This window comes from Cimex lectularius, unplaced genomic scaffold (assembly GCF_000648675.2).
Source record: "Cimex lectularius strain Harlan isolate CLEC.00 unplaced genomic scaffold, Clec_2.1 scaffold77, whole genome shotgun sequence".
Taxonomy (NCBI): Eukaryota; Metazoa; Arthropoda; class Insecta; order Hemiptera; family Cimicidae; genus Cimex; species Cimex lectularius.
In genome coordinates, this window is record NW_019392836.1 from 1,390,973 (window position 1) to 1,451,920 (window position 60,948).

The window sequence follows — 60,948 nt, forward strand, 5'->3', positions numbered from 1 at the left end:
TAGAGAGGAGTTTGTAACTCCTTCCACCTGATGATGAGCTCGAAATCCGGATCGTTGAAAACAACAAAGAACCATATTTTGTAAAGATAGACTTTACTCTGTTTCGACGTATGCACGTAGCACAAATTTTCTCCGACAGAACAGTTTTTTTTTTTTACTTTTAATCTCACGTATATAAAATTTGTCACATATTCTTGAATTTTGTTCAGCGGTTCTTCTGTATACACGGCGACTCTCGGAGCCTCCAGATTAGATAAAAAGGAAGATCAACTGGCAGTAAAATTCCGTTTGGGAACTAGCCGCACATTATACCCTTTTGAAAATACACAAAACCACGTGAAGTCAAACACCAGACCACGTGGTTTTTTACCCTCAACTATTCCCCCCCGAATGGACTAATGGTCTTGAAAATAAGGCCCACTTTCTTATCGCTACGTTGGAGAAGGGTCGATAAAGGCACTAAATGAATTAACCCTCTTTATCGGGTTATGGCTCATAAAACAAATTAGAATGATGGCCATAACGCTAGCCTCTTTTTTTATGTAACGATTTACCAATTCATAGTTACCATCCGACCACTTTTAACTGCTTTTATGGTTCTATGCCCTAATACGACTTATGAGTTTTATGTATAGTTAGAAAAACATTGAGATCTGTTGAACATTATTATCACGGGGTCCGACTAATTCTCACTTCACCTTGTTCTACAAGACTTACAAGATTGATTCTTCTTCTTGAAATAAAGCTTGGTTAGTTATTATGTATAAAACATTTTACAAAACATTAAAGCAATGTTTTATAATATAAAAACTTTTAATAAAAAAAGGCTACATCCATGGAGTAGTCAGTAATAGACACAAAATTGGTTAAAAAGTTTTTCAAGTCTTATACCCTGTTGTTTAATATAATCACAAATGTATGTCGATAGCTGATAAACGGTTATGTTGTCGAGATACACCCTCAATAATTTATTAGTGCAGGTCATCACATGAAAACTAGGAGAAAACTGTGTTTTTCATGCTATAAAGGACAATGAATACACCTATTGTTCAGGATGTTTTATGAACGAAGTTGTTTCGTTCGGAACGGAAGGAACGATTAAAGAGGAAGCAGGTGGTTTATGGAGGAAACCACTGATTTTCTACCTTCAACCGAGTAAGACAGGCGAGGCCGATTCACAGCCGGGCGAAGAATGAGACCGTTCCAAGAAGACGCGTGAGCAATACTTGGTGAATGACTGAATGAATATAAAATGGCGAGGTTCGGACGTTCTCTCGATGGGAGATCAAGCGATACCCCGCGGGCCGTTCCAATTTCACTTGCAAATTGGCCGTTTTTAAGAAGGTCTATTTTGGTACAGACACGATTCATCGAATTTGTTTCTTTTCAGAAAGGAATTTTGCGAGATGAGGTCAATTTATTTACATTACACACTTGTGTTTTGTAAATTTTAGTCGACAATTTTTAATTACGAGCTTTTCAACATATGACTCAATATGCTGTCCGGGACTAAAATTTCCCCGGTTCGGTTTACAAGGGAAAGGTGCACTTCGAAAATAGCATAAGAAAAAACAACTTAAAAACTGAGATTTTTCTCCGAGTCGGGGGAAGCTGCAGGGGAGGAAATGGGTGGAGATTGTGCACGTGCGGGTTGCAGGTGTGGCCCGGGGCACGTGTGTCCACTTCCTGGATGTAGATGACACCGGACTTCCACCCACTTCCTGCAATGCAAATAGGAACCGGTTCCAAAGTGCAGAAACAAATTTGGACGGGAGATGTTTAGCAAAAGCGTGGCCCGGAAGTAAATGAAAAGTTCCTGATTTTTTAATTAACTTATACGCAGGAAGGATGAGCGCGAGAGAAACATGCTGATTCAGTCAAGTTGAAAGTGCCAATGTTTACATGGTTTTTCGGATAGGAAGGAATGTGAGGATTGCTTAGCCTGCAATGACATAACAGGCTAGTAAGTTGTTCCTCAATTTTCTTCAGGTGATTGGATCAAATGACCTACATAAAGGATGAGCGCGAGAGGAACATGCTGCCACACAATGTGGTTAAAAATGTCAATATGTATTTGCATGTTTCTTTCGGATATGACGAAAGTGAGGATTATTAGCCGGCAATGAAATAACAGAATCGCAAAAAGTTCCTCATTTTCTTTTTTTTTCATTTTTTTTTTTTTTCAGATGATTCGTTCAAATACCGTACATGAAGGATGAGGGCGAGAGGAACATGCTGCCATTCAGTGAGGTTAAAAATGCCAATATTTATTTGCATTTTCGGATATAAATTAAACACTGGTTTAATTAGCCTGCGATTAATGGCTCTTAAAATTTTCTACATTTTTCTTCAGATAATTGATTCAAATGGCCTACATAACGTTTGAACGCAAGAGAAACATGCCGACATGCAATGAAATTAAAACATGTTTACATTTTTACTTTCTTCATTTTTTTGTATATGAACAAACCGGAGAATTAATAAGCCTGCAATGGCATATTTTGCATGTAAAAGTTTCCCAGTTTAACACAGTCGATTGGAAAAACTGACCTACGAAAAGGACGAGCGCGAGAGAAATATGCGGATACATAATTAAGTATAAAATTCCAATATTTGCACATTTATTTGGACACTAACAACAGTGAGGATGGATTAGCCTGCAATGAAATGACAGGATCGTAAAATGGTTCCTAATTTTCCTTCAGGTAATTAATTGATTTAAATAACTTACATAAAGAATGAGGGCGAGAGGAACATGCTGCCACACAGTGTGGTTAAAAATGCCAATATGGAGGAAACAGTGGATTGATTAGCTTGCAATGACATAACAGGCTCGTAATAATTTACTAATTTTACTTCAGTTAGTTGATTCAAATAAACGACATGAAGGATGAGTGCAAGAGGAATATGCTGACATTCAATGAAATTAAAACTTTCTATGTTTCCATTTGTTCTTTCTTCATTTTTTTGTATATGAACTAAACGGAGAATTAATAAGCCTGCAATGACATATTTAGCACGTAAAAGTTTTTCAATTTTTCACAGTCGATTGGAAAAACTGGCCTACGAAAAGGATGAGCGGGAGAGAATCATGCGGATACTCAGTTAAGTATCAAATTCCAGTATTTGCACATTTATTTGGACATGAACAAAAGTGAGGATGGATTTGCCTGCAATGAAATAACAGGATCGTAAAATGTTTCCTCATTTTCCTTCAGGTAATTAATTGATTCAAATAACTTACAGACAGAATGAGGGCGAGAGGAACATACTGCCACTCAGTGTGGTTAAAAATACCGATATGGACGAAACAGTGGATTGATTTGCTTGCAATGACATAACAGGCTCGCAAAATTTCCACATTTCTTCAGATAATTTAGTTCAAATGACCTACATAAAGTTGAGTGCAAGAGGAACATGCTGACATGCAATAAAATTAAAACTTTAATGTTTCCATTTTTTCTTTCATTATTTTTTATATGAACAAAACGGAGAATTAATGAATCTGGAATGACATATTGAGCACGAAAAAGTTTCCCAATTTTTCGCAGTCGATTGGTAAAACTGGCCTACGAAAAGATGACGGCGAGAGAAACATGCGGACACACAGTTGCCAATCAAATTCCAATATTTGCACATTTATTTGGACACGAACAAAAGTTAGTTGTGTCATTGCAGGCTAATTAATCCACGGTTTCCTAAATATCCGAATAAATCTCAGAAACTTTTTACTTAGGTTACTTCGGCAAATAAACTATGTAAAAATTCATAAAATTTTACGTGCTGATGATGTCCAATTAGCACTTTGTAGAATTGGCATTCGTTTCTTAGCTGTACGTCGGCATGTTTCTCTCGCACCCATCCTTTATTTAGCCATTGCAGGCAAACTAATCAACCCAATACATATCAGAATAAATGCTGAAATTGGTATGTTTCATCTCACGGTATTTTCTCCCGTGGTCTTAATTCCCGTAGGTTAGTTCAGCAAATCAACTACGTAAAAATTATTAAAATTTAATTGGCTGATGATCTAATTAGCACTTGTTAATATTGGCATTTGATTCTTCGCTGTATGTTGGCATGTTTCTCTCGCAATCATCCTATTCATGCATCAGTTCTACCGATCAATTGTATAAAAATTAGGAAACTTTTACATATAGTATACGACTTTACCGGCTCGATCCGATTTTTTTTTTTTTTCAAATTGAAAAACATGCAAATACATATTGGCATTTTAGCCTAAGTATATAGCAGCATGTTCTTCTCGCGCTCATCCTTCATGTCGTTTATTTGAACCAATCAACTGAAGGAAAATTAGGAAATTATTACGTTCCTGCTATTTCATTGCGGGCTAATCAATCTTCGCTTTCGTTCATATCCAAATAAATCTAACAAATTGGAATTTGATTCTTAACTTTGTGCCCGTATGTTTCTCTCGCGCTCATCCTTTTCGTAGGTCAGTTTTTCCAATCGACTGTGAAAAATTGAGAAACTTTTACGTGCTAAATATGTCATTGCAGGTTTATTAATTCTCCGTTTTGTTCATATACAAAAAAATGAAGAAAGCAAAAATGGAAACATTGAAAGTTTTAATTTCATTGCATGTCAGCATGATCCTCTTGCACTCATTCTTCATGTCGTTTATTTGAACCAATCAACTGAAGTAAAATTAGAAAATTATTACTAGCCTGTTATTTCATTACGGGCTAATCAATCTTCACTTTTGTTTATATCCAAATAAATGTGCACATAATGGAATTTGATACTTAACTGTGTGTCCGCATGTTTCTCTTGGCCTCATCCTTTTCGAAGCTAGTTTTACCAATCGACTGTGAAAAATTGGGAAACTTTTACGTGCTAAATATGTCATTGCAGACTTATTAATTTTCCGTTTTATTCATACACAAAAAATGTACAAAGAAAAAATGGAAACATTGAAAATTTTAGTTTCATTGCATGTCAGCATGTTCCTCTTACCTCATCCTTTATGTAGGTCATTTGGACCAATTATGTGAAGAAAAATGAGAAAATTTTTACGAGCCTGTTATTTCATTGCAAGCTAATCAATCCACAATTTCGTCCATATCGTCATTTTTAACCACACTGTGTGGCAGCATGTTCCTCTCGCCCTCATTCATTATGTAAGTTATTTGAATCAATTAATTACCTGAAGGAAAATGAGGAACCATTTTACGATCCTGTCATTTCATTGCAGGCTAATCCATCCTCACGAAAATGAGTAAGAGAGAAACAAGTGTGATAATATAATATTAAAAAATCTTCTGTAATGAAGTCAACAATTCCAATATTTCCACATTTTTTCGAATATTCCCGAAAACGTGGATTAATTAATAATGGCATAGTCAGGATTTTTCGGACAGTCGATTGACGGAGCCTACGTAAATAAAAGATGGGCGCGAGAGAAATATGTGGACATCCAGTTAGGTTATTGGTGTTAGTTGATCTGTGAATGAATCTGAGCTGTTTGAAGTCTTATCTACACATATGCCCATCTATATTCGAAAATATATCAAAGTAAGGGAGAAAATAATTCTCGAATTAACGAATTCTCCAAAAGGGTTAACAACGACAAAAACCTCTGGGCGAGGTGGGCCCCGTTTAAAAAGACGTGCCGAATGTAATTTTCTGAAGGGTTGTCACAGTAATTATGAAGAGTGACGGCAAAAGGCGGAGTCGGCTCTAAATCAGGTTTTGATGATGGTCATGAGCCGGAATTACACGGGGCAGCCGAGTGCATTCATAGAGCACGCCGCTTCAGCTAGAAAGAGACAGAGGGAAAAAAAAGCCCAAATCATTAAATTGTCCCAAGCCTTTGACGTGAGAACGGAACCCACCACAAATGAATTACACGGGATGACAAATTGTGGATGGAATCGTCGGAAGAAAAAAAACCCGGTGAGAGGTAAACGAGCTACATCGGATTTCAGACTGGACAATAAAGCCGTCCGTTAAATGGAATTGGCCGTTTTTCAACTGCCGTTGGTCGAAACTGCACAAATTAACGCAACAACCGTCCAAATAACCAAGAAAAAACAAAATCGCAAAGTGGTTTACAACGGTAGGAAGAGATAATCGTAGAAACTTAATTTAAACCATCAGAAAACACTGAGTTGTTTCCCAACGATGTATCTTAAGTCTTTTATTACTTTCTACATTCCAAACAGTTTACTATATATTTTTATTTTAATCTTCCAATTATTTGAAACCTCTGATCATCTGTGATTAACCATATGCAGCGAGGATAGTCATAAAAACATGTGTTATGTCACAAATTGAGTTTATTTTTTAGTCAAGAACAGAATAATGTAGGAGCCATCAAAAAGATGATACATCATTTTAACAAACATTCTTCGGCCCCTTGAATAAATTCTTCGAGCAAACATGGTCAAATTTCATTCATATATTCTGGCATGTATTTCTAATGGTTATGTTAAGTTTGACTTAATTCGGTTCATACATTCGCAAGATATTCAGAGAAAATGGAGAAAGTTTCACAAACTAATTCATCACTCTCACAGAGATTCTTAGGCCCGTTGAAGAAATTTTTTAAGCATATTTAGTATGATTTTTCAGACATATTCATTTTTATGAATATGGTAAGTTTGACTTAATTCGGTTCAGACGTTCACGAGATATTCACAGAGAATGGGGAAAGTTTTGCAAACAAATCTCTCTCACAAAGTTTGTTGGCCCCTTAGACGCAAGTCCTATAAGCAAACCTAATAAAATTTCGGTTAAACATTTTGCCACGTAATGTTAACCACTAAGTTAAGTTTGACTGCGTTTAATTCATCGGTGAGCGATGGGAAAGGGGAAAGCTTTTAAAAAGTTTTATCCCCCAAGGCCGATTTCTATGTACGAATGTTAATGAAATTTTCTTTCCAGATTTTTGCATACATTGTTAATCAATATGGCAAGTTTGACTGCATTTTATTCATCCATGAGCAAGATAATCTAAGAATGTGGAGGAGCAAAATACATACACTACTATCTCAAACGAAAATTGGCCTGACAGAACAAATTCCTATGAACACTATTAATCAAATTAATGCGTTACATTAGTCTTCTGACCATCAAGCACAATCACAAATTTGACTAAATTTTGTTTATACCTCAAACAGATACTTTGATTAAGTTCGGTTTATTCCCGAGATATTCAGAAAAAATGGAGAAGGTTTCACATACATTAGTACTCAAATATTCCTAGGCCGTTTTTTATGAGAAAATGTTCATGATATTTTGGGTTTACTGTATTGCCACTATTTTCAATCCTTATGAATTTTGATAAGGTTTTGCTGGTTGGTCGGCCAGATATTTAGATAAACTGATTATAACAAATACTCCTGACAAAACTAATATATATTTTTATCAGTTTCTTTAGTATTTTGCCTTTTATATAGACTTTCAGTAATTTCTTCAGTTAAACTAATAAACCTTAAAAGTTTGACTAAATTTTGTTTATACCTCAAACATATACTTAGAGCAAATAGAGGGGGCTTCACTAAGCTAATACACGATTCTTTTAAACATTCTTAAGCCTGTCAGCCACTTTCTTATGAACTAAATTAATTAAGTTTTGCTATATATTATGTCATATATTTTTTCATTAAGCCAAGTTTACTTCATTTAGTTGATGCGTTAGCGAGATATTGTGAGAAATTGGAGAAGGCTTCGCCAAACTTATATATAACTCTCACAAAGAATTTTTGGCCCTCACAGAACAAATTCATATGAACAAATTATAATCAAATTAAGGCAATATATTATATTTTTGATCATTAGGTGTTATGGCAAGTTTGGCTAAATTTTATTTATAGCTCAAACAGATAATTACAGAAAATGGAGAGGGCTTCACTAAGCTAATAAATGATTCTTCTAAACATTCTTAAACCTCTCTTGCACTTCCTTAAGAACTAAATTAATTCAGTTTTATTACACATTATGTCATATATTTTTTTTCATTAAGCCAAAGTTACTGCATTTAGGTCATTCGTTAACGATTCATTAAGAGAGTGAAGAAGAAACCAAACTTACATACAGCTCTCACAAATAACTTTGGGCCCTCATGAAACAAGTTCAAATGAACAAATTTTAATAAAATTATGGCAATACGTTATTGATTAGATCATCAGCTGTAGTAGTAAGTTTGACTAGAATTGGTTTGTAAATTGCCGAGTCATTCGAGATGGAAGGGCTTCGCTAAGGTAATGCACGATTCTTCTAAACATTCATAGGCCCATCAGGTACTTACCTATTAACTAATTTAAAAAAAAGTTATACACTATCATAAATGTATTTAATGAATAGGTTTAGTTTGCTTGAGTTCTGTTTATTCGTCGACGAGATACTCAAAAAATGGAACTTTTTGCACAAACTACTACATGATTCTTCTATGTATTCTTAGGCCCATCAGGCACTATCATAAATGTACTTAATTGTTAGGTCTTGTTTGATTGAGTTCTGTTTATTCGTCGACGAGATATTCAAAAAATGGAACTTGTTTCACAAACTACTACATGATTCTTCTATGTATTCTTAGGCCCATCAGGCACTATCATAAATGTACTTAATTGTTAGGTCTTGTTTGATTGAGTTCTGTTTATTTGTCGACGAGATACTCAAAAAATGGAACTTTTTTCACATGCTAATGCATGATTCTTCTAAGCATTCTTAGGCCCATCAGGCACTTAGGTCTTAACTAATTTAAAAAAACGTAGGTTATACCCTGTCATAAATGTACTTAATTGTTAGGTCAAGTTTGATGGATTTCTGTTTATTCGTCGGCGAAAAAATGGAACTTTTTTCACATGCTAATGCATGATTCTTCTAAGCATCTTAGGCCCATCAGGCACTTAGGTATTAACTAATTTAAAAAAACGTAGGTTATTCACTATCATAAATGCATATTATTATTAGGTGAAGTTTGATGGATTTCTGTTTATTCGTCGGCGAAAAAATGGAACTTGTTTCACATATAAAACATGATTCTTCTAATCATTCTTAAGACTCTATGACACTTTCTTACGAACTAAATTAATTAAATTTTATTACACGTTATGTCATATATTTTTATTCATTAAACAAAGTTTACTGCATTTAATTGATGCGTTAGCGAGATATTATGAGAAAGTAGAAATTATTATCTCTTATAAATAATTTTTGGCTCTCACACAACAAATTCACATGAACAAATTTTAACAAAATTATGGCAATACGTTATTGCTTTGATCATCAGCTGTTATGGCAAGTTTGATTAACCTAATACATGATTCTTCTAAACATTCTTAAACCCGTCATGCACTTTACTATTAACTAATTACATGAAATTTAGGTTACATACTAACATAAATGTATTTAGTTATTAGGTCATGTTTGATTGGGTTCTATTTATTCTTCGGCCAGATATTCAGAAAAAATGGTGAAAGTTTCGTATACTAATACATGACTCAAATATTCTTAGGCCCCTCAGGCCCTTTTTTATGAGAAAATATTCATGATATTTTGGTTTTACAGTATTGCCAATTCTTATGAATATTTTGATAAGGTTTTGCTTGTAGGTCGGCAAGATATTTAGATAAACTGATGATAACAAATACTCCTGACAAAACTAATACAATATTTTTATCATTTTCTTCGGTATTTTGCCTTTTATTTAGACTTTCAGTAGTTTCTCCAGTTAAATTAATAAAACTTCTCAGCTTTATTTCTGTCTGCTGTTCTACTTATCATAGAAAAGTCCGAGGAAAAATATAACACGGGTTTTTGGCCTTTGGAACAATGTCTCCTTCTATGACCACATTTGACCCGAGGACGACCAATTAAGACGGACTTTAATTACGGCTTTGTTCCCCAAAAAAGTCCCCCGTTGATAATTTCCCCTGTCACGAATTCGCACGCTCTTTTCACATCGGATTTTCGGCTTGTCGCCGCAGTTAATCGGGGCGGAATGGTTTTTAGGAAACCCGATGGACAATAACAAAGTGACAACCGTGGTTGTTGTTTTTTTGCGCGAGATGGGGCCGAGATAAAAATAAAAATTTAATTGTCGCCCCTTCTGACGGACGAGCGTGGGAACGGGACCTCTGCGGGAGACGGGGCACATGTGGCGAAATCTGCGGGCGAGGCTCAAGGCGCGCGAGCCGAGCACGTGCACGTCTCCTACACGATCTCGAGGACGCGTGTGGCATTCAAGGAAGACAGATAAACAACATGAAGGCGTTGGAGATATCGATCCAGAAGCAACAATGTCCGAACTAAGTAAAACCCATACACGATAAAGGCTTCTGCCAGTCAAACATGCAACTAAGCATCAAATCCTACGTTCCCTTCAAAGTCAAGACTTCCCACCAATAGTCTTAAAGAAAACAATGCGTACAATAACATAAATAACAGGTCATAGACAATTTTTTACAATCTAATTACGAGAAATCACTTAAAACCACACTAGATGACTGAACCATAGGGGAAAATACAGCTGATATCAACAAGTTATCATTTTGGCAAAAGAATCAACAAGTTCCCAGCTATAAAAACGAAGAATTTTAGGACTATAACAATCACTAGCTCTCCTAAGATAAGTATAATTCGTTTTCCAACAGAAAAGTTTTTTGAAAAACCAAAGGGTCAACCCTCTGGACACTCCAGAACGACTACCATGTAAGCAGATCCGAAAAGAGAATTATTTCGTTCAGAAAATCAAGAAACTAAAGCATAGTCATACGTTTTCCCTTGTGCCAGAAAAGAATTAATTGAAATAAAATCGCTTTTTTTGTTCTAACGATTCCAGTATACTAGTCAAACTCAACTAGTCGCTTATTGTATTTCAATAGACAAATTGAAGGTTTTTAGGTTATATCAACCCTCGGGGTATATACCATTTGTAGTATGTCGGGCTCGAATGCAGGGCCGCTGGATTCGAACCCGGGACCTTCACCTTACAGTCACGAACGCCGTGTCAACGCCTAAAACGTTGCGGCCACCGACGCCCCCAAAATTGAAGCTTTAAATTCCTTCAACTTACAAAGCTTGTAGTCCGGATACTGCTATTTTTGATGTGTAAATGGAAAAAATTCACGCTTTTCGTATTCCCAAAATCTTTAGCTTAGATTTTGAGCTTGTCCAGGATATGATGGCTCTTTGTTAATAGTAATATGCAAAATAGATAATCCGGAATGAATGCAACTCGTTCTTCTTCGGCACGGGTGAAAATCGGAAGTGGTCTACGTCTTGCCTCGCCCGGCTTATGGCCTTGACTGGTTTTCCAGCTAATGTTTTACTTCGTAAAAGTAATGCATTTGGAAATTGTGAAAATTTTAAGATTTTTTGCCTCGAATCCGAAAGGATGTGGCAAAAAACATTTAGAAACTTGCCTCACCCATCTTATAACCTCGACGACGTCATTGTCTTAAAGTGTTTACCGTTCAATAGTTTATTTCTGAAGAGTACTGTACTTTAGAATTTCAATAATTTGGAAGTTTTTTATTTCTAAACCAAAAAGTTCGAACATAAAAAATGTTCAAAGTTGCCTCACCCACCTTATAACTCTGTCAGTCATTTTCTTAAGGTGTTTACCATTGAATGATTTATTTCTATAGAGCACTGTACTTTAGAAATTCAATTATTTGAAAGGTTTCCTTAATTTCTAAACCAAAAGATTAGGACAGAAAAAAATGATCAGAGGGCTTCATCATTTTGATCTGCCTATCTAGTTTGATCTCTCCGACGTATTGCCACATATCTTCAATGTTGGTTATTCTGGTCTGGGACGCACGATGAAGCATCGACACAAGACCAACACTGAAGATGGCGAGATGTCGAAGCGAGTCTGCCTTGCCTCGCCCTGCTTATAACCCGTGAGACTACACTCATCTTGTTCTATTTTCCTGCAAATGATATACCTTATCATGATATAATTTATGATATGATGATATATCATTGTGATTTATGATACATCATGATACTTTAGTGATATATCGTCAAAACTGCAAAGATGTTGAGTTTTATTGTCTCAAAACCGAAAAAATTAAGCAGAATAAGAGTCATCATCATCCTTGGCCCTGCTTATACCCCTGACATTGCCATTTGTTAAGTTGCTTTCCAAGAATAGTATATCTTTTTCAAGGATGGTTCTTCAAAACTGCTAGGATTTTGATAAGTTTTATATCCGAAAAGTGAAAAAATTCGTCAGAAAATCAGCATCTTAGTTCACCTTGCGCATAATCTAGATGTTTTCTCCTGGTCATTTCCTGTCAATGGTATGTCCTTTTAAAAAAGATAAGTTTCTTACCAAGGAATTTAATGAATGTGTGCAATTAAGTCTCAATCCATGTTAAAACGTTGCCATCGAACTGCATTCTGAATTTGACGCAAAGTCAGGGGCTTAATTTAGAGTTTATTAAGTCCTTAAAGACTTTTTAGGAAATGTTCTTATGGTTTGCGAATCAGTTCTTTTGCCCCTTTATCATTGTTTACTTCAAGTTTTAGACCAAAATGTTTAAGGAATGAATTCTGGACAATAAAATCTTATGATCCTGTTTATTATATCCTGGATACTGGCTGTATGAATCCGCTTTGCTTTACTGTTTGACAATGTTAAGAAAATTAATGACGCTGGAGTTATTTTATGATTTTTTCTTATTTTATTCTGTAAATAATCGATTTTTCTTAAGTAATCGATATACCATCTGATCGGAAACAATCCCGAATTACGCCTCAAGGCTTTTCCTTTGTATTTTTAAACATAATAAAAACGGAAGTCCCATTTTTTTTAATAGTTCGATCAACAGGTCTCTATCGCATTTGTTCTCCAGATGTGGCCCACTTGGCGCTCCTTTTTTCAGACCCGTGCCTTCCCGGCGATCCGGTTGAATTTTTTTTTCAAATCGACCCCCTGTCCGCGAAGACGGAAAAAACACAATCGATTATTTTCACAAGGGGTGTCACCGATAAAGACCACCTGTTTGCAATATAAGATATTCGAACCAAGACGCAGTATCAGTTTGATGGGATAGCTCTATTCAAAACTTTGTATGATAAATTTTTAAATTCGAAAATGTCGCCTGTAAGTTACCTGTTGTAAAACCGCTTGAGAACTCCAAGTTTATTTCTTTTTTGTTTCTTCTCATTAGGTTGAGGAACGAAGCATGTATGGTCCGCCTCTGTGCCATGTCGAGTGTGGCTAAGGACATTGGCCGTTACGCTGTTGGATCTAATGTGTAGCCAACATCCGTGCAGTCTTGGCTTACGGTGGATTTCCTTTCCTAAGGCCGATCGGCCGGCGAAAAATAACTTTTCCCTTTGGATTGTGTCACACCGCTGACGAGCTAGGAGAGGCATGTGGGTGAACTGAACCATAAGCCCCTCAGATACGCCAACCGACCATTCTACCGAGATTTCCGTTGGAAAAATTATATTGAAAACGCACCGCATAAGTTGATAATGAAAGGAACTAATTTAACCATGAAATTATTTTTCTGTGTGGACTGATTTTTTTTTACCCAATTTTATTCCATAATGTTCAGGAACCTTGTAGTGGAAATCCTACACGACTTCTTCTTTTTCTCAAAGTATCTTAAAACATCGCTCTACTATTTTTTCATTATATTTCCATCAACTTCACTTTTCGTTGTTGAAGTGTATTTATCATAAAATGCCGGATTTTAGACCTAAATCTTTGAAATACATCGAGTATAACGAATCATCGCATGTCGTAAGTACTTCTCATACTGGAAATACCAAGAGGAAGATGAAAAATAATAGTTGAACTCAATATTTTTAGAATTTCAATTCATCAGTGCCTAAAAATACCAAAGAAACAAGTTAATGTGAAAAATTTAACGAATTTGTTAACCGTCTAGATACGATTTAACGAATAAATCGTGATTACTTTTGGAGATAGGTACCTGACGCAATTTAAATACCCATGACTGGTAAGTTAAAATGATTTAAATAGAATCATTTAAGTAAAAACATAAAGAAGCATATCAAGAAATATCACCCAAACAATCACAACAAGTGTAATGCCATGTTAGACCATGGGATTTTGAAATATTGCATTCGGTAGACAGACCATAGGTGGGACTATGAACATATATAGCCAAAAAAGTTAACAATGCGAGAAATTTTCCTAACTTGTTAGCGATCTAGAACAAACCATCGAATAGATCGAAGATTCTTATACAGTTAAAGATCCTGACGTAGCTTATTTACCCAATGCCAGTAGGTAAAACAGATTACATAGAAACAACTAATTGCAAGTAAAAAATGAAGAAGCATGTCAAGAAATATCACCCAAAGAATCAGAAAGATACAATATCATTTTATACCATGGACATTGAAATATTGCATTTGGTAAACAGATGCCATGAATAGACCCATGTACTTATATTGTCAAAAAATGAAATATGTGAGCAATTGGATCACCTTTTTAACCATCTAGAACAAATTAGCGACTAGATTGAGGTTACTTATACAGTTAGGAATCCTGATGTAGCTCACCTATATACAGCAGGTAAGTGAGTTTTATTTCAATTGAAACTACTAAGTAAAAAAAAGAATCATATCAAGAAATATCACCCAAAGACTCCTAAATAGTACAATATCATGATCATGAGATTTGAAAATCTGACATATGTTTTACCTGCTGTCATTTGTGTACTAATTGGTATGTATTACCAAAAGAAAAGAAAAAAGAAGTAAAAACTATATGAGAAATTGGAGTAACTTGTAAACAGTATTGAACAATTTAGCTAGTAAATAGAGTAACTTAAACAGTTTTGAATGCCGATGTAGCGTATTTTCCCACGGCAGGTACGTAAATCTAATTTAAATAAAATTAACTAAGTAGAAAAATGAAGAGGCATACAAATCATAAAACAGTCACCCAACAAATCATAAAAGTACGTTGCATTGTATCATTATCATGACGTTGATAATGATATTTTACAATAAAAAATATAGTAGGCGAACAGCCATTGGCGTACAAATGAACAATTATATTGTCACAAAAATAAATTATGTAAAAAATGTACCAACTCATGAAAAAGAAATGTGGAAAAGTTTGAGATTATTTAAAGTTAGGGATCCTGATGTAACTACTTACCCACGGTAGGTAAGTAAATCTTATTAAAGTAGAAACAACTAAGTAAAAAAATGAAGAAGCATTTCAAAAAATAACACCCAAAGTACATTATCATGTGAGGTCATGAGATTTTAAAACATAACATATGGTAAACTGGCAGCCATGATTCCAAGGTGAGGTCAATGGTCGCGTAAATGTATGGACATGTAAAGAAGAAGTATAAGTAAATAAAATTAACTTGTTTGTGCTCCTTGTAAACAAATATTTGCCTAAAATCAAAATCTTGACAAATTGAGGGTTTACATTTTTTCCGAAAGCAAAGGAGAATGTCGACATTCATATTCATTGAATAATTCTATATATAATAACTAAAATCCTTTATCAACAGTACCTGAGGTGCTTCAACAACCGGGGATTTGTTGAAGCACTGTACTGGGTCACTGTCCTCTAGGAAAGTGCGATAAGAAAAAAAAGTTAATCTGCTATAATTTTATGGATGTTTATAAAGCATGTACGATCTGTTATCAATCTTGTCACCCTTAATTTTAATGAAATGCGACTTTTCTAGGTGAATTTTCTTATGGGAAATTTTTCTCTCCAAGGCTAACAAGGCTAATGAAAGATCTTTGTCTCTGGAATGAACACGGCGCCCTCTCCCTCATTATAGCTAACACGGAAATTCGTCATCTTAGGGATTTCATTTTATTCAGAGACGCTTTTATGATAATTTCGACTTATTATTACTTTGCATCTATGTTTAATTATAACATTATTGTAGATTTTTTTAGTATAGTTACGTATTTGGGTAAATCACTGTCAAAACCGTTTGATTATTTGGTTCAAATGTCAAAACAAGGCTGCTATAACGCGTTGGCCTAGATCGGTCTCCTTAGCGACAACGATATAACATGGACATGCTGTTCCTCGAGCATTAATTCATTTCATTTGAACGCGTGGGGGGATGACACGGGCTCTTCTGCATGCTATATGCTCCGGTGGCCACCACATCCCAAGACGAGCACCTGCTTCCTTCCTTTCCCAGGGAGGAACGACTGGAATTAGACTCGCCTGCTATTCAAGAAAAAGACACAGCCAACCCGGTGAATTAAACGCGTCCTTGTGTGCCGGAAAAGTCGCGGATTTTCCGGGAAAAACAGTCCAAGTCCTTATACAACACAGGATGCGCATCCTGCAAATAACGCCCATTCACAGTAACATTATGAAAGAAACCTGATGTTCTAGAGGATAGCCTTTTCCCATCAGATTAAGACTTAATTAAAAGAATAACCCTTAAACAACCTGTATTTTTGTCTTCTCGAGTTTTACAAAGAGTTATCATCATCCTAGTCGTCTAGTTTCATTGTTCATTTTATCAAGTTTTGGTGAGACAAGACAATAAATTTCTATATGATATTCTTTAAAATAATATCCAAAAAAGTGCCAATAATCAATAAATATGCCAAAAATCTGGCAGTTTGGAGGTGAGGTTCTTTAAAAACATAGACTATTGAATGTGTAGGAAACCTCCTTAAGAACAATATGTCAGGGTTATAAGCAGGGTGAGGCAAGACAATAAATTTCTAGGATATTCTTTAAATTTATAACCAAAAAGAACGCAAGATCTGGCAGTTATGAGGTGAGGTTCATTAAAAACATAGACTATTTAATTTGTAGAAAACCTTCTTAAGAACAATATGTCAAGATTATAAGAAGGGTGAGGCATGACAATAAATTTCTACGCATAGTTCTTTTTTTCCTATACATATATAAAAAATCATGAACCATCGTAGTTTTGAGGTGACGTTTTTTAAAAAATATTCATTTGCTAGAAGGTAGCTTAAGTAGATAAACTCAGGGTTATAAGCAGGTTGAGGCAAAAAAATAAATTTCTACACATTGTTCTTTTTTCCTATATATGAAAAATCATGAACCATCGCAGGTTTGAGGTGACGTTCTTTAAAAAATATTCATTTGCTAGAAGGTAGCTTAAGTAGATAAACTCAGGGTTATAAGAAGGTTGAGGCAAAATAATAAATTTGTATGCATTGTTCTTCGTGTCCTACATCAAAAAGGTCGTAGACATCGCAGTTACGAGTCGGCATAATTTAAAAAATATATAATTGGCTAGAAACCACCTTAAAAGCATTATGTTAGGGTTATAAGTAGGGCTGTGAAATATATGCATTTGCATATTTTTCCTGGTTAACTAAAACATCCAGTTTTTACAAACTGTATATGTTTTGAAGCATTTGGAATCAACTTAAGCTATATTTATTTTGCATATTTGTGCATATATTGCCATAAATGCATATTTTTGCATAAGTGGGCTGTAATTGCATATTTTTTTACATATCCGGCCTATCGGTATTTGGCACGTCAAATCTTAATGTTTCTGAGCAGGCAAAAAAACTTTTCAGCTTTACCCAGTTTCATGCGTTTTCCAATGTGAAAACGTGTTTTCCATTTGTGTGTTGTGAACTGACTACCCCTAAAATGCCGAAAGTCACCGCAAAGACGAAAGATCTTGTTCAAAAGTACGAGTAATTTCAATTATTATGAGTAATTCATTCAAAAGTATTTTTATACTGGGTTTGTTGTGATAAACCTGTATCAACAACTACATGCTTTTTGGTAACACAGCACTTAAAGACAGCAAAACACAAAGCAAACAAAGGTAGAAAGTCAAAGTTTCAACAAACTTTTGCGACACAAGCTGCCACAAGTGCTGGGTCTGGAAAGTCCGGTTTCGACACCGATTTATGTCGTGCTATACCCCTCCATAAACTAAGCCATCCTGAATTCAAGAGTTGTTTTTTTTTTTTTTTGTAGAAATACACAGGGAAAACCATTACCCACTAAAGTACCCTTAGAAAATCTCACCTGGATCTTATATACAATGAAACACACCATAAAATCAGGGACTTCAACGAAAATGGACCGATCTGAGTTGTAGGCAGATATGTAGTCGAAGTAATCGTGGGAAAACTCTCCGCAGATTCACCTTCACAACCTTTCTTACTGAACTGTGAGGTACTTGAAAAATGTAATCATGCCACCATTGCCAGATATTTTAATGAATGTATGTGTCTTCTTTGTTCAACATGAAAATGTTCTATTTGGTAGTTTTAGTTAGTGGTAGTTTTCGCATATTGTCAGTTTTAAATTGCATTTTTGACCAAACATATTTACATATATATATGCATATTTGTCTGTTTTTATTGCATATAAATCACAGCCCTAGTTATAAGTTATAAGAAAGGTGGGGCAAGAAAAAAATTTCAATGCCATATTCTTTTATTCGCACGCTCAGGTAGTTTTGATATCGTACTTTTTACGTTATCAATGGCTGGAAAGCACAATAAAATTTCAGGCTTATGAGAAGGGTGAGAGAACAAAAAGAATTTCTATAGCAAATTGTTATATTTTCTATCCTAAAAGGTCAATTGATATCGCGGTTATCAGAAACATCCTTTTAAAAATAATGTCAAGGATATAAGCTTGAGGTAACGTTCTTTAAATATCTACACCACTGGCTGAAAAATATAAGAAATGCCAGGGTTATAAGCAGGGTGAAACAAGATAGTCAGGCACGCTTCGGCATTTCACCATTATCACTGCTGGACTGTGTCGGACCAGAAGACTCATCATCAAAGATGGTGAAATTTGGTAGGACGTCGGATAGATCGTACTAAACAGGCGAAAAAATGATCTGAACCGACTGAACAAATATATCGCCCCTCAGACCCCATGGTGCATCTCAATATTACCAAGTAGCATAGGATGCTGAAATAAACTCTCAGACTATCTTGTATACAAGTTTTTACTTACGATAAAACACAGTCAAACAGTCCTAAAACGGTGTTTTTTAGCACCAATCTCTTTTATCCTTTTCTATAGTCAAATTAAAAATTAAAGTTACGTTATTCCATTGATAATGATTAAATATAAAAACGTACAAATTCGACATGGATTGAACGAAAACCATCACTCGGTCGTTTCCTCATTATTTCTATTCAGCGAGGCAATTAACAGTTATATTTAATTCCCCCCTTCATGTCATCATCAACCCCTATTTAGGCACGCTATTAGGCGGTAATTAATCATAAAAACTACGAAGACCCCATGGGTGGCCCATGTGCTGGAAAAGCAGCTGTACTTCCGGAGATGTGGAGGCAGGTTAAGTCCTCTCACCGCTGGAGACAAGCCGAAAAACCCGTGGGAGAGTAAAAAATACCGAAAGACAAACAAAAACAATATATATTTATTTCATGCCTTAGAAATTTTATCTATTTTTAACCGATAAAATGTTTAACGTACGACAAAATTCCAAAAATAGCACTGAAGAAGAATTTTAACATGGATTCAAGCAAGTGGTTTAAGAAGTTTTCTTTAAAGGAAGATCTGCTTGGAATGGAATAATCATCAATCGATCATTGGCTGGGGTAAAAATCCACTTACAAAGATTCTTCAAGCTAAATGTAGGAAAGTCCAATTTGCTTATAAGACAGTTGTTGCAAAATCGAACATCAATTAAGGTCAAAAGAGCCATAAATTTGTTGAAACATAAACCAGAACCGGTTTTTTTCGCCGTGCTATGCGTTTTGTCCGGGACTTGGGGGAAAACAGCGAGATTCAGCGGACCAGGTGAACCCAGGCAACAATTTTTTACACCTTATTCTTTCAGTACTTACACAAAATATTCATAAACCCTCGCAGTAGTTTAAAAAATATACCATTGACTGGAAAATATGTTAAGAAGATAACGTCAAGGTCATAAGATGGTTGAGGCAAGACAATAAATTTCAAAAACAAAATATTCATAAGCCATCGAAGATCTGAGGTAGTTTAAGAAAATTAGCTGGAAAGTAGCTTAAGAAGATCATATCAGGGTTATAGGCCGGGTGAGGCAAGACAATACATTTCTAACCATCATTCTTCCGGTTTGTATATAAAAATACGGCACGCCATCGCAGTTTTGAGGCGACGTTCTTCGAAAAAATACACCATTGGTTGGAAAACACCGTTAGAAGATAATGTCAGGGTTATAAACTGGGGGAGGCAAGAAAATAATTCTATATCTTTTCTAAATAAAAAGAAGTCCTACGGACCCGAAGTTTTGGTGTGATGTTCTTTACATAAGCTGGCAAACGTTTTAAGCAGATAGCGTCAGGGTTATAAGTAGGGATAGGCAAGACAGTAAATTTATATATGCCGCAAACCCTTCGCCGTTTTTTGGTGCCCTCCTTTAACAACAAATACCATTCGCAGGATAGCACCTGAGTAGAAGTCAGGGTTTATGAATTATTCTTTCGGTTGTTTTACAAAATATTCATAAGCCCGTGTAGTACTGAAGTAGTTTAAGAAATATTCGTTAGCTGGAAAGGAGCTTAAGACAATCATATCAGGGTTATAAGCCGGGTGAGGCAAGACAATACATTTATATGCTTTGTGCTTTCGGTTCTTATGTGCACATCGCAGTTGAGAGGTAACTTTTAAAAAATATGACATTGGCTGGAAGGTAGCTTAAAAAGATAACATCCGGGTTATACGCAGGGTGAGGCAAGATAATAAATTTTATGCATTGCTCTTGCGGTTTCTTTATAAAATGAAGTCCTACGCACCTGAAGTTTTGAAGTAATGTCCTTGAAAAAAAAAACCATTGGTTGGTAAGCATTTTAAGCAGATAGCGCCAGGGAGTCAGGGATATAAGCAGGGAAGGCAAGGCAATAAATTTATATGCATTGTTCTCCGGTTCCTATCCATGCATAAGTTCGCAAACCCTATTGATATATAAAAACCGATTCCTATTAGGATTCGCAGTTTGTTCCTGCTCCCTTTAACACATTCTGTTATTTATTTTCTTCAGAAATTTGTTAAGAGATTCTTGGATTATTTGTGTCCAATGAGTGAATTCCATTGTTCCTTCGATTTTTTTTGTCCTTCTGTCTGAGATACTCATTAATAGTGTGGGTTCCTTTCCTACAGAAAGGTTCGGGTCCTATTAGGGGTGTAGCAGCCCCTTTCCTTGCACGGGTGTCTGCTTTCTCGTTGCCTTCTACTCCCATGTGTCCTGGGACCCAGCAGAGGTTGACTTTCTTCTGCGTACCTAATAAGTTTAATTTGGTTTTGCAGTTCAACATCATCTTTGAACTAATAATATTTGTGCTTAGTGCTTTGATGGCTGCTTGGCTATTTGACATGATAGTTATATTCTTGTGTTTGTTGTTTTTGTACCCTTCAAGTTGAGTTCTCTTGATTGCGTGAATCTTAGCATGGAAGATACTGGTGTATTTTCCCATGGGTTCTGAATATTTGGTTCCAGGTCCGAATATTCCTGCCCCTGTACCTTTTTGTGTTCTAGATATATCTGTGTACCAAAAGATGGTGCCATTCTTAAAGGAGGTGTTTCCCTCTCGTTCCCATTCTTTTTTGGTAACTAGTTAGATGTTTTGATTAAATTCAAACATCCTGTTCATGCCGTCTCTTGGAACCATGAGTAACGGATGGTCCTTCATTATTTTGTTGCTATCTCTCTATTTTAGTTTTATTCCTGTTGGACGTTTCTCTTTGACTAATGATAGTTTTCTGTGCTGTCCTCGTTACCATGTAGTGTAGGGGGATTAATCCCAATACTTTTTCCATACTAACTGTGGGATATATTTTCATTGCTCCCGTTATGCAGATGCATGCAAGTCTCTGTGTTTTTGTGAGATCTTTTCTTTTAGTTACTTGTTCTGCTTTACCGGCCGAGGCTACAGCTCCGTATGTAAGTATGGGTCTGACTATCATAGTGTACATCCATGAGGTCTTGGCTGAGATATTTTTTATGGTTCTATTTCAAAATGGGCCAGGTTTTTTTATATTTTGAAGTAAATTTGTATTGATTATGAGGACCTAATCTTGGGTACTTAAGGTGGGAATTTTAGTCAATAATCGTACAATCGGCCTTTTTCTCTTATTTTCTCTTTCTGTACTCTTTTTTTTCCACTCGATACACAATCACACTAATAAATACATACAGGACATTATCAAAAAGATGGAGTACGATATTCCTCCATCTACCTATTTCCTATAATAAACTAATCTAATTTGGGGTCGATGGAGTATTTTTATAAAATTTCCGCCATCGGCCCAAGTCATACACACAACCTGACAGGCGATGGAGAAGCTACTTCGCCATCAGCCCCCCCCCCCATCACACCAATAAATACATTCACTCATACATGACACAGAAACACAAAACACATATTTTGAAGACTATATACAATCAAAAAAATTCTCAATTCCGGTAAAAAGCGGAACAGGGGACCCTGAAACTCGCTACCGTGTTCGACAACTCTTCTTAAATCCGGCAGCATGCCTACACGCTCTCTGTATGGAGCCAAGGCTTGACACGCCTCTATTATGTGGGACACATCGAGTAACCTTTCTCTGCATAAGGGCCACCTGCGCGCCTTGAGTTATTCATAATCAAAAACTGCGGAACTCTCATTGTTTTGGAATCTTTTTATCCCAATGTTGATTTTATATTAAACATTTAATCCGGGGATGGAGAACTGTTTTAAGACAACGTTTCTCCATTGAGCCCCCTCCGCAGAAGGATTTTCCGCATTTTTGCCCCTGAGTATTTGCCAGGGTGAATTCAATTAAAATTCCAACAATTACGACTCTCGCGAGACAATGTCCTCGGAGCGAATTGTGGCGTAAAATGTCTGAACGGAAGAGGGCGAATAATTAGTGATGGTTTGAGCGTGTGCAATGTAGGATTTTGGCTTCGGAGGTCACTGCACTCCTTCAGCACACACGAGATCCGCTTATAAGACAAATTTTCAAAACACAAAAATCTACTTCATAGTTGTTGATATTTCTATATTCCGGTTCATCTATTTTTTACCTTAAGACAGAAGAAAATATTGAAAATCACGATATCTCGGTCTATTTATGCTTCCATTATTCATAAATCGATTTTTTAAATTAATCGACTGTACGCGGAAACGTACAAGAACGTAATGAAATCAGGATAGTCGAATCGCGCGTTTCGTGTTGAAGAGAACCGATGTTGGCAGATGGAAGGTCCACCTGTGTTTTGGCCCGAACCACCTGCCCCCTTGGCTCAATCTCTCCATAAATTTGTTTCTGGAACAAATCCTGACGGTCGAAGTATAAAGGGCTACCGCGAAACCCGAACCGTGGGTGAAAACAGCAAAAAAACATGCACACATGCACACTTTTTTTCCTAGTTTTCTGTGAAAATTTTGAACGGCCTATTAACGATAGAACACTAGTATTTCCTAACATTTTTAGGAGTGTTGTTGTCATCCGTTTTATCCTTCTCTCACAATTTTTAAAAATTATTTTTAGCCTACACATATATGTACATATTACACATGTGATCACGGTTCTTTTTTGTACGAGGTCACAACACTTCTAATGTCAACGCTGCAACCGAAGAACATATGCCATGAGAAACGGCCAATGCTGAACTGTGTGAGAGATGCAAGGTATCGTCTGGCTAGGAATGTGAAGATAGTTCTCGAGCAGTAGAATTTCTCACTGAATATGGCGCAATGCCAAAACGCTTTTGAATAACTAAAACAAAAACCGCGAGTGAAGACAGACCCAATAAGTGGCCGTGTGCCGGTTCAACATGAGTTCACCGACTCGCAGACCAAAACCCATCATCTTCTGAAGTAGAGTTAAGATGGATCAAGAGGTTGGTGTGAAACTTTTGGATTCGGGGACGGATCAGTTCGTTGACAAAAAGGATTGTTGAAGTCGTTGTGGACTGTAGTAAGGAGCTTTGTTTGTCTGTGGACTTTTGATAGGAAGGATTGAATTCGCTGGATATTGGATGGCTTGGCAGAAACCCAGGTCCACTTCGTATATCCAAAATGGCCGCAGTAGTCTTGTATAAGGTTAGTTTAGTAGCCGAAACGGATTTCGATCTTGCGTGTCTTCGTACTTGTTCAAGTACTTGTATTCTGTTAAGTTGTTGTCTCCTAAATCCTTTTGTTGGGATTCCACTGCTGTCTAGGTATAGTGCTAAATATTTGACTTGAATGGAAGTCTCTTTGTTGTGGAGGGCAAGACTGGTTTTCAATGAGAAAATGAGTGCATTTTTCTCCATTCAGTCTTGTCCATCAATTTTTTCATCAGCCTTCGATAAACTCAAGGTGTTCTTGGATGTTGGATATAGTTTGGTTAAGATTCGATTTATTGCAGTATCGTCCGCTAGGGGTGATGGCAGTATTGGGGTGTGCACGGAGGTCAGCATTATAGATGAGGTAAAGGATGGAACCAAGAATGCTCCCTTGTGGGACGCCGGCTTGTATCGGTCTGATTTCCGAAAATTTGTTGCCGCACCTCACTCTCCTATTAGGTTGGATTTCAGAATAACAAAAAAATAACCCACGATATTTAAGAACGAAGGACTTCTTTACTTTTAAATCTTGTCTTATTAAACTAAAACAAATAAAGCAGAGAATAACTTTCTTGAGCGATTCTTCATGCTCGTCTTTTCTTTTCTTTGTCAAAATTTATTTTCCTGACTAAAACATCGTCTATAAACTCTCAATAGCAAGAAGAACCTGTGTGTGAAGTTTTTATGGAGTAAAAAGGAGCAGCAAAATGAAAAATTTAAGTACGTTCAGAAATCCCTCTTTCTTAGCAATAATAATACAGTAATACTTACTTCCAAAACCACTCATCAGTTTTAAACGATTCTTTCATCATTTTTGTAAAATATTAATAGGAAAATAATAGTAACAAAAAATTGTTAAAAAAAACACTCACGAGCGGATACACGAATTTTTCTGTGCAACAAAAAGGTGTAAGATTTTTGTCACAACTTCAGTTTGTTCTCAAAAATTTAAGATTACTATTTTCAAAAACCCCTAGCTATTTATTAGAGGAATAAAACAAAAAAATATCGGTTGTATTAGACCAAATAGATTTTAGAAAGATCGTATCGAAATGTGGCTACATTTTGGCCACTCTTTGAACAACAAAATAATCTTTAAAAAATACGCTAAATACGCCGCTGCTCTACTACTTGAGCTATCGTGACTTCGACCCACTCGGACACTAACTTCCCATCTCAACCCCACCTTTTGAATTTACTCTCCTTTTTGCCATTTTTCAAAAGGAGGGGTTTAGATGGGAGGTTAGTGTCTGAGTGGATCGAAGTAGCTGCATATCTAGCCGAAGGTCGTGGGTTCGAATCCCGCTCGTGACACTGACTTTTTTATCTCAACTAAAAACCTTAATTAATTGAAAGATATTAATTGGTCAAGCGGACCACGAAAACTAGTGAAGTTAAGATTAAAGTTGATAAGTTACAAAAAAATGACCATAATATCAACAATGTTTAAAATTATACACTCTAAGCAACCGAACTGTCTATTTGTTAAATATAAGAGAAAAATTGAAACACTAAACTTAGACTATATATTCGAAATTCCAATTCTGTGCGAGAAAGGGCGACCCAACTCAATTGAGGGTAATCCCTCACTCTCCGAATTCTAAATTACTCTAGAATCCCCTAACTATCAATTTTTCCAGATTGCAGTCCATCAACATCTCACATAAAATGAAAATAAAAAATTCAATCCTTCTAATTAATAAACAGCCCACAATACTTGTCAGTCAATTACAATTCTATCAATGGACATAACTAAAATATACTCCAACCCTTTCTTAATTAATAGCATAAAGCTGTTTATTAATGTTCCAAATAGTTTACTTAACAGCAGTTTTCTTACTTCCAAAAGAACTAAGAAAATATCTAAAACATCTGATGGAAAGTAATTAACACCATCATAAAATCGTAAATTCATTAATATTATGTTTTATATTATACGTTTTGACATTCTCTAAATAACTATAATAATAACGAAAATTAAAAAATAATTGGTTAATTCATTTAAAGTCATATCTATAAAAAATTGTTGTTTAAGTTTTTATTGTTTATCTTTTCTTTTTTTCTTTAGATTGTTTTTCATTGATTTCTACGTGGATAAGTACATATTGTCTCATAAATTTATAAACCAAAAATTGTTGTATTGTGAAATATTGACTATAAAATGTGTAAATCTTTGTTTTTTCTTGTATTCTATTTATAAAATAAATTGTAAAGATCAAAAGAGTCTGCATAAATTGTATATATTGTATGGCATAAACGCCACATTAGCGGCACTCCTCAGTACGGGAGGCAAAAAAAATGTACAACTCAACATCTAAGTTATAACTAACTTTTTATCTCAACTAAAAACCTTAATTAATTATAATATATTAATTGGTCAAGCGGACCACGAAAGTAGTGAATTAATGATTTAAAAATGAAGTACAGCTCAAGTGGTAGAGCAGTGGCGTATTTAGCCGAAGGTCGAGGGTTCGAATCCCGCTCGTGACACGGACTTTTTTATCTCAACCAATACCTACTAACAATAAGCATTAAATCAGCGTATCTGCTCTAACCACTTGAGCTGTCTTGACTTTGATCCACTCGGACACTAACGTCCCACCCCAACACAACCTTTCGAATTTTGGGAACGAAGCTAGGACAAGTGAAGTTGGAGTGTGTTGTGAAGTTGAGACGTTACAGTTTATTTTCCAAAAATAGCTCCATTTTTCAATTGTTGATATGTGGTTTTGTAATATAAGTGTGGGTTTAAAAAAATTTAAATTTTGTTCCACGGGTACAAACATCTTTTGCCTATTGTGATTGATTGTTTCCTGGTACTGTCCTGGTAAAAATTACATTGATGTTCTTGTTTTGTAATATAAGTGTGGGTTTAAAAAAATTTAAATTTAAATTTTGTTCCAGGATCTTTTACCTATTGTGATTGATTGTTTCCTGGTTCTGTCCTGGTAAAAATTAAATTGATGTTCTTGTTTTGTAATAACAGCCAATCCTGGTCCTGGATTAGGTCTGTGTTAGTTTAGTGTTATTAAATTCAATTCTGTTCTGGTATGTCTTGACATTCAACTTCCACCGAATCGATTTTCTTCGATTACACACCACGTTAACCGACACGAAAATGGCTTTTAATATTAAACGACACTCGTGATTTTTATACATCCTCGCCGTCGAGAGTGGAACACTGTGTACAGTTAGAGGCGTGAGCTATCGAGAACGTGTCCTTGTGACCACGGACCGTGTCCTGCCCGTCTTCTTGCCCTTGTACCTCACCGGAACTCCTGGATGTGACCACTCTAATAGTTTCCTCGAGAAGAGCGAATCGTTATGGCTCGAGCAAGCCGACACAAGTTAATTCCTTTGTGCGTGGGTGAAAAAGGGAAAAACTTCCATATCCACTACAACCATCGCATGCGCATAAAACATAATCGTTTTTGCACACATTCTGTAGGTTTTTCAGCCTTAGAAATTAGTAAATCTATTGATATTATCCATCATCTTAAATCTTAAAATCTTAATACTTATTCCCAACACATTAGAACATGTATATACTCAGCTTCAAATCATTCTGATAAAGCTCATTTTAACGAATAAACCCTCATACAAAACATGTAAAGGTATAATTTTATATTTTCAAGTTTTAAACAACGCATCGTGTAACGAAAAGCGTTTCGGGACAGTTGGAAAAAGTTAGGTAGTGGATGTACAATTGTTGATTTATACATTTCAGGTTCACCTGTGCCTCCTGCCAGGTGGGATTTCTCTTATGCCCGGAGGCCTAGCGAGAAGAGTATAGCCCCCTTTTATTAAAAAAATAATTACCCTTGACGATTTGTTCTTGTTTTTGGTTTTTTTGGCAATTGTTATATGACATCGCGACAAGTCACAGAAACCACGCTCGTCAGAAAGACAGCACGAAAGGTCTTTCAAAAATTCACATTAGAATAATAAAAGGAGAAGAAAAACATACTTGAATAGATGTATTAGCATGAGGACAGTATAAAAACCTTTATAAGAAATAAATTATATTAATGTATGACATAAATGTCAGCTGTTTGGTCCTTGGCCACCTGGTTTGCACGTTTGCTTTCGTCATGTCTGTAAAAGATAAATGGCATAATAACGAAAAATAGTGTGAAAAAATGGATCATTAATCCACCTCAACTTTTATTGTTACGTGTCGTTTGGATTAGCCAACATCTTGCCTTACTCTACTTACCTGCCTTACGCTCTTCTGATGATGTTGATGATTTTATGTTGATTGTTATGGTTTGTAGTTGCCTTCGAGGAAAGAAATAATTGTTAAGGAGGTGAAATTAATGTTTATCATAACAGCTAAAAGTTTTTTGTTCTTAACCATCCTGTTCAGCACGTTTTGCTGTTGGGTCATCTCTTATGCCATATTGACAAAAAATGAAAAACACTAAATCCTTTCGTCAGGCTATCGAAAAATACATCTCTTTCATCAGGACATTGTAGCTAATATTAATAATTCACACTTTTTTCTCTTTAAATACATCTGTCAACGCCCAAATAATAAAGCATGCAGGAAAATAGGCTTTTCTTAAAAATTAACATAAATATAAAGTAAATAATTATTTATTAATTGAAGAAGATTAGGTGTAATCAAAATTCCGATAAATATTAATACTCAAAGCACAAGGTTGTCATAAATAAAAATTGAACAATCTGGGAAATTTTATTATGATAGAAAATATCAAAAAATAAAACAACAGTTCACAACAAAAACACGGATAATATAATAATATTAACTGTGATATAACAAACTCTCACTCTAAGTAATAAATGAATTATTTGCTTTGTTTAACTCATATCATGATTTTAAGACTTTTGATGATGATCATAAATGTTTATAAATTTGTATATTAAGTAAATGTTTTGGTTTTGTCGGACAGTCTGCAGTTTATCAGATTGTTCCTCCCTGATCATTTATCTTACGATCATTGCTTTTATTTTTCTTATTTTTCTCCTTTCAATATAAGAACCTAGTGAAAACTTGCATTTAAATAGACAAAAATACAGAAGAACAATAGTTAGGTTGTAAAAAAATCAATCAAGGGAAAATGGATGAAAACCTTAAACACAAAGCAGAATTATAATCAGTAATGATGTCGCTGACACGAACAATGTTTTAGTATTGAGTATTTTTTTAAATTAATGTTCAAATCTCTATAAAGTTTAATCACAATTTTTTACATTGTAATTAAAAGTAATACATATAATGATGATTTTTATATAAATGTGTGTTGCTTATATGCTGGTTAAACAAAAAGTAAAGAGAAACAACATGATTTATTTAAATAACCCAATTTTTCATGTCCTAATATTTTTTCAAATTTTCAGGGTGGGGTTTTTGAATTTTGACAATTTGCATTTTATCATTGAGACGACATGCAGCCAGGCTTCCCCTAGCGACCTTATCGTTATCACCTTGAGGTTTCACTCGCTGTTATTGACACAACAAGTCAAAATCTTTGCATTTATGGTGAAATGGAGAAAGCCGAACAACTTAAAAAGCTCGTCGAAAGTTTGACCCATTCCGGCAAAAGTACGCTCGACAAACGGAAACTTAAAATCATCCTTGATACCTGCAGGTAATTTTATTGAAAACCCTGCGAAGAAATTCTTCTTCGGGGTCCGAAGTCTGAAGTTCTGTGTTGAGGAAGAATCTTTGTAATTCACCAAAAGACTTTAAAATCTACTTGGATTGTAATGATTAACTAACATAAACTGAAGCATTTTTAATAAATGCTGGAATTTCTTTTGAAATTTCTCTTTGTGGTCGGAGTGATGAACCTGTAATTTCATCGTTGCTGATCATCCTGGTCCTTGCTGAATTATGTGTCTGATTAAAGATGATGCTGAAATATGTTTACAAACACAGTGAGGATATGCAAACCAAGATGAAGCTTGATATTTACCGTATAAAAAATAATCTTTAAAAATTAATCCATTTGTTTAGTGGCCTAATTGACAATATTAATTATTCTTTTTATGTAAGGTCTTGGTTGAGATGAAAAAGTTAGTGTGACAAACGGGATTCAAACCCACTCGTGACACAAATTTTTTCATCTCAACCAAGACCTTACATAAAAAGAATACTTTAAAATTAAGTTTGTCTCAAAATCTTCTACAGGATCACATGAGACCAAATTGTTTAGTAGTGGTGCTAAAGTTTCTTTATAGGGCATCGGTGGCCGCAATGGTTTAGGCGTTGACACGACACTCACCACTGTAAAATAAAAGCCCTGGGTTCGAATCCAGCAGCCCTGCATTCAAACATGACTTTTTTTTTAAAGCACCAGCACGCAAAAAGTTGATATGCCTAATATTTGATATACCCTCATTAAAAAAATTTACTGCTTCAAATCATCTTACAATCATTCCATTATTAGCAATGTTCAACATTTTATATTTATATTCTTATAAATTTGTATTAGTTAGAAAAAAATTATTACTAATGAATAAAGCAGTGTTGACAGATGCTTGGTGAAAGTTGCCTATGACAAACTTTCGGACGATCTGAAGGAAGAGCACTCCGAAGTCAAGCTCAGCTCTATTCAGCTCATAAATGAATTGTTTATGTAAGTTAATTAATTTATTAATTATTAAATTTATTACTAGGTGCACCTAATAATAATATAAGGTTATTGTACTGGTTAGCGCTAAAGCCCTAGTTGGGCCAGGGACTGTTCAAGAATCAAAAACTACTCTCTCCTTGCTCTACTTACCTTGTACCCTCTTATTCCCAAATTTCTAAGGTTCTCCTCCACTTCATCCCCTGTACAGCTTTGGTCTTACTTTCAGCCCTACCTGCCCTTCTTGACATTCTGAAAAAAAAATTCTCATGCTCCACACCGCCGTGTCTAAAGGAGACCCCATACCTGCGAAACAAAACGGCCACTTGATGTACTAAAATTACAATTTACATTATAATTGCGGAGAGTGCTTCTATGCTAATTGAAAAGATCTACATTTGCTGGTTTCACCCGTTACAGTAGTATCTAAAGGGCTTATAAAATATTTACAATTTTTTATACATAATTGTAGTCTGGTAGCCCCTATCAACCGTCTTTAACAGCCTGTGATTATTGTTGGCTATGGAAATACCACCAATAAGTCATGGTATTCCGGGACAGAGGCATGGGAACAATTTCATTAAAGGACCTTATAAACTAACTGCAGTTTGAACTAACCTCTAGGACCTTAGAAACTAACCTTATTTTAGAACTAGTTAAAAAGACTGATTCCGATGAATATTTATAGACTCAAAGCAGCAAATACAAGCCTAGGCAGACTTGTCATGAAGAAGAAAAAACAACAGAGCATATCCTCTGTTGGATTTTAAGACCTATGCAGGATGGGATTAAAGAAAAGTCAATGCTTCAAGGATAAACATACAAAATCTTTTAACAAAGCTTTGGGCTATGATAAAAAAGCATTAAGCTTAGCAAAGAGCTGTAGGCCTCTAGCAAATAACAGATATTGCACAATAGACCAGTATTGGTCAGGATGTGTAAGATTGTTAAGAGGCTGACTCCTTTTTAACCTTAAAATTATATACCACCAGCAGAAGTGCATCGTGATGATTTTCACATGTCATTCTGTCACCTTTGTTTATAAATTGGACAAAGAACAGCTCCGCCCTGGAAGTTCATGATGCCTCAGTGATGCGATATTCTCCATTAATTTATTTATTAAATTAATGTCTAAGTATAGAATTTTTTGTTTGTCACAGTAAGTTTGAAGATTTTCGACACATGGTCGTCGATAACATTAGGGATTTCTTCACCCATGGATCTGGAGTCGGAAGGGAGAAACCGATGCCGCCTCCGGCGAAGGCAGCCAAGGAGGCGAGAAAGCTCTGTTTCACCGTGATCCACGAATGGTGTCAGAAATATCGTGCCGATCATCCCATCCTCAAATCCGTTCTCCACCACCTCGAATGCGCACATAATGTACATAAATTTAATTTGATCAGTAACTTTTTTAACTTGTAACTTTTTTCTTTTTTTGTAAAAGGTGGATTTTACAATTTTTGAAATTGTCGATCCAAAGGAGAAAGAAGAGAGACTGAAGAGGGAAAAGAAAATGATGTTGATTAATAAAGAAATGTTGAAAAAAGTCAACAATGAAGTTGAAGGTACTTTTTTATGTTTCGACATTTGGTCAGATTCTGTGCGTTGTCTTTACCATTTAAATACAAAACCAAACTTGTTTGGACTAATTTTTTATAGTTTTCAAAATTGGCTGTTTATTTTGCTTTATTGTTGGCCTACAGGACAAATACAAGAGAAAATGCACAGACACTGGAATTGAAAAAAGACTTTTCTTTTTCTTTCCAGAAATGAAAGAAGAAATTAATTCAACGTTGACATCCCTCCAGTCTTGTTTCAGTCTTCTACTTCCAGCCCCTGATGAATTTTCTGATGACCGGAAAACAGAAGAGGTCGAATTCGACGATCTGAGGCTTTACGGGATGGTCAATCAATGTGGAATCACTATCGAATTGACTGTCGGTAAGTACATAAAGGATGTCAAAAGCGAGTAATTGTCGTATTTATTTATTTTTCAGACCAAAAGGTAAAAGTTAAGATGGACGATGACAACAGGACAATATTGGAAGCTGCGAAAGATTCGTATGTCCTAATTAAAAATCGCTTTCTTCCTAAAACCATCACCTGGGTCGAGCTCCTTCAAAAGACGAAAGGTTAATAATTTAACTAAATACTTGATAAAACTCTTAAAAAATTAAAAATTTACTGTAGGAGATAAATCGATGATTAAGGAGGCAGAGAGGCAAAAGGAAATTTTAGAAGGGGCGATCAGAAAGTACAATACGTTGGAAATAGTCAATGAAATTGAAGAACCAATGGATTCCGACTCTTCAGACAATGATTTTGAAGAAGTTGTACCAACGAAGCCAGATAAAAAAATTAAGCAGAACGAAGAAATGAGCTTCTTTTCACGTATACTGGTAAATTTAACTGTCTTTAAATCTTAATCTTTACAAACTAAAAAAAGTTAGTTTATATAGTTGTTTAATTTTGTTTTAGCAAAGCACAGAGGAAAAGAGTAAAAAACAGCAGGACAAACCTGTAAAGTCAACATCTGAAAATTTGAATGCGTCTTCTCGACCGTCTCTACCTGAAGGCTCTGAAACAAAATCGAGAAAGTCTGAACTGTTAAAAATCGCCCCAAAACTACCTTTCGATATCGACCTTTACCACTGGGAAGATGAGAATCTACAAGCTCCAAAAATCCTACCGTAAATATTTAAATATAATATCTCAATGAGTATCTTCTTAAATTTTTTTTTTTCAGAGTAAATTTAGATGCGTCATCAATCTGGACATCTCCGCTGACCAATTTGTCAGACATGGAAGTCCCAGGCGGTTCAGAGGCGCTCAGAAGTCGTGTAATTGAGTTTTCGGGGAAGTTTGAACCCGTGACAAGGGCTTGCAAGGCACCGTTACCCTCGGGCAGACTCTGTCCTCGCTATGACCGCGTCAAGGTGAAAAAAAAATCCTTTTTTATAATATAACGTAATAAATTGGTTTGTTTTCAGTGCCCTCTACATGGAATTATTGTCGACAGGGATGATGACGGTAACATTATTAACGATGAAGACAGAGTGAAGGTTGAAAAAGCCAGCCAGAAGCCGAGAGTGCCTGATTGGCAGGACCCAGTGCTACTAGCCGAGTTAAAAGTAATTTTTTTTTTTTTAACCAAATTGTTAAATTTATAGAAAAATTTTCCAGGCGAAAACTGGCATCGATTTAGAAATGCCTAAAAAAGGTCAAAGAAGGAAGAAAAACCCGAAACACCCTGGTTTAACAGACATACATAAAAAAGTCGAAACGCCAATGAAAAGGATCGCTAAGAAAATATTCAACAAGTAATTTTTTTTATTAAATATAATTTTAACAAAAAAATATACATTTTTTTTTGTTATTAGGAAAGCCGTGAAAAGGGTGGCGAGTACTTTGGATAGAATTGACTATTCAAGGCACAGAGATAAATTCGGCGATCAGTTCAATTACGTCCATGACAAACTTTGATCATTATGATAGCATATAGTAATTTATTTTTCTACAGAAACAATGCCGAATGTGTCAGTAATTTAATTTTCTATAAGGCGATCTCGGTGAAAATTGTAACATGATATACGGTGCAAATACTTTTGTAAAATATAATTTATCGCACCTCACTGATTAGATAAATTAATAATCAATTAAACATTAATATTTCTATCACAATTTGTGGAATTTTTTTAATGTAATTGAAACATTTTTTGTCTCATTAGCCTTGCGTGCTGTTTAATGTCTAAATAGCAATAAGTATGTCATTAAAACAAAAATTTAACTACAAATCTAATAAACATAATACTGTTTTGTTCCCGTTTTTTTTTTTTTTTTTTTTGTAACCCTTATTTTCAAAATAATAAATCAACAGCATTCACACTAGAAGTCAAATATAACAATGGAAGTAAAAGTCAATACAAAACAATAAATAAATATAAAACTAATATGAATTTTTTAACGTTTTAAAACAATTGGAACTTTTTTTAAAACCCTCCATCGCTCTTAGTCTTATAACGTGTAAATATCAACATTTTACTGGAAGCGACGGTGCTTGAGAATCAAACGGTTCGCTATGAGTCGTAACGCTCACTCCCGTAAGAGTCGAATTGGAAGTTACCTCCTCGTTTCTTTCCTCTGCCCAATATTTCTGCGACATGAAAACGACCGCCCAAAAATAAAGATATATGCCTGAAACAATAAATCCGAGGTAATGCGTCGATTAACACAAAAAGTAAATAATAAATTACTTACATAAATTGCATAATGTGAATAGTAATAACCAATTGTCAACTTTTTCGTGTCTGTTGTTGAAATCTGACAGCATAAGCAATATCGATACAATCTGCGCGATCGAACTTAAAGATTCGCATACAAGCCATGGATAAGCAAAATAATTTATTTCCTGAAATATTTAAAAAAAAAGAAAATTTGTAAAAAGTGCAAACATGATCATAAACATAAATAATTAAAATTAAAAAAACTTACTACTATTGAACCCCAAATTAAAATTGCACTTGCTATAGCGAACAACATGGCAAATACCATATACCCAATTTTCAACCATTTATCTGTTGAAAAAAAATAAATAAATAAAATATTATTGGTTGAAAATTAGCCTTAATGCATTACCGAGCGCTGCGTTATTCTGCATATTTGCTTTCAGTATGATTTCATCTATGTCCAATCCGAGCAGTATGCTTACAGTGCCGGAAGTTTTGCCCTGTTCGGCTAAATCTGTGAATATCTGTATGAGCACCAGGACGGATGTGATCTAAATGATTCAAATAAAACAATATTAAACACATATAAAGCGACTTAAGAAATGGACACAACTCCTAGGAATATGCTTCAGCGAAGCCTAGATATGACAAGGGTCTTTTCAACCGTACTCGACAATCTTGCCATGTTAGCTGTCATCTATTACACGATACCTTTACTGAGCAATGTTCTTGGAACTGATATCGAAGTATGCCAGTTTTCACTGGATGGTGCCAGGTTTCACAGGAAAGAGCGGTGAGGTTGTGGCCTGCACCAAGTATTTCATAGTAAAATTACATGCAACTTGGCACACCCACTCTTTTAGTGATTCAAGGTAATGGTGGCTCTGCTTATCACCCTATCAGCACAATTACCGCAGTCGGTAGCACGACCTCTGTTGACCTTCTCATGCTTTTTTTGTAAAAATACCACCACAAAACTATCCGGACAACCAGGCATATAGGTCTAAACAAAAAGGCATATGAGGTGGTTAAGACCGGGACATCTTAATCTCCAAAGTTACCCACATAGTCTGGCCCTCTGATACTAAAAATGCAATAAAAAAAAAAAAAATGAATAAAATTAAATTTCAGTGTCGGTTGGCCGGACTGGTAGATGCTCTCACATATCAAGAGCATGTACACCTCAAAGGACTTGTCTCGTAGAAGAAGGGTTATCCTCAACTTATTACGAATAGGCCATGCGAGCTTGTCACAGGGATGCTTACTTTTGGTCCAAAGCCCATGTTCATGTCTGGCATGTAAAAAAAGCTCGATGTGTTCCAATTAACTGAAAGGTGCACACCTAAGTGAAAGTTGCAATTCCTTGGCTCCATATAAGGAGTGTGTAGGAATGCCACCCGATATGAGAATCATGTCTGAGCTTGGCAGAGAGTATCTGGGTCTCCTGTTACGATTTTTGGAGCCAAGGGTTGTTTTATTGTATATAGTAGTGGTAGTTTGTATCCTTAAAGTACGTGAATTGAGAGTGAATGTATTTATTGGCGTGAATGTATAGTGTGGGAGGGCCTATGCACTAGATGTAGAGTACAGTGGCCCTGCATTCAAACCTTGTACTTACAAGTGGGCTTTTTCTCCAAAAGCACCAGCATCCTGAGGGTTCATATGACCTCATATTTGAAATACCCTCATTAAAAAAAAATCTTTATGAACGTACTGCTTCCATGCATACTCCATTATTAGCAATGTTCGACATTTTATATTTATATTCTTATTAATTTGTATTTGTCAGGAAAAAAAATTGTTACTAATGAATAAAGCAGTGTGACAGATGCTTGGTGAAAGTTGCCTATGACAAACTTTTGGACGATCTGAAGGTAGAGCACTCCGAAGTCAAGCTCAGCATGCCACCTTTCACCTCTTCTTGAAATCCCAAATGACATAACTTTCGGCTCAGCTAAGGTTGTAAGAGGGATATTTCCTCATTTTACCCTACGTCTGAGCTCGTCCCAAAAGTACTCAATGAGGTTCACATCAAGGTTACAGCCGCCTGGCCTTCTTAGAGTGTAAATAGTGACATATCAAATGTACTGCATAACACTGGTGGCAACAGATGATCTTGCATTATCTCGCATAAACAAAAATTTTTCGCCAATAACAGGAGCAAGCATATTCACATATTCCTCAAGAATTTTTGTCGTATAATTATACATTAACTCCTATTAAAAACATGTAACTCCATGGGTAAAAAATTCTACTCAACACTACAAATGAACCATCTCTGAATGACCCTCTTCTTGCAATGTTGCATTGGCAGTAGAACACTACAGCCACTCGATAAACTCAAAGACGTCTGTTGTGGGATAAAAAACTGAGACTCGTCTGAAAGAGTAACTCTCCTTCGTTACAGTTTCTGTCTAATGCCAGTGTACCTAGCAAACTCTAAGCAGTCCTGTCGATCATCTCTGTTTGTTGCCGGCTTCCTGGCAGGCAATCATTTCTGCAAGTCTCCTTACTGTTTCATCGCTAACACATCCAGTTCAGTCCAAATTCTTTGAGACATTTCAGAAGCAGTGGACAAGCGATGTCTGTGTGAAATCTGTTAATCGGTCCCCTGGCTCTTGAGACCCTGGTCTCTAAGTACACCTTGCAGTCTCCTGGTACTGCTGCATGCTAGACCACCTTCGTTTTAGGCAAATCTAAAACTTAACGTAACTGATTTCGTCTATTAACGAGTACGTGCTGATTATGGGCGTTTTTGTAATCGTATTGTATTGTACCAACACAATAATGCAAAAAGACATTTTTTAAGGATTAAATTTGATTTACATTCTGGAGATTTTAATTCAAATTATGAATGAAGTGGTTTTGCTTCACAACCGCTGACAAAAAGAAATACTTTCTGTCTAATTATAATTATTAAAACATTACTCAAGTAGTAAAACAAAAAATATAGCTAAAACATCAAATTAAAAAAATAAATCAAAATAGAAAGTGAGCCACTTTTTTTGTGGAGCTGTGTAGTACAATAAATGAAAAGCCATATATCAGTTGATGATGGGGATTGGTCTGCGAATCATCGAAGTGCTGAACCAGCCTAGGGACTTCACTCATGGTGAAAACGGACCCAATAAGTGACCCTACGATAGTTCAGCATACATTTATTGGGGTGAAAATCTAAACATGCATCATTAAATCAACATTATTTTAATTTAAAAGATTTGCTTCTATTTGAATGAAGGCGTTCATAGACCTTTTTACTGAGTATACGTGACAGCCTCGTCCTGATACTTAAAGTTACCTTTCTTCCAAAGATCTGCGATTATGATGATTAATTATATGGAATGTCGAAATGTTGATTGTGAATGGGCAAACCAGGATGACCTGATACAATCAACGTACTGATTAATTTTTAATTTATGTCATTGACCTACTATTTATTTCTTTGCTTTTTGGTAGTGTACTGCTCAAAGTCATTTAAGCTTATTTTACTTGTAATATTGAAGTAATTTGATGATTTATACTAAAAGTTAAAAGAATTCAAGACAAATTATTTGCAATTTTTTATTTATTTATTTTGAAATTGTTTGTACCGTACCAGGCCTATCATGGCGATCACCCTTGTAGCCAGGGACAATTTGATGCAGCATATTTTCACACTCATCCTGGATGATTTAGTCAAAAATGTCATTTGTTTACGTGATGATCTCGTTGGACAATCATCACCGGAGGGCTTGGGAACCGTTCGACACGGTTTTACAAATTATTTCACCTCCCTTTCACATCATCAGTCTAAAACGGGCGGGCGATGACACCGATGATGCACACTACATCCCTCACACTCCAAATCGAAACAAAATAACCTGAGGTTTGTTTTCAAAACTGTCTTTTCAGTTCAAATATTACACGGTACGACAGTTTTCTTATCGATTTATCAGGGTTTAAACTTTCGATATAAATCTCTTCTTTTTTTCAATAAAAACTTTAACTTTCTGTTTTGACTCCATATCATCATCATAGACATCATCACATTTTTTTTAATATCAATGTAAAGATTTTTTGACAACTAAACATATCAATGAAGATTTTATTTTGAAACAGACTATCGATGTTGACAAGCAATGTCTATATACATCGATGATAACAAAACATAGCCTGTGTTTACGTTGTCAGCTTTTCTTTAGTACTTACTAAACTTACTAAAACCACCTAATCAGACTTTGGAGTTTGGATGTTTGTATTTTATTACCAATACTATCATCATCATTAATTAATAATTTCCGTAAGAAGTTTTAAAAACATTTATGATTTATTGTTTAAAAAGAGCTTTTTTAACAGATATTTTCATTCAAGGGTTCTTTATCTTATCTTATCAAATTAAATATCTTTGTTGTTTTTTTCTTATGGACTATTCAGTTTAGACGTTACTGAGCTGATTTAAATTGTTATTCAATTATTAAAGCAAAAGACAGTGGAGGCTTCCTACGCTGACCCCTGTCAGCGACTTCGACTGACTCCGTACTGCATCAGGCTGCCTCTGCGCCCAATGTACAACTGCCTAGACTGCCTTTACGATCATCTTTTCTAATTGATTTATATTGTTTTCAAAGAGATCATAATGAACAGTGACGTAGAATTGCACATAAGGGAAAAGGTCTCTTGGTACAAATTGCCCGCGAATGTCAAACAGGTACGCTTAGGCCACATCGTACAAAAGTCATAATATAATAATCTGAAAATTGTTCTGTTTCAAAAGTTTTTGGGCAACTCACAAAAAGAATATGAAAAAGCTGTCGTCAATTTTCGCATAAAAAACCAGTTGAAGTACCCAAGAAATATCGGTAATTTTTCTTAAATTTCATTTGAAATATACTTTATTAACTTTCAATTTTTTTAATAGTCAGGCGTTGCATGAAGGAGCAGCAGTATTATGAAGACATGCTCGTATACAGTCAGACGAGTCTACTGCTGTACCCTTACCATCTAAGCTACAACATAGTACGAGGTCTCCGGGTCACCCCTTTTCAGTATTACACGAGAGTTTTGGAAACGCTCATGGACAACGAAGGGAGTTACGATTCCTTGCCGAATTTCACGGCTGCTGATTGTAAGTAGGATAATTTTTACTTAAGCAAAAACTTACTAATACATAGAAAATGCTTGGGTATGTGAGCTTGTAAGGACTATTGTTAACCAAGGCGAGAGCATTTAGCTTTTTTTCTATTTGCATGTATACTGCAAAAGTAAAAAAAAAATTATGGATAAGATTGATATACAATACTAAAACATATTATCCTGAGATTTTGACTCTTTATATTGATTGGCTCTCCTGGTAATCAACTTTACTAGTAAGTCAAATCTCCAAGTCGGTCAACACTCATGGTCCGTCGACTCTTCTGGTCGATCAACTCCGCTGGTCTATTGACTCTCATCATCGGTTGACTGTGCTGAACTGTCAACTTTACTAGTATGTCAAATAACAATATTGGTCATTACTCCTTGTCCGTTGATGCTTTTGGCCCGTTACCTTTCCTGAGCTATCGATTCTTATTGTCGGTCAACTCCGCTGGTCTATTGACTCTCCTCATCGGTTTACTTTCCTGGATGGTCAACTTTACTAGTATGCCAAATCTCGAAATCGGTCAACACTCCTTGTCCGTTGATTCTTTTGGCCCGTCATATTATCTGAGCTATCGACTCTTCTGGTCGGTCAACTCCACTGGTCTATTGACTCTCCTCGTCGGTTTACTTTCCTGGACTGTCAACTTTACTAGTATGCCAAATCTCGAAATCAGTCATCACTGCTAGTCCGTTGATCCTTTTGACCTGTTATCTTTCCTGAGCTATTGAATCTTCTGGTCGGTCAACTCCACTGGTCTATTGACTCTCCTCGTCGGTTTACTTTCCTGGACTGCCAAATTTACTAGTATGCCAAATCTCGAAATCGGTCATCACTGCTAGTCCGTTGATTCTTCTGGTCCGTTATCTTTCCTGAGCTATTGATTCTTATTGTCAGTCAACTCTGCTGGTCTATTGACTCTCCTCATCGGTTTACTTTCCTGGACGGTCAACTTTACTAGTATGCCAAATCTCGAAATCGGTCAACACTCCTTGTCCGTTGATTCTTTTGGCCCGTCATCTTTTCTGAGCTATCGACTCTTCTGGTCGGTCAACTCCACTGGTCTATTGACTCTCCTCGTCGGTTTACTTTCCTGGACTGTCAACTTTACTAGTATGCCAAATCTCGAAATCGGTCAACACTCCTTGTCCGTTGATTCTTTTGGCCCGTCATCTTTTCTGAGCTATCGACTCTTCTGGTCGGTCAACTCCACTGGTCTATTGACTCTCCTCGTCGGTTTACTTTCCTGGACTGTCAGCTTTACTAGTATGCCAAATCTCGAAATCGGTCAACACTCCTTGGCCGTTGATTCTTCTGGTCCGTTATCTTTCCTGAGCTATCGATTCTTATTGTCGGTCAACTCCGCTGGTCTATTGACTCTTCTCATCGGTTTACTTTCCTGGACTGCCAACTTTACTAGTATGCCAAATCTCTGAATCGGTCATCACTCTTGGTCTGTTGATTCTTCTGGTCCGTTACCTTTCCTGAGCTGTCGACTCTTCTGGTCGATCAATTCCACTGATCTATTGACTCTCCTTATCGGTTGACTGTCCTTGACTGTCAACTTTACTAGTAGGTCAAATTTTGAAATGGGTCAACACTCCTTGTCTGTTGATTCTTTTAGCCCATCATCTTTTCTGAGCTATCTACTCACAATCAATGACCCAGATTCAAAACATGTATCACAGCGCAAAACTCCACAGACCCCAAGAAATAATCTTACATTGTAATTTGTTTATATTTAATTGTGATTATACAAAGAAAAATAGCCGTCCACTTCGACAGACGGGCATTGAAGGCAATTGCATCGATGGTAAGTCCATAGTCTTATGGGACCGCATTAGAGCCCTTCAGTCATTGGAGCAAATAACAAAATTACCTTTGACTGGGTACCAGGACATGCAGGAAAGAAGTGCAATGAAGAGGCCAAGGAAAGTTCAGTGAGGACTTGTGGCTTACCAAACTGCCAAAAACACGGATCCACTGACAATGGAATAATAAGTCCTTCGCTTGGTGGAAATGTAGCCCAGGACAGAAGCATGTGAAAAAATGTATTAAAAGACCGTCATACTAATAGCACAACTACTAAATCTAGGACATGCTATGACTAGAATATCAGTTGGACTGCTAACCGGACACTGCAGACTCCAGAGAAATATATATAGACTCAGAGTGGCAGAAACAAGTCTGTGCAGTTATTGCCAAAAAGAAGAAGAAACAGCCAAACACGTCCTCTGTAAGTGCGAAGACCTTTGTAGGCTGAGATTCCTAATCCTGGGAGAGGAAAAGCCAGGGCCTGAAGGATACAGATGGGAGCCTTTGAAAAAGCTTTGGTATCTGGTAAAGAGCCTCAAGCTTAACGGGGAGCTCTAGATAGAAAAATGGAGGTGCACAATAGACCAATACTGGTTATCGTGCATAAGTCATAAGCAGACCATCTCCTACATAATATTCAGTTAAATATGTTTTTTTAGTAAGATGTACATTTGAATTGGTAGTGTTCATTCAAAAATAACTTTGTAAAAACTGAGTAGCATTTTTTTTTTTCTAGCAGGATTTACATATAATTCTAAAGCACATCTTATTATTTTTATTTTTGTAATCATATTCAGGCCTTAGACTCCTTGGGATCGGCCGAAATGAGTACATAGACCTGATGAACCAGTGTCGATCGAGGCGAAAACTTTTTAGGAAGAAAAACATCCGCGATTTACTCCCTCAGAAGCCTGTCGACATAAACATGGAGCCCTGGTGGATTGTTCAAGCCGGCTGCATAGTCGAGGACGACATAAAAGTACGATATGGCAATTATGCTGTTAATGTTAAACCAAGATGATCAAGTCTGATCAAACTTCTCATGAAGGTTTATTATTGCAGTTTATAACTGAACAAGAGAAAAATTTAATCGACAAGCTGTATGATAACGGTGCACAAGTCGTCGGCGACTTGGATTTTGAAACAGTCCACAAACTTTACAAGTAAGGTCGAGAAAAAACAAGTAATTTAAGAAAGTTATGTAAGTTGAATGGGCACTGGGTCTGTCTACACTTGTGGGTTTCAATGTCACTTAAATGTGTTTCATCTTTGCGCCATCCTCAGTGAGGAGATGAACACTCAAAATCTGGTAGTGTAGACAGACTCAAATGTTCACTGTAGACCAACGTCTACCATCAAAGTTTATAATTTTGTTCTATTCCAGGAAAGGATTAATTTATTTGGACGTTCCGATAGAAAAGGACGACATAGTTGTCGTACCTCCTTTAAAAGGTTTCGTAATGAACCGAGTATTGGGCGACAGTTTTGAAAATCTACTGTATAAAATATTCGTCTCAATTGATGAGCACACAACTGTTGGAGAGGTTGTTTTAATTTTTAACCTTTATGTTTATTATTATTTTTGTAACACATTTTTCCTTAGCTTGCAGGAGTTTTACAAATAAATTTCAAGTTGGTCAAAAGAGCAGTTTCGCTTTATTGCCGGCTAGGTTTCGCCAAAAAGAAAAACTGTGATTCCGATTTTGACAATTGGAACCAAGGGTGAATTAAAATTTTATTCTTAAAAAAAATAATAATAATAAAATTTTATTTTAATTATAGAGCTCCAAGCCCAACGAAGATGATTTCTTCTTTTAGTAAAGTATACAATACCGAAGGCAGCAATGAAGAGGAACGAAGGACTAAAATCGCCTTTTTGTTTGACTCGACATTGACGGCGTTTTTAATGATGGGAAATTTATCACCAGTACGTAAAAATCTTTTACTCTAAACCATATTTTCTTTACATCAAAATTTTCTCCCAGGGATTGAAAAATCATGCGGTAACAATGTTCGAAGTGGGAAAATTGACTGATGAATCCATGGACAGCTTTCTTTGTGAGCTTGAAAAGGTAATGTTTATCATTTAACTTTGAATAAGGCAATTTTTACTATTTGGACTTTAAATAGGTGAGCACAGCGAGAGATGATAGTGAAGGTGAAGCGAGAAGGTATTTCGAGCACGCTCTCATCCTGCGTTCTACCATTATCGCCCTACGTCATCAAGGGTTAGATCTTGTCAGATGCGAAAGCCTTCAATCTTTAGATAACGATATGTGCAATAGGCTCTTAAATAAAAATTACGGGTACAAAAAAATCTTATAAAACAAAAAATTTGTATTTAATATTTTTTGTTTGACCGTAGGCTTTTGGTTTCAATGGCGCCTCTTAGTGGCGAAGTGACTCCCATCATATGCGAAAATTTGCCACATCTAGGCCCTCCTTGTCCTCAAGCGCATACACCTTGGTTCAAATTATTTCTATACCATGTGACAGGAAGCGGTCCTCCTTCCATACTTTTTTCACGTGGTATGTAAAATATTACCAAATTTATAAACTGACATCACAAAAATACACACAAAGCAAAAATAACAAAATATATACAAAATAACATTTAGAGAGAAATATTTACAACAATAATTTTTGAAAATAATATAAAGTAAAATAAGATTGTGATGGCCGAGTAGTTAGGGTGTCCAACTCTTGGCCATGCCAAGGCCATCGGTTCCATCTTGGGAAGGCCCATGGCTTTTTAACTTAGAATAATAAGAAAAAAGTATTGTAAAGTGGTTCTGACCCCTTGTACAGGTCACCCCCTACAGAAAGACAAACATTCTTAACACTGCCTAAGAAATAGTAAGGCTTTTGAATCAACATACCTTCCAAATATATGTCAATTTTTTGTCTCTCCCTACTTATAACCCTGAAATAATTTTTCGAGGTTAGTCACTATTTTTGTTTAGAGTTACTGTGGTTTTGAGCATGTCACAATGAAGCGGCAAGCTAGACTACCAACATTGTCTGAAAATTAATTATCAGTGTTTTGCCTCTCCCTGCTTATAACCCTGATATTTAACGTATAAAAACACTTTGTAATTGGGGTTGTAGCATGTTCACTATAAAGGAGCAAGCAAGATTACCAACATTCTTTGAAATATAACTCTCAGCTTCTTGCCTCTCCCTGCTTATAACCCTGACATCGTTCAACTACACGAGTTTAAGTTCATTGAAGCTATCAATTTGCTAACCCGTAAAAGTTAGCAGGGCTGTTGATTGACTCTACCTACATTCTTTAAAAAGTATGTTAACTTTTTGTCTCTCCCTACTTATAACCCCCACATAATTTTTTGAGATTTGTCAATATTTTTGTTTAGTGTTACTGTTATTTTGAGCATGTTCTGATAAAGGGGCAAGCTAATTACCAGCATTCTCTGAAATATAACTGATAGCTTCTCGTCTCTCCTTGCTTATAACCCAGCCTTTAGTTTTTCAATACAACGTACATTTGGTCCAAATATGTTAAAACATCAAATTTATAAACAAGTAAGACAGAACAATAGACAAAGTGACATAAACAAATTATAAATAATTTATCATTACATTTCATTTATTTCATTACTAAACCAGAAAAAAACTACTAAATTAATTTTATAAATAGGTACAAGAATAACAGTGCTGCCTTCAATACTTAGAAATTGTGATAAAGTTTTATTTACTTCATGGGGACATGATCCGACTGTTATTCCTCTTTCCAACCTTTTGTTTTCTTTGAACGATGCCTTGTGTTATTCACCCGTTCTTGTCCAGGTATTACGCTTGATATATTTGTATAATATTTTTATTCTATCCATTCTTTTTTTTTTCATGTTCAGGTCCATGGTAACGACGATAACGATGTTGACACTCATTTAATACCATTTCCCTTTGTAGAAACATCAGATTTCGGTAATGAAATTTGTATACGATTTTGTTATTTTATTTTTTTTTAATACAATTTTGGTTTGTTCTGTATGTGAAGAAAGCGGGACTGAAATTTTCAAATACCATCCCGCCGTCGTCAGACTTGCAAAGGAACTTGACATCAATCATACTTGCGGGTATATAACAATGATCAAGGTCAAAAGTCCAAATTTGCCGAGTAAACTTCAGGTGAAAGATACACTGTCGCTCCCTTTGAAAATGCATGAACACCATCCTCATTTGGACACGCCAGCTACGCCTTCTTCAGTCGAAGCTTGGCTCCACACGATATCTTCCGGTAATTTCAACTATACGATGTACATACACAAACAAAAATTATATTTTGTTTTTGTTTTCAGAAGGAGGAGAGTTTAATACAAAACAATTTATTGTAACTCCGTTGAAAGAAGAAGAAGACGAAGAAGACCAAGGTAATTCTGCAGCTAATGAAGAAAATACGGAGATGGCCGGTAATGCAGATGGTCTCGACAGCAGTGAGAGTTCTACTGAAAGGTATTTCAAGCATGATACAATAAAATCGTGCATCACACTCATATATTTTCTCCACTTCATTGAAAAACATTAAATCACTAACCTTAATCCTAACCTAACCCAACTTAGCAGTTGTGAAAGACTTAGGTAACTGTACAGCTAGTGAAGAAACTACAAATGGTCTTGATGGCAGTAAGTGTTCTACTGAAAGGTATTTCATGCATATTAATGCCATAAAATGTGCTTCAAAGCATATTTTCTTTGTTTCAAAGAAAAACATTGTCTCTAACCTAACTTGTACCATCTCATCCATAACCCTAACCCTACTTAACCTAACCTGTACCTTCTTCTCATAACTCTATCCCAACCTTACCTAACCTGACTAAGAGGACAAGGAAGAATGAGGTAATTTTACAGCTAATGAAGAAAAAACAAAAATATCCACAGAGACAGCCAGCCTTACAAGCTATAAGAGTTCTGATGAAATTATTACAAGCATATAAATACATAAATTAGTGCTTCAAAGCATATTTGCTCTGCTTCACCGAAAAACATTCAATCATGTTATGTAATGTAATCAGTCCTTAACCGTACTTAACCTAACCTGTACCATCCTGTCTATAACTCTAACCGTAACCCGACTAAGAGGACAAGGAAAAATGTGGTAATTGTGTAGGAAGTGAAGAAAGTACAGAGATGGCTTAAGACGACAGTCTTGACAGCAACGAGAGTTCTGTTGAAAAGTATTTCAAGCATATTATTACATAAACTCGTGCTTCCAACCCTAATTCTAACCCTACTTAACCTAACCTGCACCATCATGACCATAATTTTAACCCTAACCCGACTAAGAAGACAAGGAAAAACAGGGTAATTTTGCATGGAAAAATGGATGAGAAAGCATAAATTCGTGCATCAAAGCCTATTTTCTCTGCTTCACGGAAACATTTGAAAACATGGATATGTAAATTAGCCAGTTCCTAACCTCCTAACCCTAACCCGTTTTAGTCCGTAGTTTACTGAAAGGTATTTTAAGCTTATTTAAACCTAAACATTCCCAACCTGACCCAATCCATGCACACTCCCTGCAAAATCAATAATACAAAAAATTTGTTTATCCATTCTAGTAACATAGCCTTATTAAAATTATAAATATAATTTTTTTTAAATTAGTGGTTCAAAAGTTGAAGTGCCTTGCCCCACAGCTTTAAGGATAGGAATATCTGAAAGGAGAATGACTTGCGGTCCTATAAATATTGACGAATGGTCTTTGCTCGACTGCAGCTTCGGCATTCCATTGTTCGATGAAATCGTTAATAAAAAAATATGCAAAACTGTCATTGAAAAGTTAATATTGCCTGAAAGGTAATGAAAAAAGCACACCCTAATTTTTTCATTAATATATTAATAAAAATTATATTTACAGTTTACAAAAATTGATTGTATTAAACAATACACTTTCTTCGAGGCTTATTTCTTTCATTGAACAAGTCCAGGTAATTGTTATTTTTATTAAACATATTTGTTTATAACAATGTTTAACATTATCGATTCTTTAGAGTTGGAGTGACGATTCTTGGATGTCTTCGATGAAAAATAAAGATAACAACTGGCCAGTTTTAAACATTATGTTTAATAACGGCCAGTTGTTTCCTTGGGATGGGAAATAAAAGCTTTTTTATTTATTTATGCAATAATAATAATTAAAAAAGATACTTAAATAAAAGAAATATATGTTGATAGAATTTTATTCCCTTGTTTAGAATTGTAATAATTTAATGAGTCTTATTTAATATTTACCATGGAAAATAACCGCTTAAAAATAAATTATTTATATAGATTTATGTATATATAAATGAACATTTTTTTGTAATTATTTGCTTTTATTATGTATCCTCCTTTCAAAATACACATTTTTTCATCCTGTGGTTTATTCCTGTCAGAAGCATTTTATCTTTTCGCCTCATATGCCTCATCAGTGGAGGGTTTTTGGTCAGAAGATCCAAACTAAAGAATAGAAAATGTCAATGAGCAAAAAAATATTAATTTATTTTTATCTGTAACTTTTTCAGCTAAGGTACTGGGTGGATCAAGTGAGCCTGTAGGGTGCGAGGTGATAGGAAGGGATCTTTATTAGAAGGCAGGACAGTAGTTTCATCTATGAAAGTGTGGATGAATGTGTCGTAATGGGACGGTAGATTGGTGGTGCATATGGAATACAGGATGGGACCAAGTTTGATCTAGTAGTGCATAAGTAAAGTCAATAAAAATTAGTATTAGTAGATCACTTCTAATTTTAAGACCTATGGGCGTGAAACTGCAGTAGAGATTGAATAGTTTCTTGCCTTTGGGTGGAGTGAGTTTAATATGTGCAGCCCATGTTAATTTGCGTTCAATAGTGAGACTAAAAATTTTACCCTAGAACAGGACTTGCCAAAATCCAGGGCGGACCCCTCTCATTCAAGTATTTAAAATTAGATACTGATAGTACATAATAAATTAAAATTTTATAAATTACCCCAGATCTATTCCTAATTATGTGATTGAGGGGACATCACTACGAAAACAAAATTATATCAACATTCTTAAATTTATTTACTAAGTCATAAAAATCAAATTAGACAGAACGGAATCAATAGGTAAACTCGAGCCAAATTCAAAAATTATAATTTGAATATTAATGATTAAGAATTAAAGGGAAGAGTGAAGCTGAAGTTTAAGTCGATTTTTCTTCTGCTGGTGAACAAAAGACCGATGTAGTATCTGATATATGTCCCTCTGGGGCCGTGGCCTCTCCGGCTGTGCATCCGCGGTGGGGAGGCTATATTGGTGGATGTTTTAAGGCAGCTATGACCCTTAGTCATTTTACACCTTTAAAAAAATTTAAAAAAGTGTTATATATTTTTTATTATTATTTTATTTGTGCCCTATACATATTCGTAAATATGCCAAATGTGATTACAAAACAGTTTTTTCACACAGTCACAGCACTAACACTAATGCCAGGGCAGCACCCGGAGGACATATGCCATGAGAACCCAGCCATTGCTGCACTCATTGTGAGGGATTAAGGGGCAAGGTCTCGAGGCTATCGTCGATTAAAGCGACATGGCAGGTTCTCGGGATGATAATGTGTAGAGAGGGCTCGGGCTGTAGGATAAGTGAGGTTGGAGTGAAACTTTTGGAATCAGGACCGGATCAGTCTGTTGACCAAAGGAATATTGAGGTCGTTGTGGGTAGTGAGGTTAATGATGTAATAAGGAGCTTTGAAATATCGTATAAGGACTTTTGATTGGAAGTATTAGATGCACTGGATGTTGGATGGCTTGGCAGAACCCCACAGTTTCTCTCAGTATGTCCAAAGTGGTCATAGTAAAGTATTGTGTAAGTTTGGTTTTGACAGGGAAGCAGAGTTGGGTCCTAGAAATCTTTGAGTTGTCCAAGTCTTCTGTTGAGGTGTTCGCCTTCTGTGGGATTCCATGTCAGTTTGCTGTCTAGGTACAGTCCAAGGTATTTCATTTGAATGAAAGTCGGAATCTCTTTGTTGTTGATATACAATGGAGATCAAGACTGTTTTCTCAACGTGAATGTACATAGAGTACATTTTTCTTCATTAAGTCTTGCCCTCCACCTTATACACCAATCTTCGATAAGCTCAAAGTGTTTTTGGATGTTGGAAGTAGCTTGAATAAGATTCGAGGTAGAGGGCAAAATTGCGGTATCTACGTAGGTGGAGAAGACGGTATTAGGGTGTATAGGTAGGTCAGTATGAATGATGGGACCGAATGCTCCCTTGTTGGACGCCAGCTTGTATCTGTCTGATTTCTAGAACTCATTGCCGCACCGACTCTGAAGCAGCAGTGTGTTAGGCAAGATTTCAGGATAAGATAATAAGGAATTGGTAGGGAGCGTTTAAGTTTATAAAGCCCGGGTGCCAGACCCTATCTAAAGCCTTCATCTAGAAACGCCCTCAAGCAATACTTTTTATTCTCTATAGCAGAGGAGATAGTGTCTACAACTTTGAAGCCTTGTTGGATCGTGGAATGGATCACAGTTTGGGAAACCCTGCCCTAGAAAAACTGGAATGTTATTTTTTCCTAAGTTTGAGCTGAAATGTACGTCGATTTTTCTTATGCGAGTGAAGGGACAAAAGAGCGATTTCGAGTCTGATATTTCTAAATGTTGCACACTCTTTTGCAGAGAGGCACAGGTCATCCACGTATTGAATTATCTATATACCCTGGGGTAGGGTCGAGTCTAAGACGGAGTCGTAAAGAGCATATAGTAATGGGCTCAGTATCCCACCCTGTGGTAGCCCTATATATGATATCCTGGAGCCTATAGACTCCCCTTCGAATCTAAAGTAGAATTTCCTGTCTGTTATTAACTTGATACGTACGAAAACGATTGGAAGACCGAAATGAAGTTTAAACGCAAGGAGTACAACCATGTTGTAATAACCTCCGCTGATGTCCAAGAAAACAGCGAGAACTGATTTATTACTTGAAAAAGCCTATTGAACATCAGGATAAGCTGCGTGTCGGTACGGATTTATTTTTGCGAACCGAATTTAAATGGAGGAATTTGTCGTTTTGCTCTGCCGACCACTCCAAGCGATTTTTGATCATCCGCTTATGTTTTTTGTACATACGATACCAAGGAGATGTTTCGGTATGAGTTGGATATTGTTAGGCGGCTTCCTTGCTTTCTTTATAATCAATTCCTGGTCCAAGAAAAACACACTAGCAAAAGGAAATGTTAACTTGAGCATATTTAAATGGGCCATCTTGTCCTACGTAAATAGCTGCTTCACTCCTTCCTAAGAAAAAAAAGTATTTTTGTTTAAAAAAATACTAATTGGCTGGAATGGGGTATAAACATGTTTAAATATCCCATAACAATTTAAAAAGAAAAAAATGCGTGTCCAGTTTCCTTTTTATATAGTTTTTATTTTCCAAGGGAAAATTTCTTGATGAGCTTGGTAGTTACCCAACAATATATAATTAACAATGACAATTGGCTACGACATTGTATTATCAGTTATATAAAACCGTATCCGGACGATTTTTGTTTTGTTTTGCACACATCGCCTAATTGTAATGTAAACGTACACGTAAAGGACAACTCGGCAGAAAACCTGAGCACGCTGAACATCAATCCTCTATCGTTTCCTGACTTTTCAAGGAAATTGTAAAAGTGCATAATTGATGCATGCGAGATTGCCTAGAGGATTATCCAGCGCCTCAAGGTCTCAGATCCGATGAAGTCCCAACCGGCTGGACTTGCTGCTTTTTAAAACATTAGATTTTCATAACGGGCACCACAGATATCTATCATTTCGCAATCGTTCATATCGTAATCGCCGAGGTGGATAATTCATAGTGTGCGAAAACAACGGAAAATAATTTTTATTTTTTCATTTTCAAAGATCGAAAGGAGTTTTTTCTAATTTAAAATTGTTCTTAATTGAATTTGAAGACATGATTCGACTTCAAATAAATCGTTTTCCAAGGCTTTAGATTAAAATTAAACAAGGCTCTCATACAGTAGGAATTTATTGGTCGATTTAAAAGGAAATATATTTACATCAAATAAAAAGGTTTCATATTGGGAAAGGAAGTAGGGAAATTTAAATAGTATGGATAATTCACTAGTTTTCGTGGTTAGCTTGAAAAATGGCAAAATGAGGGACAATTCAAAAGGTGGGGTTGAGATGGGAAGTTAGTGTTCGAGTGGATCGACGTCACGATAGCTTCATTGGTAGAACAGCAGAGTATCGAGCCGAAGGTCGTGGGTTCGAATCCCGCTCGTGACACTGACTTTTTTATCTCAACTAAAAACCTTAATTAATTGAAAGTATGGATAATCCTGATTCGGGTAATCTCTCTGTTTTTCTTATAATTTATGAAATTATAGCCAAATCGAGGAAGAAAGAATCCTTATATCTATATTATATATAATAATAATTGATCAGTTGGAATTAATTGCACAAAATTCAGTGTTTAAAAAAATAACAATACGTAAATATAATGGTGGATAAAAACTCTTTATAAACCTTAATGAAAATTACAATTAATTGAGGTTTCTAGTTGAGATAAAAAAGTCAATGGCACGAGCGGGTTTCGAACCCACGATCTTCAAAAGGTGCAGTTGAGATGGGAAGTTGGTGTCCGAGTGGATCGAGGTCAGGATAGCTCAAGTGGTAGAGCAGCGGCGTATCTAGCCGAAGATCGTGGGTTCGAATCCCGCTCGTGCCATTGACTTTTTTTATCTCAACTAGAAACCTTAATTAATTGTAATATATTAATAGCGTAATATCAAGCAGACCACGAAATTAGTGGATTTAATGAAAATATCCAAATTCTCCAGGTGTCTGTGTCTTCCGCCCTACGCCCTCGACGGAATCTCCAAGAACAACTAGGAATAGGCCAAACAAAAATAGGCCGACAGTCAAATGAGACAGCCAGAAATATTTAAATCGAGATATTACAGGAACGCAGATATTCCTATTTGATCATTTGACCGTATGGTTCCCATGCTGGACGACCCCCAAATCATCCAAGGAACTTGATTTGTGATCCTCGAGTAATTGAACGTTTTTAAGCAGTTTCATAATCTTGATCACCTTTGTATTTCATATTTCTATAAAATCGACGAGTTCGTCTTCAGTAGATGTCAACATGTTGTCTCTCGCGCTGGTCGTTATTTCTTAGTTCTTTTCGGTAAATCAAAACAGCCGGATGTTTTTTGTTTTATTTGTGCTTTGTTTTATTGCTTTGTTTTATTTGAATATTCGTCAGCAGGTCTGTCCTCTAATCAACTTGGTCCGCCTGTTCTCGCTATTTTTGTCTTAATCAATTCTCAAAATAACGGTAAATCTAGGTGGTGGTCTACCATTATTGAACATGCTTAGCAGTTTGACCACTCTAGGTAATCTTGTAGCTCACAGTTCTATTAAATCGGCCAGTCGTCTTCAGTGGATGTCGGCATGTCGTCTCTCGCGCTGGTCAATATTTCTTAGTTTTTTCCCGTAAAATCAAAACAGTTGGGGAGATTTATAAGTGATATCATTTATTTTAACAACCGTCAACAGGTTATCATCCTGGTCCGCCTATCCTCGCTAATTTTGTCTTAAACAATTCCGATTTTAATCAAAAGTGTTAATTCACGTTTGTGTTTAATACTTCGTTCACAAGAAAATAAAAATAAATAGTAGGTCTATATAAATAATGTAACATTTGAAAACTTATAGCGACAGGAGGATGCACTTCTGACCGAAAAGGCGAGAATAGGCGGACCATTATGACAAGTATAGTTGGCAAATTAGAACTTTTATAAATTTACAATGCCAAATCTTTTTTGAACTCGGATACTTTAACTTTAAAGGAAAAAATAAAAATCCACACCCTCAAATAAATTATACGTATTAAAACTGACATTAGCGTTTTTTTTTTTCTAAGCCATTTTTAATTTGAGTCTACTTCATTTTTTTGTCATTTTAAATTCAAGCCGGCTTCCGGTTATGAAATAACTAGGCTAAGGTATAACGGAAAGCGATATTTTACCGAGCGGCCATTTCTTTAAGACTTGGTAATTTCGCGAAATGCAAAATTTCCTTGCGTCGAGCTGTAATCAAAGTTAGGGTTTTCATCTTAAGGAAGAATAAAATATAGAACAAGGTAACTCGATACCCGACCCAATTAAAAATTCAAGCAAAATCAAGTCTCCAATGGACCGTGAACCGCGAAGCCATAGTCAAGCGATAAACCATTTATACTTTATAGTTATCTAGTTCATTGAAAACTTAAAAAAAATAACATGCGTAAGTTAACAACAGATTCAGTTCGTCTCGAAAAGGAATAGCCTTAAACAAAAAATAATCCAATAGTTTTCTGTGCCGTACCAGGTAGAGAAAGAACATCTTCCTCTATTTTTTATTATTCTATTCTATTTTATTAGAAACAACAAATAAGCATATATAACAGGAGCCAACTATGATTTTTAAACAAGCCTGTAGAGAAAGGGTTGAAAGTATGATAAATGCCAAGTCAATAAAATTGCTCTTATTATCGTTACTTTCATGGTCTAGTATCAGAGAGGTTTAAAAAAGGCAAATAAATATAATGACTAGAATTAAGACAAACACTGAAAAGTTGATTACATGAATATATTTGTTGTATAATTACACGAGACCTTGACATTTTCTTTTTGCTTCCTTTTGTCAAGGAGTGGGTTAAAATTGGAGCGTGAAATAATTAGCGAATTATTTATAACTGAAAATTTTGTCAAGGGATTGTTTTTGGGCACTTTTCGTTACAATATGTTTCGGATGGTGGCGATTTGCAAAAATTGAAATCTCCAATCACTTTCTCCCGAAAGAAGTGTTTCAGGGAAAGTGCGGTTGGCAAAAGTCAATTTCTCTTAATGACGTTTTCGCCGAGAATTAAGTCAAATCGAGGCTTGTGTGTCATTATTGAGACGTTAGATAAGATTGATTTTTTTTCTGACGATACCGGAAGTATGAGAGATAATGCGGCCTTTTCGCATTCTAATGTGATTTGGTATTGACCTTAGCCCCTAAGGAAAGGGACGAGAGCGAGGGACAAAATGCAGACATCCATTGAATCTGCTAATAAATCGATTGAAAGAATTTACGTAAATGCAGCATCAATATGCACTAGTGATAGAAAGTGTACTGGGCAAAGCTAAAATGGCGAGGATAGACGGACCGAGATCGTTAAGGACTTCATCGACTAGCCAAAAGTTTTAGTTTTAATTTTTATCTAATTCTTAAAAAAATGTATAAAAACACACTACACTTTCTCGTTCTCTTTTCAACTAATTGTATGATAAGTCGTTCCCTATCTAAATTTTTTTCAAGTTTTTTTAAAAATAAACTGTTATTCATTCATTGATTCTCTATTTCACACATTCACATTCTCTCTCTCCTCTCTCTCGCTCTCTCTCTCTCTTTCTCTCTCTCTTTCTCTCTCTCTCTCTCCTTCTCCTCTTTCTTGTACGATAAGTCGTTCGCTACCTAAATTTTTAAATTTTCCATTTTTCTAAAATAAAACGTTACTCATTCAATCATTGATTTTTTCTTTCGCACACGTACTCTCTCTCTCTCTCTCTCTCTCTCTCTCTCTCTCTCTCTCTCTCTCTCTCNATATATATGTATCAAAATTTCTAACTCTATATCTATCATTATATCTATGTATCTCTATTTATCTCTCTCTCTCTCTATCTATCTTTATCAATCTATTGATGTATTTATCTATTATCTATCTACCTCTATCTCATAAGAGAGAGTTAAACAAATGCTCTATACAGTACAAGTAAAAATTGTCTTAAATTAAACTTTTACATTTTAGAGTCATAAACGTAATATATCTTGATTAGCCTGATCTTGTTTTGTATGATTATTAAACTCGTTTATTTACTTACAATGGTCTGTGTTAGGTCTGAATTAGGTTGACATAGACACTATCCAACCTAATCCTCTGAAAAATATATATTTAGTATTTCTATGTTTTTGAGGGTTCATCTCCTGCGATGGATAGTTATTTTAGTATTAACTTAACTAAGTATAGTCATCAATTTGCCCTTATCAAATTCTTAAAAAAATATATAAAAAACACACACTCACTCTCGTTCTCCTGTTCTCTAACGTAAATTATTATAAATTTTATGAAGCCTTGCACTTTTCTTCTTCTTCAAAGAAATTATTAATAAATGGATAAAGTTAAGATTATCTGTGTGGTGATTAGTGACCGTTAATCGACAATTATTCAGAAATCGTGGGATGCGGTTTGGTGTGATGTAGGTTTCAGAAAAACATTTTCTTTATCGTGCCAACGTTTCGATCTTTATTGAGATCATGTTCAGGGGTAGAAATACTTTGATTGAATATAAAAAATATAATTTGCATTGTATAAATTCACTTCTCCACATCCTAAATGTATTTGTTATATGTAAACAATGTTTGTAAATCCCAGGCCCTGAAGATGATCTCAATAAAGATCGAAACGTTGACACGATAAAGAAAATGTTTTTCTGGAACCTACATCACACCAGACCGCATCTCACGATTTCTGAATGTTTAAGGTTATCTTTGGGCTGGAGTCTTTGTTAAGTAATGGGAAAAATTTGCATAAATAAATTTCACTAAATACTATGTCGTTTGAAATATATATAAAAAAAATCCCTTTCCACATAAGGATTTAAAATTGTATAAAATCAATTGCTCACGGAAAAAAAACAAGGGGGTCAACAAATTAATAAATATATTCCAAAGAAGTTTAATTGCTCGATAAATGTCTAGGTGAACAAGGATCGTAGCATTTGCCGTCTTGCATAATTTGAATTGCAACATGCCAAATCTAGGCCAGGCGAGGGAGATCGCAAAGTCAATCAATGCCAAACTGAGACTCGATTTTGTGTGTGTGTGTGTGTGTGTGTGTGTGTGTGTGTGTGTGTGTGTGTGTGTGTGTGTTTGTGTGTAGAGGATTTGGTGCGAAATATTGACTATTATTGACTAATACCAGCCTTATAAACAAAAAAAATTGTTATTTGTTGCACTTTACTGAAGAAACTGTCGTTAAGACGGTGTGGGTTTTTAATAATGAGAATATTATTTGAAGAAAAAGATTGAATTGCATCAAAATATTTTAAACAGATTTTATATTTTTATGTTTTGTGGTTTTGGACCTTTTGGTCTGTCAATATGACTAAATGAAATGTGAGACTACGCAGGACAAGATCAAGAACATGCTAACATTCGAGTAATGTTGATGAAATTGATGGAAAATTCGTGGGGGAAAGGAAGTAAATTGCCACCCTAGAGGTGATAGACCAACATAGGTTCGTGGTGGTTTAACTTTAATTTGAATCTACAAGTTTTAATTAAGCGATATCGTGTCAACTTGGTCCTTCTGTTCTTTCTGTGCTTGTTTTCTAGTCCAGGTGATTTTCAAGTTCGGTGTCTGTTGTTCAACTCCGTTCATTTTGATGTTCTGTTCAAGGTCAAATGGGAGCGATTAAAAAAACCGTAAGGACTTGATTTTACATCGCCAATTTCTTAAACATTGGTCTCTAGCTCGTATAGCGAATGGTTTGATGGTCAGGAATCTTTAAATATACTCAAATCTGACCTTGTTTGTAATTCGCCAAATTATTGACTCCAATAGGATTTATTTTTGGTCTGTAAATTGTTGAATAAGCTCAATCGTGTCTTGATCCGTTTGTTTTCGCTGTGTATGTTTACCAACACACATTTCCTCATGTTTAGGGTTCTATTTTTTGTCTCTCACCTCTGTTTTTTCCTAATGACTCGTCCAGGGTCATACGAAAGCGATTCGGGCTATTTGTTTGGTGTCCTTTGCAATAATCAGCTAAAAGGTTATGTTCAGCAACTTCAGCTTATGACCAGTACACCAACTGAAAGATACTGTTACAAATTTTAGTTTTCACGTAGTTTTACTTACCAGATTGACATATTCGCCAGCTTTTAATTTAAGTGATTAGGTCATTGATTGTATTTTGCCATATTCTTAAACCTAGGTCTCAAGATCATATTTTTGATTGTTTACGATCATACTGCAATTGGAGAGTGTCCATTGCAACAATGACCAATTCGTACTAAAAAAATTTTGTCCAATATAAAAAATGATTGTGTCAAATATTTATTTTTGTTTTTGAATTTATCATTTAAACAAGAAAAAATAATAAGGTCGGCTAGCACCTTCATCATTTCTTATATTGGGCTCAAGATTATTTACGCTTGATCTGCAAGTTTTAAAATAGCTTTTGTCTAATAATCCTGGTCCGTCTGTTCTCGCTGTTTACGTTTTCTAACACGAAATTTACTCATGTTCAGTGGCCAGCGTGTTGTCGCTCACCTCTGTTCATTTTACATACCGCTCAGAGTCATATAAGAGTGATACGGTTTATAATTTGTTTGATCGTATGCCTGAGACTCAAGATGAGTTATGTTTGATCTTTCGCCCAGGAATGAAGGTTATTTATGTGTAATATTTTGCCTGGGACGCAAAAATATATATGTTTGATCTTCTTCCTGGGATGCAAGATTATTTATGTTTGATCGTGTGCCTGGAACTCAAGATTATTTATGTTTGATCTTTCGCCTAGGAATCAAGGTTATTTATGTTTGATCAATTGCCTTGGAATCAAGATTATTTATATTTGATCTTGTGCCTGAACTCAAGATTATTTATGTTTGATCTTGTGCCTAGGAATCAATGTTATTTATGTTTGATCTTATGCTCGGTAACAAGATTATATGTTTGATCTTGTGCCTAGAAATCATGTTTATTTAGTTTTGATCTTTTGCCCAGGAATCAAGATTGTTTATGTTTGAACTTCGTCTAAGTATGAAGGTTATTTATGTTTGATCTTATGCTCGGTAACAAGATTATTTGTTTGATCTTGTGCCTAGAAATCATGTTTATTTAGTTTTGATCTTTCGCCCAGGAATCAAGATTGTTTATGTTTGAACTTTCGTCTAAGAATCAAGGTTATTTATGTTTGATCTTATGGCCGGGATCATTTGTTTGATCTTGTGGCTGGAAGTCAAGATTATTTATGTTTGATCTTTCGCCTAGAAATCAAAGTTATTTATGTTTGATCTTGTGCCTAGAAATCATATTTATTTATTTTTGGTCTTATGCCTAGAAATCAAGATTATTTATGTTTGATCTTGTGCCTGGAACTCAAGATTATTTACATTTTATCTTTAGCCTAGAAATCAAGATTGTTTATGTTTGAACTTCGTCTAAGTATGAAGGTTATTTATGTTTGATCTTATGCTCGGTAACAAGATTATATGTTTGATCTTGTGCCTAGGAATCAAGGTTATTTATGTTTGGTCTTATGCCCGGGATCATTTGTTTGATCTTGTGGCTGGAAGTCAAGATTATTTATGTTTGATCTTTAGCCTAGAAATCAAGATTATTTATGTTTGATTTTATGCCTGGGACTCAAGATTATTTATGTTTGATCTTTCGCCTAGGAATCAAGATTATTTATGTTTGGTGTTTTGCGTTGGACTCTACATTATTTATGTTTGATCTTTCGCCTAAGAATCAAGATTATTTACATTTTATCTTTAGCCTAGAAATCAAGATTATTTATGTTTGATTTTATGCCTGGTACTCAAGATTATATTATTTATGTTTGATCTTTCGCCTAGGAATCAAGATTATTTATGTTTGGTCTTTTACCTTGGACTCAAGGTTATTCAGGTGTGATCTAAGAGTTTTAAAATAAGTTCTTGAAATATTCCTGGTCCGACTTTTCTGTTGTACATTTATAAAACATATTTCTTAATATCTTACTCAAGGTCATGTGAGATCGATTCGGGTCAATTGGTCGGTCTCTTTTGCACCAATGACCAGTTTAGTTTCACCTTAAAATTTTGACTAATAATTTAAAAACCAAACGATTGTCCTAAACTAAAGTTTTTGTTTGAAAACACTACCGAGTAAACGAGAATATTATTTAGTTTATCGTAACGAGAAAAAGTGTTAATTACTGATAGCACCTTCATACTTTATTATGCTAGGGCTCAAGATTATTTATGTTTGATCTGCCAGTTTTAAAATAAGTTCTTCGGTTTAAAATCATCCTGGTCCGTGTCTTCTCGCTGTGTATGTTTATAAACAAAATTTCTTAAAGCCGTGCTGAAGAATCTGGTTGTGTTGTTCAGCATAGGAACGCTTAAGACAACTACTTGCCTCATTTTCTTTTTGAACAACTAGGAAAAAATTTTACCTCACGGGTATTCAGCATCGAAACATCAAAGTTTTATCGCAGTTTAAAATCTGATAATTGACAAACCCGGCCCTTTCAACCGAGAGCACTTGTTGTTTAGCCATTGAGGCCGTTATGCAACTCTCGTCATGTCAATAGTCGTTTTATGAAACGCGAGGTCGGCACAGTTTCATAGACGGAGAGTCAAATTTGCACGATTTTGCAATCCGTGTGTAATTGCTTTTTCAACTTGTACCGGCTTAAATGGCGTCCTTGCCATAGTCGATTTATCAACAATATAATATATACATAGAAGTACATAAAAGTCAAAATGCTAATAGAAACCCAATAGAATTTCGGACAATGTTGTGAAACTTACCAGTCCTACACCTCTGAACTTTGAACAGGATGAAATTTGATTGCTTTAACTAGCAGGACCTGTTCTATGTTTGGAATGTATTGACCTCCAGAGAACAAGTATTTTATCTAGGTTTCTTCTTTTCTTAAATTAAAAATTTTCAATTAAAATAAAACAAGTTGTGCATTTATTATTTTAAAAGGATAATGTTTATAATGACCTAAGGAAGGATGAATTGACCGTCAGGATATCACCGTTAAGTTAGAGATCAGGGATGCGGTCATCAAAACCAGCAAGTTTTGTAACATATTCCAAGCTTTCAACCTTTATTGAGGTCTTCATCAGGCTTCGTCACAATATTGTGACCATGCTCTGATAAAGACCACAATAAAGGCTGAAAGCTTGGGATGTTACAAAACTTACTTGTTTTGATGACCGCATCCCTGATCTCTAACATAATGAGCTGTTTAATGTTGATTTATATTAATCCATTTACGTTTTCTTAGTCAATTGACCAAGTTGCTTCTTTCAGTCAATTATTCTTTCTAAGGTCTTGGTTGAGATAAAAAAGTCAGTGTCACGACATTTGAAGATGGCA

The 60,948-nt window shown here is 35.5% G+C and overlaps 3 protein-coding genes across 4 annotated transcripts; 2 read left to right on the plus strand and 1 right to left on the minus strand.

Moving 5' to 3' along the window:
- Positions 1-29,461: 29,461 nt before the first annotated feature.
- On the plus strand, positions 29,462-34,442 carry LOC106669581 (UV-stimulated scaffold protein A-like). Of its 2 annotated transcripts, none has more exons than XM_024228595.1 (12): positions 29,462-29,632; positions 30,509-30,622; positions 31,777-31,996; positions 32,061-32,181; positions 32,384-32,557; positions 32,614-32,748; positions 32,807-33,015; positions 33,095-33,306; positions 33,363-33,552; positions 33,607-33,747; positions 33,800-33,936; positions 33,997-34,442. In XM_024228595.1, exons 1-12 carry the CDS (start codon positions 29,529-29,531, stop codon positions 34,097-34,099), a joined length of 1,860 nt encoding a protein of 619 aa, XP_024084363.1. In that variant the 5' UTR covers positions 29,462-29,528; the 3' UTR covers positions 34,100-34,442. The 2 variants fall into 2 exon arrangements, with proteins under 2 accessions (XP_024084363.1, XP_014254639.1); XM_014399153.2 differs by having other exon boundaries at positions 30,512-30,622.
- Positions 34,441-38,733, minus strand: LOC106669582. The gene is made up of 5 exons (XM_014399154.2): positions 38,438-38,733; positions 35,252-35,393; positions 35,108-35,190; positions 34,874-35,024; positions 34,441-34,810 (listed from the first exon to the last, which is right to left on the minus strand). The coding sequence occupies exons 1-5, from the start codon at positions 38,528-38,530 to the stop codon at positions 34,647-34,649; spliced, it is 633 nt and encodes a 210-aa protein (XP_014254640.1). The 5' UTR covers positions 38,531-38,733; the 3' UTR covers positions 34,441-34,646.
- Positions 38,734-38,997: 264 nt separating this feature from the next.
- On the plus strand, positions 38,998-48,035 carry LOC106669586 (protein FAM91A1). Its single transcript, XM_014399159.2, has 19 exons — positions 38,998-39,121; positions 39,302-39,529; positions 39,596-39,680; positions 39,740-39,946; positions 42,571-42,752; positions 42,836-42,936; positions 43,158-43,317; positions 43,377-43,495; positions 43,556-43,700; positions 43,759-43,845; positions 43,904-44,079; positions 44,139-44,302; positions 45,432-45,580; positions 45,646-45,718; positions 45,792-46,031; positions 46,093-46,246; positions 47,399-47,590; positions 47,652-47,721; positions 47,785-48,035. The coding sequence occupies exons 2-19, from the start codon at positions 39,458-39,460 to the stop codon at positions 47,893-47,895; spliced, it is 2,487 nt and encodes an 828-aa protein (XP_014254645.1). The 5' UTR covers positions 38,998-39,121; positions 39,302-39,457; the 3' UTR covers positions 47,896-48,035.
- Positions 48,036-60,948: the final 12,913 nt, after the last annotated feature.

Excerpts from the sequence above, each read along its gene's own strand:
- LOC106669586 (XM_014399159.2), top strand. The coding sequence starts at position 39,458 with ATGAACAGTGACGTAGAATTGCACATAAGGGAAAAGGTCTCTTGGTAC. Across the intron at positions 42,937-43,157 it reads ACAGTCCACAAACTTTACAA|GAAAGGATTAATTTATTTGG; the intron begins GTAAGGTCGAGA and ends GTTCTATTCCAG. Across the intron at positions 43,701-43,758 it reads TGATGGGAAATTTATCACCA|GGATTGAAAAATCATGCGGT; the intron begins GTACGTAAAAAT and ends ATTTTCTCCCAG.
- LOC106669582 (XM_014399154.2), bottom strand. The coding sequence starts at position 38,530 with ATGACATTTTTGACTAAATCATCCAGGATGAGTGTGAAAATATGCTGC. Across the intron at positions 35,191-35,251 it reads GCAGAATAACGCAGCGCTCG|ATAAATGGTTGAAAATTGGG; the intron begins GTAATGCATTAA and ends TTTTTTCAACAG. Across the intron at positions 34,811-34,873 it reads ATTCACATTATGCAATTTAT|GCATATATCTTTATTTTTGG; the intron begins GTAAGTAATTTA and ends TTATTGTTTCAG.
- LOC106669581 (XM_024228595.1), top strand. The coding sequence starts at position 29,529 with ATGGAGAAAGCCGAACAACTTAAAAAGCTCGTCGAAAGTTTGACCCAT. Across the intron at positions 33,553-33,606 it reads CTCGCTATGACCGCGTCAAG|TGCCCTCTACATGGAATTAT; the intron begins GTGAAAAAAAAA and ends GTTTGTTTTCAG. Across the intron at positions 33,748-33,799 it reads TGCTACTAGCCGAGTTAAAA|GCGAAAACTGGCATCGATTT; the intron begins GTAATTTTTTTT and ends AAAATTTTCCAG.